This window comes from Schistocerca nitens, chromosome 1 (genome assembly GCF_023898315.1).
Source record: "Schistocerca nitens isolate TAMUIC-IGC-003100 chromosome 1, iqSchNite1.1, whole genome shotgun sequence".
NCBI classification, from domain to species: Eukaryota; Metazoa; Arthropoda; class Insecta; order Orthoptera; family Acrididae; genus Schistocerca; species Schistocerca nitens.
Window position 1 is genome coordinate 1,021,116,542 of NC_064614.1, and position 72,089 is coordinate 1,021,188,630.

Here is a 72,089-nt window from a genome sequence, read left to right on the forward strand (position 1 = left end):
CCACATACAACATGTCCACAGCTGAGAACCCGTAAAACTCAGGAAACGGTACATGATGCTTGACATGCAAATTATTCTAACTTAGAAGGGGTAGAGGTCCGAAGTACTTATGACATATTATGTGCCAATCTGGTAATGAAACCCATCTGCACTGCTTACAGATAACCCGGAAAAAGGTTTTACGATCCATAAGCAGTGCTCCATAATACACACGCATCGAGACCAACTTCAGTGAGTTCCAGTTCGAGACTGACTTGGAGATATTCAAGAAACTAACCGCGCAAATGAACAGGAACGCACGACATTCGAGTAATCCCTTCATTCGTAACCTAGGATGTAAGAGGAAATGTAACAGAGCAAAGACTGTTTAACAGGGAAAACTGCCACCTATGGATAGTTTATTTTGAAAAGCACCTCCTGCACTAGGTCGTTAATCAACTGTGTCACACAAAACAAGCTATGATAAAGAAGATGACAGCACAAGACTTACAATTAAATCCCATAAGATAATTCGCACTGAGGTACACATTTTACAATTAAATCGACCACTGAGATGACTGTTTTGCCATTTTACTGTAACGAGACCCTTGCTGTTGTTGTTGTTGTGGTCTTCAGTCGTAAGACTGGTTTGACGCAGCTCTCCATGCTACTCTATCCTGAGCAAGCTTCTTCATCTCCCAGTACCTACTGCAATCTACATCCTTCTGAATTTGTTTAGTGTATTCATCTCTTGGTCTCCCTCTACGATTTTTACCCTCCACGCTGCCCTCCAATACTAAACTGGTGAGCCCTTGATGCCTCACAATGTGCCCTACTAACCGATCCCTTCTTCTAGTCAAGTTGTGCCACAAACTTCTCTTCTCCCTAATCTTCTTCAACACCTCCTCCTTAGTTATGTGATCTACCCATCTAATCTTCAGCGTTCTTCTGTAGCACCACATTTCGAAAGCTTCTATTCTCTTCTTGTCTAAACTATTTAGCGTCCATGTTTCACTTCCATACATGGCTACACTCCATACAATTCCTTTCAGAAACGACTTCCTGATGCTTAAATCTATACTCGATCTTAACAAATTTCTCTTCTTCAGAAACGCTTTCCTTGCCATTGCCAGTCTACATTTTATATCCTCTCTACTTCGACCATCATCAGATATTTTACTCCCTAAATAGCAAAACTCCTTTACTATTTTAAGTGTCTCATTTCCTAATCTCTCAGCATCACCCGATTTAATTTGATTACATTCCATTATCCTCGTTTTGCTTTTGTTGATGTTCATCTTATATCCTTCTTTCAAGACATTGTCCATTCGGTTCAACTGCTCTTCCAAGTCCTTTGCTGTCTCTGACAGAATTACAATGTCATCGGCGTACCTAAAATTTTTTATTTCTTCTCCATGAATTTTAATACCTACTCCGAATTTTTTTTTGTTTCCTTTACTGCTTGCTCAGTATACTGATTGAATAACATCGGGGAGAGGCTACATCCCTGTCTCACTCACTTCCCAACCACTGCTTCCCTTTCATGTCCCTCGACTGTTATAACTGCCATCTGGTTTCTGTACAAATTGTAAATAGCTTTTCGCTCCCTGTATTTTACCCCTGCCACCTTCAAAATTTGAAAGAGAGTATTCCAGTTAACATTGTCAAAAGCTTTCTCTAAGTCTACAAATGCTAGAAATGTAGGTTCGCCTTTTCTTAATCTTTCTTCTAAGATAAGTCGTAAGGTTAGTATTGCCTCACGTGTTGCAACATTTCTACGGAATCCAAACTGATCTTCCCCTAGGTCAGCTTCTACTAGTTTTTCCATTCGTCTGTAAATAATTCGCGTTAGTATTTTGCAGCTGTGACCTATTAAACTGATAGTGCGGTAATTTTCACATCTGTCAACTCCTGCTATCTTTGTGATTGGAATTATTATATTCTTCTTGAAGTCTGAGGGTATTTCGCCGGTCGCATACATCTTGCTCTCCGGATGGTAGAGTTTTGTCAGGACTGGCTCTCCCAAGTCCGTCAGTGGTTCTAATGGAATGTTGTCTACTCCCGGGGCCTTGTTTCGACTCAGGTCTTTCAGTACTCTGTCAAACTCTTCACGCAGTATCATATCTCCCATTACATCTTCATCTACATCCTCTTCCATTTCCATAATATTGTCCTCAAGGACATCGCTCTTGTATAGACCCTCCATATACTCCTTCCACGTCGTGCGGTAGCGTTCTCGCTTCCCACGCCCGGGTTCCCGGGTTCGATTCCCGGCGGGGTCAGGGATTTTCTCTGCCTCGTGATGGCTGGGTGTTGTGTGCTGTCCTTAGGTTAGTTCGGTTTAAGTAGTTCTAAGTTCTAGGGGACTTATGACCACAGCAGTTGAGTCCCATAGTGCTCAGAGCCATTTGAACCATTTGAACTCCTTCCACCTTTCTGCTTTCCCTTCTTTGCTTAGAACTGGGTTTCCATCTGAGCTCTTAATATTCATACAAGTGGTTCTCTTTTCTCCAAAGGTCTCTTTAATTTTCCTGTAGGCAGTATCTATCTTACCCCTAGTGAGATAAGCCTCTACATCCTTACATTTACCCTCTAGCCATCCATGCTTAGCCATTTTTCACTTCCTGTCGATCTCATTTTTGAGACGTTTGTATTCCTTTTTGCCTGCTTCATTTACTGCATTTTTATATTTTCTCCTTTCCTCAATTACATTCAATATTTCTTCTGTTACCCAAGGGTTTCTACTAGCCATCGTCTTTTTACCTACTTGATCCTCTGCTGCCTTCACTACTTCATCCCTCAAAGCTACCCATTCTTCTTCTACTGTATTTCTTTCCCCCATTCCTGCCATTTGTTCGCTTACGCTCTCCCTGAAACTCTGTACAACCTCTCGTTTAGTCAGTTTATCCAGGTCCCATCTCCTTAAATTCCCACCTTTTTGCAGTTTCTTAAGTTTTAATCTACAGTTCATAACCAATAGATTGTGGTCAGAGTCCACATCTGCCCCTGGAAATGTCTTACAATTTAAAACCTGGTTCCTAAATCTCTGTCTTACCATTATATAATCTATCTGAAATCTGTCAGTATCTCCAGGCTTCTTCCATGTATACAACCTTCTTGTATGATTCTTGAACCAAGTGTTAGCTATGATTAAGTTGTGCTCTATGCAAAATTCTACCAGGCGGCTTCCTCTTTCATTTCTTACCCCCAATCCATATTCACCTACTACCCTTGCTGTTGTCCTAGCAGAAATTGGCGGTGCCTAGCAACACAGGTAACCTACTCCCACCTCCCTTCGCCCCCCATACTACTAAAATTACTTGCATGCTGTCACAAACTGTCGCTGTTTGCAGGTTAGAAATTCGTTTTTGTTTCTCACTGCTATCTGCACCACTTTCTTGTGTCTGCCTGACACCGCTAACCTTCACATTTTTCTGTCTGCCGTGTTCCAGATGTAACCATATTAATTGGTGACCGTACCCTGAAGCATTGACAACATCACAGACCCCCAACCAATGATTTTCTCATATAAATACTTATCCGTTCACTGATGTGATTTTATGTACTTTTTGTGAAGACTGCTTAGTAAGTTCGGATGTGGAGAGGTTTGACTTCTCACTGCTTGAAACGAACATCAAACCTGGCGAGGAACAAGTGCGTGGAGGGACGTGTAGCATGTCGACGTGTCATCGACAGCAACCACCATGAGTTACTAATGTTTTTTTGCTATAAGGATACATATTCCACATTATAACAATACTCACTTGTGCGTAGGTACTGTCAATAGAAAACCACATGCACATATATAACGTGAAAAAAGCACAAAAAGAACCACTGTGTAAGAACTGCATATATGTAGTTTGGATGCCTCCTTGTTCCTGACCTCAGAGCGACAACAAGAGCGTTCCAACTGCAGTACGACCCAGAGCAACGGTTGCCTGGCAACCACGAGCGTCAGAGCTCCCCAGGGAAGCCCGCTCGTGTCTCCCTGTGACAAAGCACTCCGCACAGTCCTCGCAAGCTGCAAGCAAGTTCGCGCAGCTGTAATCCGGCTCCAGCGAATAGGAAGTCGGATTGCAATGAGGTACACCGGGTATGTAATACAATGTACGTTGAAGAAGCGTTATATACGACAGTGATTAATATCACCGTGGACAATGCTGATGTTTCCTATAGGCGAGTATAATGAATGCCGAAGACTTCCGGCAGAACGAGATATCCTCTTGTCCAAGAGGGAAGGGCACCCTCTTGTCCTTAGAACCTGAAAATATCCCTAAAACGCGGTAGGTCCGCAATCATCAACAGCAAGATGATGGAAGAGATCGTGGAAACCAATGCATTAAAGACAAACAACGAGCATCCACAGAACATGTAGACTGTAAACGAAAAACAAATGAAAAAAAAGTCAGGACCATCTCTTCATTTGCAGAAGATTGTGGAGTAGTCCGCGACTCGAATCTCCTAGAGGCGGCTATCACAGGGGGAAGGGGGTGTTGACCATTAGCAAAAGGTTGAACAACCAGCGACAGGATAGCGCTCTACAAGTCTGGGCTTGGAATGTCAGAAGTTTGAACTTGCTAAAGAAACTAGAATATATCAACAAAGAAATGCTTTGGCACAATGTGGATACAGTGGGTTACAGTGAAGTGTAATGCAAACAAGAGAAGGATTATTCGTCAGACGAATACAAGATAATACACTGAAGGGTTAAAGGTACTTCTATAGGCATACCTATTCAATCACAGAATACGTTAGCAAGCAGAATACGGAGTCGAAAGCCCACTCGGGTACCCTTGATGACTGCATTACACAAGGCTTTACGCCTCGCTAGGGCCTGTCAACACCGACATTGGACTGTTGATGACTGGAAACCTGTTGCCTGGCCGGAAGAGTCTCATTTCAGGTTGTATCGAGCGGATGGACATGTACGTGAGTGAAGACAACCTCATGAATCCATGGACCATGCATGTCAGCAAGGGACTGTTCAAGCTCGTGGAGGCTGCAAGGGGCGCGCTGCAATTGGAATGATATAGGATCCCTGATACGACTCTGACAGGTACGTAAGCATCCTGTCTGTTCACCTGCATCCATTCATGTCCACTGTGCATTCCGACGGACTTGGGCAATTCCAGCAGGACGTTGAGACACCCTACACGTCAAGAATTGCTACAACGTGGCTCCAGGAACAGGCTTCTGAGATTAAACATTTCCGTTGGCCACCAAACTCCTCAGACATGAACATTATTGAGCATATCTGGGATGCTTTGCAAGGTGCTGTTCAGAAGAGATCTCCTTCCCCTCTTACTTTTACGGATTTATGGACAGCCCTGCAGGATTCATGGTGTAAGTTCACTCGAACACTACTTCGGACAGTAGTAGAGCCAATGCCACGTCCTCTTGCGGCACTTCTGCATGCTTGCGGGGTCTACACGATGTTAGGCAGGTGTACCAGCTTCTTTGGCTCCTAAGTGTGTGAACAGGAACGAAAAATTGTATAGCGGCAGTATGATCCGTTAAGAATGTTAAATTAGGGCAGAAAGTAAGTTACTCTGAGCAATTTATGATAGGGTTATTTATTAATTTCAAGTTTCTGCTACCATTCACTTTCTATTATATGCTTAATCTAACATAATGCAACGCGTTTCGAACATGTTCTGTTCATCTTCAGGCGTTTATACATACATACATATAGAGAAATGTTACTTAAAAATAAACAGTCTTAAACTACATTAATCTAGAACACTTGGTCCATTGTTTTTTACTGTAGCTGCTGGTGTGGCATTTGGGGGGTAGGAAGTGGGCAGTGTATGGCTAGAAATCGAAATCAGTAATGTCTTCTGCTGGTTTTCTTCCATGTGGTTGACTATGTATATCACTGCCTGTATAGGGAGCAGATATATTTGCGTCAGTTATGTGTTATGAAAATAGTGTGAAAGGCTTTTATGTGGCAGTTGAGCACTTACAATTTCATCATCTTGCTGCTTCACTTGCATCACTGGTGTCATGGCGGAGCTGTTGATTGACATTACACTATTGCACATTATATTTTTTGTCACTGAACGCAGACATAATTCACTGCACAGATTGCTTCGATGTTGTACACAAAACACAAGATCGCGGACTGTAGCATTTGAGTCTGTATCGATTATCGAGGTTTTGAATCGATATTCTAGGTACTGACAGATTTGTAGTCAATTATTTACATTGACGTATCTCGAAACTATTGAGTTAGAAAATAATTATGATAGGGTTGTTCTCATCAAAACTGACAGGAAAAAAATGCGAATAACAATAGTACTGGTAATGGTATAGAAGTTACAAGCATAAGTTGAAGAGATAAGGAAACTATGTGAGGAGACTGAACAGGATGCATAGATGTATTATTTAACAATCATGTGGAATTTGAATGCGATAGTAGTGGAAGGAGTAGGTGAAGGAAGTACCGGAGTATGTTGGCTTGGTGTATGGAATGGCAGAGGAAAATCTAATTCACTTCTGTAAAACATTTCATTAAGTACCAATTTGTTAAGGCTTTCGTGGCCAGTTGTTGACAGACTGCCTATGTGCTTCTGTCTCGGTTTCTTCGGCCGACGTTCATCTGATGATTTTACTGACGTTTCGGCAGGACGAGTGGCTGTCATTGTCAAAGCTTCACCCTCCATTGCCGGTGGTGAACTGGAGCCGAGCTCGCGGCCGCAGGCTATATGTACCTGGCGCGCCAACGTCCGAGGGCCTCTCCGCGCTCATTTCCGGTGCGTTTCTCCTCTTGCTACCTGCGACGGTCGTTCGCTGCAGTACGGGAAGCCATGATCCGTTTACCTTAAGGCTTTCCTCTTTCTTGTTGAACCTGTTCTCGTGTTTGTGTATTTCTACAGCTTCTCTAAACAAGCGGGTGTGATAGTGCTTCTCTACAGCCAGAACTTCTGTGTCGGAGAGTTTTATTACGTGGTCGGTCTCACTCAGCGCGTGCAGTGCAACGGCCGATTTCTCTACCAGTCATTCCGACGTAAACGTTTCCGCCCGTGCATGGTAAGCGGTATATTCCCGACTTTGCAAGTGGGTACCTTTTATCCTTTGCCGATCTAAGACATTCTTTGATCTTCCTTGCCGGTTTGAAAATTGTCTTTACGCCGTGTTTGTGCAATATACGGCCGATTCTGTCGGTCACTCTGGGAATGTATGGCAGAAAGGCCGTACCCGACATTTCTTTTCTTGATTTTGGACATTTTCTATCAACTAAGTAGCAGAATGCATAGAGACGACTGGGACAAGATTGACAGCATCACTCACAGGAGCATGCAGAAAGAACCCGAACGCTGCACTGAGCGACAGAAGAATAAGTTTGAAAGATCCCGGAAGCAGACTGACAAGGCGATTCCCGACATGTCACACACAGTGGTCAACCTCACCGAACGACAATTGACCGAAGAGGAGGTGTCTGTTCTTTAAAAAGGAGGGAACTTCGCTATCACCCTGAGAACTATACCTATGGAGGACATCATTGCAAACGCCGAAGCGGCCGTTCGGACCCTTCCTTGTGAAAGGACAGAAGAAATACGCACTGAAACAGCCAGGAGACTGCGCCGAGATACCGAAATACACCAGCAGCTTGCAATCTGAAGAAAGATGACAAGATTATATTTGTACTGCCTGCCGATAAGGGGAATGCGAGCGTCGTAATGAAGACCGAAGATTATGAGCAAAAGATCCGAGACCTATTAGATCCGACGACGTACCGAAAACTAAGCGCAGATCCAACGCAGCGTATCACCACGGAATACGAATCGGCTAATCAAGGCGTCTTGTCTGCCGGCGGACATACAGAGAAACCTGCGCAACACGGAAGCCCTACAACCTCGGCTGTATGGTTTACCTAAGATCCACAAGAACAACGTTCCACTAAGACCGATTGTTAGTGTTACTCGCTCACCAACGTATAAACTGACAAAACACTTGGCCTCTCTGCTCCAGCCGCATGAGGGACATTGCATTGCATTGAGAAGCTGAAGAAACTAAAACTTGCACCAAACGACATCCTGGTCAGCTTTGATATTGTTTCTTTGTTCACGAAAGTGCCACTCAGCAACGCTCTGGAGCAAATCGGTGCCATTTTCTCGCAAGACATCACAAAGCTCTTCCATGCACATCTCACCACGAGCTATTTCACGTGGAATGGCAATTTCTACGAACAGCTGGAAGGCATTGCCATGGGTAGCCCTCTTAGTCCAGTGGTGGCCAACTTCTTCATTGAACATTTCCAAGCACAGGCACTGGACTCGGCGACTTGTAAACCTATGCGGTGGTACAGGTACGTCGATGATACTTTCGTTGTGTGGAGCCATGCTGAAGAACAGCTCGGTGACTTCCTAAGACACCTGAACTGCCTCCACACCAACATAAAATTTACAATGGAAGTAGAAAAGGACAAAACTACTATTTCTAGACGTGCTGGTCACAAGGGACGGCGAAAACGTGGGACATAAAGTGTACCGAAAACCGACACACACGGACCGATACCTGCGCAAACAATGAAACCACCACCCGAGCCAGAAAAGAGGCATGATTCATACGCTCGTAACGCGAGCAGGACCAATATGTGTGCCGCAGCAAGTGAAACGCGAATTGCAACATCTGGAAAGTGTTCTGAGAAGCAATGGGTACTCCACAAATTATATTAGAAGTGTAACAGGGCCAAACAATCGGAGAACTAAGAAATCAGGAAAAGAAATGTCGGGTACGGCCTTTCTGCCATACATTCCCAGAGTGACGGACAGAGTCGGCCATATATTGCACAAGCACGGCGTAAAGACAATTTTCAAACCGACAATGAAGATCAAAGAATGTCTTAGATCGGCAAAGGATAAAAGGGACCCACTTGCAATGTCGGGAATATACCGCTTAACATGCACATGTGGAAAAGTTTACGTCGGAATGACTGGACGATCAATCAACCCCAGGATCAAAGAACATAAGCGACGTTGCAGGTTGGGGCAGGTGGAGAAATCGGCCGAGGCGGAGCACGCGCTGTGTTCGACCGACCATGTAATAAAATTCTCCGGCACAGAAGTTCTGGTTGAAGAGAAGCACTATCACACCCGCTTGTTTAGAGAAGCTGTAGAAATACACAAACACGGGAACAGCTTCGACAAGAAAGTGGAAAGCCTTAAGGTAAACGGATCCTGGCTTCCCGTACTACAGTGAACGACCGTCGCAGGTAGCAAGAGGAGAACCGCACCGGAAATGACCGCGGAGAAGCGCTCGGACGTTGGCGCGCCAGGTACATATTGCCTGCGGCCGCGAGCTCGGCTCCAGTTCACCAGCGGCAATGGAGGGTGACGCTTTGACAATGCCAGCCACTCGTGCTGCCGAAACGTCAATAAAATCATCAGACGAACGTTGGCCGAAGAACCCGAGACAAAAACAAATAGGCATTTCATTGAGTGATTACGAATACTTTATTCTAAAAGCACAATGGAGGTAAATAATCTAGGAAAAGGTCCTCACAAATAGAATGATTTTATCTGATATTCCACAATCATTTACTTGATTGTAAAGTGTACCAGGCAGCAGATGCAGACACTAATCGCAGATTTGTTCCAAGTTCTCTAACTTGTAGTGTAGCGATTCGACTTGAAAAGCATGGCGGTTCATTGCTGTAAAATATCCACTTGCCGTAATACGATGGCGCAACATCATACTGTGGCACTGCCTGGGTGCCTCAGCTTGCCTGCCAGTTACCACTATCAGGGAAGGGCTTTTTATGATGCAGCGTACATTATATTTGCGGTGTACATTTCACATTAACCCGCTTTAGTGGGTAACAATACTAGCTACTCTGGAAGGCTGGTCATCGAACCGGATGTTCATAGAATGGGCGTATCGAAGACCTGCCTAGTCGATGAACTTGGCCGATGTGGACTTCCGATGTGAAGTGGCCACCTATGAACCATCATCCTGACACGACTAGTGGCCTGGGGTTCAAGCAGTCAAACTGGGGTACCTGCACATCCTGCAATGGGGCTGGCTTCTGGCGTGAGGTCGCCATCCATGATCCATGATTCTGACGTTACCACTGGCCAGCTCTGATGGACCATATTCAAACTGAGATCTTTCTGTCCACGAAGTACGTGGGAGCCAGCCGCCGCTGTACTACAACAGCCAGACACTAGACCAAGTTCTGCACCCTGGATGTCTACACTTCTGTCACCCATCACGTACGGGGGTAGGGTGCCAGCACGTCCTGCAGGGGTTTGGCCTTACCAATCTGCTGCTTCAACTCCTGACACGCTCAGCCATGTGGCAAGGAATGCTAGAGTAGCAAGTTGGATACACCATCGCGCTGAGCTGGTTGTGGTAGCTAGTAACCCTAACGACAACTTTTCGCAACAAAAATCAGTAAGTTCCATGAACACCACCCAGCACGAGCCATCTGTAGGCATAAGTTACTAATAAGAGCTGTTGGAAACCGGATGAAAAGCTTCTGATGTCATCAAACAGCATTTTACTCCTGCTGCCCCACCAGCCTTTATCAGAGAACATCCACGCGCCTTACAGTAGAAACTGTATAGTGAATTCCGCATTATGCAGTTCAGTTCATGAGATATTGATATTTCCAGTAAGGGCCAACACGGAAGTTGTACAGACAAACGTAGGTATAAGGAAGGAAACGGCGAAGAAATCTTAGATAAGAGAAAATCTGCTTCAGATAATATACTAAAGACCGACGAAAATAAGTGTTCAGAGAAAGATGAGAACACAGAAATATGTCATTTAGGATACGCATGTAAAGCAAAGTGAAATAGCTGCAGAAAATACGTGAAGAAGCGAAGGAAAAGGGGTTGTAGAAGGAAAGATTCGGCATGCAGAAAAGGTGAAATAACTTTGCTTGAAATTAAAGTAAGGATGCCAACATCAAGAGTGCAGTGGGAAGACCACAGTAAGAAACAGAGGAAAACTCTTTTTCCCCTTTTTTGGCTCGAATTAATCCCAGTAATATTTAAGGCGGTTACCAGTTGGATCATCTTAACTGGTAAAAGTTATCGGCTTTGAGCCCTATTGATAATTTATGCACGTTATTTGAGTTGTTTCGGTAATGGGTTGTGTAATCGGAATGAATTACAGTTCTCTTTTACTGTTTGCTGTTATAGTTGAAGTCTTGTGAGCGTTCTAGTCCTAATTCAGTTCATACATTCCTTCATGGAACTATCCTCAGTTTAAAACAAAGCTATATACTGTACATTGCTAAAAATGTTTGTCACTCTATTCGGTTTGAGATTGGTTTAAAAACTAAGAGTGTTATCTGTGCTGAATTTTGAATGCTCATATTAGTGCTTGTTGTTGTTCTGAAAGTTTCATTTAAACGTTCGCTACCATTGCCTATTTGGTTCACAGTAGAGGCTCATTGCCTCTTCAGATATGAGTTAGAGGTCTGAGCCATGATCTTGGTACGCTCATAATCCATCTCGTGTTTCTAGGACAAACAGTGCTCTGCTACCGCCGACTTCTTTGGATATTTCAGTCGAGTGTCCCTTTGATGTTCTCGGCAACGATCTTCGATGATGCGTACTGTCTGTCCGATATAAGTCTTCCGACACTCACAGGGAATTTGGTATATGCCGGCCTTCCTGAAAGCGAGGTAATCTTTCACACCTCCCAGTAATGCCCGTGTTTTATTGGGCGGGCAAAAGACGTACAATGGCGCACTATCGGGGTAATTCGGCCGTATACAAAACAAACATCGAGTTAAAACCGTCTTTTGCCCGCCCAATAAAACCTGACGATGGCGACATGTCTGATCGCCGTAATATTGTGCCCGTTGGACACTATGGCCCGCAGTGTACCCGTGGACTGTTCGATCACGTTACATTATTCAACTTCTAATCCTAAATCTGCTTTATTGCTTTGGTTCCTTTCACTGGTGTTTTTGAGACCTTGCATGTTAAAGAAGTACACAATAGCTATTAGGGACATCTTCTGAAACAAAGTTGCCTTTGTGGCTGAATTGTTACGTTTTCTTGACCTGGGGCCTTACCAATTACAGCTCCTCTCATGTTAAACTATTTCATATACATCGGCTTTATGCCTAGAAATGAGACCATCAATGCAGAAGGCCTTCTCTCAGAGCCTTGACCGATTACGCTGCCCTATTCAAAAGAGACGTCGTCCATCGCTGTCCAGCGGCAGTGCAGTGCACTTCACCGAAATGACGTCCTATCGCATTCTGCAGCGCTGACAAGGGATTTGCTTCTACAGTTTACCTGTCAAGTTTTGAAACATTCTCTATATAGTTCTGTCTTCTTCCAAGCGATTACCAACCCTCCCCCAAATGGAAGAAATTTTTGTCGGGAAACCGCTGAGCGCTGTGGAGAAAACACAGAACGGGAAGTTACTGACAAGTGCGACAACTTGGCTGCAACAGATATGTAGGTAAAGTCTGTGGAATATGAAATGTGACTACATAGAATCGTAGGTTCAGTAACATAAGACATTGTACAACAAATGGTCTTACATTATCTCGAATAAATTTGTCGAGAGGTGTGGTATTAACTCCTTTTGGAATCTCGCTGATTGACTGAGAAACATACACTTTGATAGGACAACTTAACATAGCAGCATCATCTTGTGGAACTAGCGCTCACCATGGTACTTCTTCTCACTGCTCTCTCCTTGAACTAGATACACCAACTTGTGGCAAGTTCTTACGAACAAGACTGTGCAAGACACTCTCTATGTATGTGGGGTAACTTTTTGTAGTGACGGAAAATTTAAAGACGTGATCATAATTCTGGAAGAAACTGGCAATTTATTTACCCTGTGGCGCCCAAACCAATATTTACGAAGCTACCGCAAATTTCCTGTAGCTGTCTAGCGAGAAGTCATAAGACTCCAAAACTAATTCAGGCGCACACATTAATCACATGTTTCATAGGAGAAACCGAATTTTGAAAGCACAAATGTACCTTTGGTCTTGACTGTCAGAGATACTTAGCGAATACTGTAGGGGGAACGTCCCAACAATTATTGGTATGTTGCGGTACGGACAATGTACCACGACACCAAACGAATTCGGTTATGATGCTCCATTTACCTTGCATGGTTGACTCATCTGACAATCAGGAAGTGCCACACATTACATCAACGTCTGGCAACACGATCGTCACGATTCATCGATGCAGCATTCCGTCAACCGATCGTGCATTGCCGGCCGGTGTGGCCGAGCGGTTCTAGGCGCTACAGTCTGGAACCGCGCGATCGCTACGGTCGCGGGTTCAAATCCTGCCTCGGGCATGGATGTGTGTGATGTCCTTAGGTTAGTTAGGTTTAAGTAGTTCTAAGTTCTAGGGGACTGATGACCTCAGCAGTTAAGTCCCATATGGCTCAGAGCAATTTGAACCATTTGATCGTGCATTTCCTCGCCGGTAGACACCCAAACAAGTATTAGTCAGCAAGGCATTACTTACATGCGGCAATCAAGCCACCGGGTAAGTTCGAGACGGCGGCCGTAAGAAGAGATCTTCATGTTGATGGACTTCTCCCCCCCCCCCCCCCACCTTGCCAAGCCACCACCCTCCCGTACCCGCATCTGCTTGACAGTTGCCATCATCAGCATCCAGCCACTCGAACACGCAGGTACGGAGTTCCAGACGCCATGCCGCGCTGTCTCCCCCAAACGGCAGTTTCGTTTATACGTCGCCTGCTGTAAGCAGCATAGTCGTACTGCCAGCAGGATTGCTGCGCTAGCTTCAGCTACCGCTGCTCAGAGCCTCAGAGCCTGGTCAGTAGGATGGCTCCGAGCAGCATGTGGTGATCTTCTGGGCGTCTTCCATCTCTGCTGTGGCGCACGAAGACGTCCTGTTCGGCATCACACAGCTCCGCCAAACGAGGGTGCACACCTGTCCCGCTCCAGACTGATTCAGCAGTAAAAAAATCTCCTGGACTCCATCAAGTCGCTGCGGTACTCTACAAGTGGTCTCAGAAACGTGAACCATGAGAGTCCTTTGTGGCATGGGGCTTCTTGCACCCACATCTGAATTCGGTTGCTTGTTCCACCATCTGGAAATAGTTGTTTGTTTTAGAATCTTCGATGGATGGCTTGCTCCGGCTTGCGCATGTGACAGTATGTTCTGACACCTGCATGGGTCTGATAGATCCATAATGTGCATACTGTTGCTTGGTTCGACATCGGCGCATGGCAGTTGTTAAGATGCAGATGGCTGCTTGTTCCGACATCTGCACACGCTGTTTGATCCGACATTTGCACGTGGCTGATTGCTCTGACATTTGCGTGTACCTCCTTGTTCGGAATTCCGCATACAGCTTTCTTTTTAAATTTGCACGTGGCTGACTGTTGGTACATCTCCACGCAGCTGCTTTTGCGACATTTGTACATGGCTGATTTTCCTGACATCTCTGCATACACCTGCTTTATCTGCCATCTGCGGCATGTTGTTTGTTGTGACTTCTCTACCGACCTGCTGGTTCCGATGTCTGCATATGGCTGCTTGTTCGGGCCAAAAGCGTTTCCTAAATATGAATCATATGAATAAAAATATTTTAAGTTAATTATTGACTAAACAAGTAGCTACACAAAAAAGATGTAAGAGGCGTTTTTGTCTCGAAATTGTAAAGGCCACTCAATCGAAACCCCGTCGCTATCGTAAAGTAATGGTAACGATTTTATTAACTCAAAAATGGAGTTGTACACAGTACACATACTCAAAAATAGTCGCCAAAACTGTTGGTACATTTATCCCATTGCGACACTAGCCGGTCGATTCGATCCTTGAAGAAGCTAGTAGACTGCTGTCGGATCCTGGCCTGGACCGAGCCACTCACTTGGACGTCCGTTGCGAATCGATATCCGCGAATAGCTTGGTTTAGAGGTTCAAACACCGATGAATCTCATCCACGGTTATTCTGCGGTTGTCTAAAGCATTCTTTTCCGGTGTGACGTCACGATGAGCCTGTCGAGGACGAGCATCGTCTTCCAATGACTCGCGTCTCTCAAGGAATAGGTTGACGCCATTCTACAACACTTGAACGACCCACGCTGTACTCACCGTACACATCCTTCAACCGTCTATACATTTCACGGCCTCCAACTGCCTCAGCCGCTAAAAATCGAATCACTTCTCGCTGTTTCCGCTTACTCGCGTGCACGTTCGGTAGCGGACGATAACTTGTGTGACCACGTTCTCTTCAGCGTGAAACCACACTGGCGCTATGCAACATCAAACTGTGCGCACGCGTCAGTCTCTCTACCAACAGATGGCGCCGCCATACCCGCAGTTACTTGGTGCCACCTTACATGTAAGGCGAAGGCAGACTCACTGACATTGAATGAACCTCATATCTCTAACTTTTGCAAGGGACGTTCCAAAACAAGGGTTAAGTCGATCTGTCAGAGCCGTTTCAGAACTTCTCACTTATTACTTATTTGAGTGCTTGTAGTGCCAATTTATGTCACCCTAACTCTGACAAGACAATAAACAGCCTCTAGAGGAGAGGTGAGCCCGTTTATTTACTGACTTCCTCTATAACCGAGCAAAGTGGCACAGTGGTTAGAACACTGGACTCTGATTCGGGAGGAAGACGATTCAAACACGCGTCCGACCATCCTGATTTAGGTTTCCCGTGATTTCCCTAAATCGTATCAGGCAAATGCCGGGATGGTTCCTTTGAAAGGGTATGGCCGACTTCCTTTCCCATCGTTTCCAATTCCGATATGGCCGATGACCTCGCCGTTTGGTACCTTCCCCAGAATCAGCCAACCAGCCAGTCTCCTGTATATCCAATGAGGCGAAAAAAGTCATCGGATAGCGATACGGCCGGCCGAAGTGGCCGTGCGGTTAAATGCGCTGCAGTCTGGAACCGCAAGACCGCTACGGTCGCAGGTTCGAATCCTGCCTCGGGCATGGATGTTTGTGATGTCCTTAGGTTAGTTAGGTTTAACTAGTTCTAAGTTCTAGGGGACTAATGACCTCAGCAGTTGAGTCCCATAGTGCTCAGAGCCATTTGATAGCGATACGCACATATCCATATGGCGGTGGTATTCCATACCCAAGTTATAAAAAGGCAAAGATTTTTTAGTGCGGATGCACACGAGGCTAGAACTTTTGCGGGAATCGACGAAAAGCCGCGAGTAATGAGGATAATTGGCAAGCGACAGAGAGGCGAGCTGGTGTAGTCCGGCAAGTTTCACGGTCAAATGTGACTGCATGGTGCAGTGGTCGACCTGCCTAGTAAGCAAGAGACTCTCATCTGAATCTTGTCAACGTTCTTCACCTATTTACATCAATTTCCACTCACAACCAATGCCCGTAGTCCCTTTGTGAGTTGTGAAAACAGAAAATCATTTCTAGTCATTGTCTGCAACTATTTTTTGTTTATTTCTTTCTATTAATTAAACCGCTGTGGTCGAGCGGTTCTAGGCGCTTCAGTCCGGATCCACGAGGCTGCTACGGTCTCAGTTTCGAATCCTGCCTCGGGCATTGATGTGTGTGATGTTCTTAGGTTAGTTAGATTTAAGTAGTTCTAAGTCTAGAGACTGATGACCTCACATGTTAAGTCCCATAGTACTTAGAGCCATCTATTAACTAAAAGAGAAAAGAAAGACATACAGGCCCACAGAAATGAAATAAATTGCGTAGCAATACTTCTGAAACGGGATAATGGCGAGAATAACACAAGCACCGGTTAGCTCAACCGATATCTTGACAACGAAGTACAACGTTCAACATATTGGTGAATAAGTCGGGATGCAGTGACATGAGCAAACACTTCCAATAAGCAGTTGACATACATTGGTGGAAGACCAGTACATCCCTAACGCTCTCTCCATCTACAATGTTATGAACATGTTGTTGTTGTTGTGGTCTTCAGTCCTGAGACTGGTTTGATGCAGCTCTCCATGCTACTCTATCCTTTGAAATCTTCTTCATCTCCCAGTACCTACTGCAACCTACATCCTTCTGCATCTGCTTTGTGTATTCATCTCTTGGACTCCCTCTACGATTTTTACCCTCCACGCTGCCCTCCAATACTAAATTGGTGATTCCTTGATGCCTCAGAACATGTCCTACCAACCGATCCCTTCTTCTAGTCAAGTTGTGCCACAAAATTCTCTTCTCCCCAATCCTATTCAATAATTCCTCATTAGTTATGTGGTCTACCCATCTAATCTTCAGCATTCTTCTGTAGCACCACATTTCGAAAGCTTCTATTATCTTCCTGTCCAAACTATTTATCGTCCCTGTTTCGCTTCTATACATAGATACACTCCATACAAATACTTTCAGAAACGACTTCCTGACTCTTAAATCTATACTCGATGTTAACAAATTTCTCTTCTTTAGAAACGATTTCTTTGCCATTGCCAGTCTACATTTTATATCCTCTCTACTTCGACCGTCATCAGTTATTTTGCTCCCCAAATAGCAAAACTCCTTTACTACTTTAAGTGTCTCATTTACTAATCTAATACCCTCAGCATCACCCGACTTAATTCGACTACATTCCATTATCCTCGTTTTGCTTTTGTTGATGTTCATCTTATATCCTCCCTTCAAGACACTGTCCATTCCGTTCAACTGCTCTTCCAAGTCCTTTGCTGTCTCTGACAGAATTACAATGTCATCGGCGAACCTCAAAGTTTTTATTTCTTCTCCATGGATTTTAATACCTACTTCGAATTTTTCTTTTGTTTCCTTCACTGCTTGCTCAATATACAGATTGAATAACATCGGGGAGAAGCTACAACCCTGTCTCACTCCGTTTCCAACCACTGCGTCCCTTTGATGTCCCTCATCTCTTGTAACTGCCATCTGGTTTCTGTACAAATTGTAAATAGCTTTTCGCTCTCTGTATTTTACCCCTGCCACCTTTAGAATTTGAAAGAGAGTATTCCAGTCAACATTGTCAAAAGCTTTTTCTAAGTCTACAAATGCTAGAAATGTAGGTTTGCCTTTCCTTAATCTAGCTTCTAAGATAAGTCGTAGGGTCAGTATTGCCTCACGTGTTCCGATATTTCTACGGAATCCAAACTGATCTTCCCCTAGGTCGGCTTCTACTAGTTTTTTCCATTCGTCTGTAAAGAATTCGCGTTAGTATTTTGCAGCTGTGACTTATTAAACTGATAGTTCGGTAATTTTTTCATCTGTCAAGACCTGCTTTCTTTGGGATTGGAATTGTTATATTCTTCTTGAAGTCTGAGGGTATTTCGCCGGTCTCATACATCTTGCTCGCCAGATGGTAGAATTTTGTCAGGACTGGCTCTGCCAAGGCTGTCAGTAGCTCTAATGGAATGTTGTCTACTCCCGGGGCCTTTTTTCGACTCAGGTCTTTCAGTGCTGTCAAACTCTTCACGCAGTATCATATCTCCCATTTCATCTTAATCTACATCCTGTTCCATTTCCATAACATTGTCCTCAAATGCATCGTCCTTGTATAGAAAATCTATATGAACATATCGGTCTAATAACCATGCAGTGGTATCTGAGTTTTCTCTCGGAGAGCAGGAGAAGTCTAGACGCAGTAGTAAAGCAGCCGAAAAGGCAATCTCTGCGAAACAAATTAGAAACGCAAATTCTTTTTATTCCAGAGCCACTTCGCTTCGTGACCATAGCAGGTAAACCTACGGCGTGACAACGACTACACCGATCCGCAACACTAAGTCCAATATGTAATAGGCGCTCACTGGTTCATAACGGATTGTGTACCACCTGATGCCACGAGGACGCCACCGCCGTTAGTAGAACAGAAAGGCTAAGGTGAGACCAGACTGTCTTCCAAGGAGTTTGCGGTGAGGCCCGTACAACTGGCGCGGTACAGTCAATCCCTTTCCCGCGCTTAAACAAAAATGTGGAATTTGGGTGCAGCCTCTGGAGAATATCATCCCCAAATAACTGACAGCAATACACAATTCACAATAACGTTTTAAATGGAATTTCATTCGACCAACATTGACAGGCGTATCAACGCTACCCGGCCACAGACGTAAAATAACCGAGACGAGAATTTGTGGATTGCCAGAGGGATTGTCAGCACAATGCGACGAACAAGTGACACAGACGCATTCCTTTGAATATTGGAAAGCACCAAACCCCAGAGAGAACGCGCGAGCGCAACTACCTCGTATCGTAATCGAAAAAATAGTAATACTTCTCAGAAAAAGACTAGACACCTGTTTTGGTTTCGTAGTCAACATCGCGGGAAGGGGAAAGATCTGAATGACGTACTACGCTTTTCAGAAGACGTATGTATCCAGAAACCGACCTTTCTGAAGCAGGTTAAGGAAACGCTGTTCATGTTCCAGCATCGATCCTTGTATCTTCTCCATAATCGACTTCCATTTAAGCACGACTATTTGGAGTGTAGAACGGTCATTTTTGAATCCCAAAGATTTATGTCTATCGACCGCCATCGCCCACAAAACTGCAGCATTTTCAAAACTCTGAAATTTCACCAATCGAAATTTCCCTTCACAAGTCAGGAGACACGACCTTGAGCAATGGAATCTCACCGGGAGGACGGAGTAACACCATTACACCATCTGCGTTGCCCATACCGAGATCGTCTTGTCCAAGGGTATCTCTTCTTGTAACTGAGCGACGATTCTCTGGAGGGGCTCAAGTGATAGAACACGCACCGCTATTAAAAGCAGACTTCCGTGAGGAAAACTCCCACAGATGGTAATATAGGGTATCAGTTGGCCATTGATAGCCACCGAAGCTTGGATACCCGTAAACAAATTATCCAAGATACTGCGAAGGTAAATTGTGACCCTGGCGGCTTCCGCCACCTGCAAGTAACGAAAGCTGATTCGGTCAAATACCTTGTCAGAATCAAAAAATGCCAGAGCACCAGGAACAAAGGAGGCGTAACACCGGCCTCCAATATTCTGCTACCCGGGTCATAATAGTACGACCAAGAATAAAACTTCAGAAGACGTATGTATCCAGAAACCGACCTTTCTGAAGCAGGTTAAGGAAACGCTGTTCATGTTCCAGCATCGATCCTTGTATCTTCTCCATAATCGACTTCCATTTAAGCACGACTATTTGGAGTGTAGAACGGTCATTTTTGAATCCCGAAGATTTATGTCTATCGACCGCCATCGCCCACAAAACTGCAGCATTTTCAAAACTCTGAAATTTCACCAATCGAAATTTCCCTTCACAAGTCAGCAACGCAGGGATCTAACTATTTACCGCCCTCGCCACAGTGTTATAATAAAAAATTAATAAGGTAGTCGGACGAAATTTATCAGTTGCTGCCTGACCGAAACTTTTAAGGAATTAACTTTTTTGTCACCTTCACACGAGTCGGCCACAAACCCTTTTCGCAACACTTTTTTCAAAAGCAGTGTAAAAGTAGGACCCAACAAAGGCCAAAAACGCATAGAAAACTTCTTAAGAAGATCATCCAACACTGGCCACTTGCGAGAATACTATAATACAATAAAGTCGTAGATCTTGTCACAATGCAAAGCTTCTAAAAACTCAGCATTAAAAGGAGGTGTAATTCTCGACCCAGAGCCTTAATAAATAAATCAGATGATGTGTCAGCAAGTACGGGGTACCTCATTAGCCCCAATACAGAATAGATGTAGAGTACACAATCTGCCCTTCTGTGCCGTCACAACATTACCGTCTTCAATCTTTAGAGACGTGATACACGCACAACACAACTAGGCTGATGCTTCAACCGTAACAATTCCGCCTTAACACACCTGACGTCTGCAATCCGCAGCGGATCCTGATACGCACATTCATAAAAGTCACGTAAGGAAGAGTAGTAAAATTCTTGTGTCCTTCAAAATTCCAGCGCCCTATCGGCACAGAATCGCATCGACTTTGTCGGTTGACCCTACCATTCCAAAACAGAGGCATATCGAGAAGCAGAAGTGGCTAGAGGACAAATGTACGGATCTAGAAGCATATATCATTAGGGAAAGATAGATACCACCAACAAAAAAAAATAAAGACATATTTGGAGGAAAAATAATATGAAGAGCTCAGTTTGAGAACCACTCCTAAGCAAAGAAGGGAAATCAAAAAGGTGGAAGGGGTATATACTGGATCCATACCAAGGAGATGTGCTTGAGGGCACTGTTATTGGAATGGAAGAGGACATAGATGAAGATAAGAAGGGAGACGTTATACTGCGTTAGAGCTACTGATAGCCTTGGGAGAGCCAGCCATGAGAAAACTCTTCCACCTGGTGCTCAAGATGTATGAGACAGGCGAAATACCAGCAGACTTCAAAACGAAGGTAATAATCCCAATTCTAAAGAAACCAGATCAGTTTGGATTCCGGAAAAGTGTAGGAACACGCGAGGCAATACTGACCCTACCTCTTGACATACAAGACAAGTTAATGAAAGGCCAACCTACGTTTATAGCATCTGTAGACTTAGAGAAAGCTTTTCACAATGTTGACTGAAATACCGTAAATTAAATTCTAAAGGTAGCAGGGGAAACATGCAGGAAACGAAAGGCTATTGACGATTTGTACGGAAACCAGAGTTTCGGGGGATGAAAGAGAAACAGTGGTTGTAAGGGAGTGAGACGGGATTGTAGCCGATCCCCGATGTTACTTTATCAGTATATTGAGCAAGCAGTAAATGAAACAAAAGAAAAATCTCGAGTAGGAATTAAAGTCCAGGGAGAAGAAATAAATATTTTGAAATTTCCTTATGATACTGTAATTCTGTCACAGACCGAAGAGGATTTGGAAGAGCGGCTGAACGGTATGGGCAGTGTCTTCAAAGGAGAATATAGCATGAACACCAACAAAAGAAGAACGAGGATAATGGAATGTAGTCGAATTAAATAAGATAATGTTGAGGGAGCTTGATTTGTAAATGAGACATTTAAAGCAGCTGATGACTCTTGCCATTTGGGCAGTAAAATAACTGATGATGATCGAAGCAGAGAGGATAAAAAACACAAACTGACAATGACAAGAAAAACCTTTCTGAAGAAGAGAAATTTGTTAACGTAAAGTATAGGTTCAAATGTCAGGATGTCTTTTCTGAAAGGAATTATATAGAGTGTAGAGATGTATGGAAGTGAAATATGGACAATAAGCAGTTTACAAAATAAGGGGATAGAAACGAATGAAATGTGGTGCTACAGAATAATGCTGAAGATTAGTTGGGTGAGGAGGTACTGAACAGAACTGGAGAGAAAAGAAATTTGTGGCACAACCTACTTAGAAGAAGGGATTTTTTGGTAGGACATAATCTGAGACAATACATAGTTCCCGCAATAAAAATAGGCATTATGAACCTGATCAGACGTTACACGAACTGTATCAACGAGCCAATCGTGAATCTCCAAAGATCCGGATTGCACGGAAAATATGGATTTATCGAAACTGTAGCTGACTGTACCTTTTCTTGGAACACACTTGCAACCCATGGTGGGCGTTATGAACAGCCAACACAGCAGCTAACGGACACACACAAAAACTGACGCATACGACGGTACGATACACTCGAAGACACAAACAAGGCTGTCCAGATGCCAGCGAACCTGCAGTGAGGCGATAAACTAACAGCATACCCGTTTAGCGCTCGAGCTGGAATTACCACGATACCACAAGTTGCGGACATATTACGAGTGTAAGTAAATTATTATTCGCGATTCAGTTACATTTTTTGTTTATTTTGGTAGTACCGTCGTTTTACGTTGGTCACGCATGCTTTGTTTATTCGTTGTTATATCTTTGCAATTTTCAAGCTGCTAGGTTAGTTTCGTTACCGCTTCTGCGCTGTTAATCATGGCTGCTCCACTGTCTATTTGCACCAAAGAAGGGCAACGTTCAGTGATCTGTTTTTTGTAGTCGGAAGGCGTATCAGGGGCCGAAATTCATCGAAGACTTTCGGTAAAGCAGTGTTTTGCCATAACGGAGTGTCTACGAATGGACTGAAAAATTCCGAAATGGTTACACAAGTGTTACGCACCATGAACGAGCTGGAAGACCGTTTACCGCCACAAATTAAGAACACATTGAGCGTTCACGTGAAGTGATTCTCTTAGATAGACGATTAACTATTGAGGAAGTGGCACATCGTCTGCAAATTCGTCACGGTTCTGCCTACTAAATCGTCCACAACAGACTTTGGTATAGAAAAGTTTGTGCAAGAGGGGTCCCAAAACAACTCACACAGATGCATAAACAAATGCGCAAGGACATCTGGAAAAAGCATTTGGATCGTTATGGTAACGAAGGGGACCATTTCTTAGACAAGATCATTATTGGTAACGAAACGTGCATCCATCATTACGAGCCGGAGAGTAAAAGGCAGAGTAAGGAATGGAAATATCCAAATTTGCCGTGCAAGAAAAAGTTCAAGACCTAACCGTCCGCAGGAAAACTGATGCTTACGGTTGTTTTGGACCCACAAGGTCCAGTACTGGAACATTGTGGGGAAAGGGGCACAACAATAAGCAGTGTAGGTTACTGCTAGATGCTTACTGCTAGGCTAAAGGGTGCAATCCGAAACAAGCGCCGAGGATTGCTGTCAAAAAGGTGTTGTGTTGTTGCACTACAATGACAGTCCGCATACTGCTGCCCACTCTGCCGAAACAATCCAGAAACTCAAATTTGAAGTACTGGACCATTCTCCATATAGTCCCGATCTTGCCCCCTTTGACCCCTTTTGACTATCACTTGTGTGGTCCACTCAAACAGGACTTAAGGGGCCGTCGATTTGCCTCGAACGAAGCAGTTAAAGAAGCGGTGCATTCCTGGCTCGCAGCTCAACCGAGAACCTTCTTTTACGAGGGCATCATTAAGCTTGTGCGAGGATGGACCAAGTGCTTTGGAACCCAAGGAGACTATGTCGCAAAATGATGTTCTTGTGAGTTTCCTATTTGATTACATTAAAATTTTATATCTACTATGCGGATAATAATTGACTTACCCTCGTAGATATAAACCCCCTATTAAAATCTGCTTGAGAATACTCTTTCCAACATTTGTTACGACCACATTTTCATTATGATTACCATCTCACAACGCTAATTAGAATCAACGGCCAGGCTATGTTGTGAAAGACAAAGACGTCACCACATGAACCGCTAAAAATTTGATTCCTTTCATACGCAAAATATTCCACGTGTGTGCACTAAACGTTAGTTCCGTTTGCTCAAGGTGAGTCCGCTGTTAGGAAAGGGAACGTACTGATTAATCTTGAGGAAACAACAGGGCTAGTGTAGCCCCGAAGGTTGATAAAAAAATGTAAATGTCCCTGAGCGGAGAAAATCTCCGACCCAGCCGGTAATCGAACCCGGGCCCTTAGGATTGACATTCTGTAACGCTTACCACATTTTTTGTTTTTTGTTTTTGATAAATCTCATTTTGCTCACGTTTGTTCGTTGCAGCTACTCGTGGCGGACGTCGTAAGACAACCGTTTAAGTCCGTTGTTGATCGATTAACTGAGTTCTTTTTATTACAGAGGGCAGCTAACCCTCTGACCGAACACGCTCAGCTACCGTGCCAGCGACCACTCAGCTACCAGGGGCGGACTCGAATGTTGATACTGACGCCCTTCAGGTATTCTCAGTTGCATTGCTTCTTTTTACTGCTTCAGTTTTTCTGTCTACAATCATTTAGTATCTCACTAAACATTTTATACAGAACGCCCAACAGTTTCTCAACAATTAGCATTTTGTTGTTATTGTTGTTGGGTCTAGGAGCGCACAACGACACAGTCACTGGTGCAAATGATAAATTGATGTATGTTTACAAGAAAAAAAAACGTAACGTTCATAAGAAACCACTGAAAACTTAGAAAGGGCAGGAAGAAACAGATATAAACAACTGGGTACAGAACAAACCGGAAATCCTACGTCCTTTCAGATATATATGGTAAGCGTTTTCCTCCCAAAGCTGTGTAACGAAATTGAAAAGATTAATAAGGGCTAAACAATTGCGTAAAACATTGCAAGATGACATATACAGTTAAGGCCTAGTTCAGAGAAAATTGCTAATAATCCTCTCGTTGGCAAAGTGGATGCAATCCTGTATGAAATCTTCCGAATGTGGCTGCTAATAGGTCTCCTAGCTATAGATGAAATCCATATTTTAGAATCCATTTTTCCTGTCTGGACGCATTTTAAAAGACAATAGTACACCTCAGTGGGTAGAAACAGCAACGTTACTGCTGAGTTGTAGAATCTCACATCGCTGCACTCTTACCAACGATACAGACCACTTGTCTCGGTTATATGTCAGTGCGCGCTGCCAGATTTCGTCTTGTGCTAAGGTAGATACACTGACGCTTCATTGACATGTATCCCAGCGAATTCTATCTTTTGAGTTTCAGAGCTCTTGTTAATCAGAAAACTTCCATCTCTAGAAATTGTAGGCGATAAATTTCTTGGAGTGGCCGTGCGGTTCTAGGCGCTACAGTCTGGAACCGAGCGACCGCTACGATCGCAGGTTCGAATCCTGCCTCGGGCATGGATCTGTGTGATGTCCTTAGGTTAGTTAGGTTTAATTAATTCTAAGTTATAGGCGACTGATGACTTGAGAAGTTAAGTCGCATAGTGCTCAGAGAGATTTGAACCATTTTTTTGATAAATTTCTTTCCCTACTAGCAACATGCACTGGATGGGTGAAAGTGTAATTAGGGAGCAAATCAGTGGTGACAGGCAGCTTTGAAAGACCTAAATTATGGCTCTCAACTACAGGGTGTTCCATTTATGTGATGACCTCCTGCCCGGGGTATTGCAGACCAGCCACGGAAGCCGCGACTGCCGGTCGAATGGGTCCCACGGAACTGTACTATGCCCCCCCCCCCACTTCACCCTGACCCTCTCTTACTGTGGCTTTTAACCTGAAGGCCATACTGACATACGCGCCTTGTCGGCCAGTGTCATTCGAGCAGTGAAACAGGTATCAAGAATGTAGCCCGCATCTCGTGGTCGTGCGGTAGCGTTCTCGCTTCCCACGCCCGGGTTCCCGGGTTCGATTCCCGGCGGGGCGAGGGATTTTCTCTGCCTCGTGATGGCTGGGTGTTGTGTGCTGTCCTTAGGTTATTTAGGTTTAAGTAGTTCTAAGTTCTAGGGGACTTATGACCACAGCAGTTGAGTCCCATAGTGCTCAGAGCCATTTTTGAACCAATTATTTGTTTATATTTTAAATGTAGTCGTGTCGTACCACAGCAGTAGACGGGCGGTACGGCATCTGATCGCCAGGATACGAAGCGCTCGCATCCTGGCATCTACTGCGCCGCAAAAGGCGGTCATCAGAGAAGTGGAACACCCTGTATTTTCCTCGATTTAGTTGGTTGAAAGAGTTATTGGCATGTGCTCCTTCGTGAAGAGTATGTGTAAAAGGAGAATTTCATGTGGAGACTAATACCAGGTACTTTCTATCCACAAGATACTTTATATCCACAAATAGTGTTCATGTAGGAATAGAGAACTGAATATGTTTCATGAAAGCTGTGAACAAAGTTGTTAATTTCATTCTTCAAGTGACCAGTAGGTAAGAAATCCACGGCATCGGTGACGTTTCTCCTATTTGGGAGGTGGTGGAATAATAGTATTTTTAAATCAGCTGTGTGTCTACTCCCACACTCCCAATTCTTATAGCTGAAAGAGTAATCGAACTGCCACTATGGTGAAAGTACCCACAATAGAAACCTAATATTCAAGTCTCCAAATAAGGGCATCGGATTATTGAAACTTTCAACAATTGGACCTCGCATCTGTATCAGAGGGAATGATAAAGTAACTTCTGTCTGCTACGAAATCTAAAGGTCGACTTTTTCAGAATATTTATGATGTACAAAGACAGAACATATGTTTTCTCCTCTCTGGAATATTTTTCAAATGAAACAGAATGTAACATACACTGTATATGAACAGTTAGTTATCGCTACTAACATACAGATACCTTCCAACAACGAACCGGAACTGTGCCGGTCGTCTTTCTCTGTGCAGTGTGTCTAGGAAACTCCTACGTTGGCGTCTCGCTAGGCCGCAGCGGACTCGAGCTGTGCCACACGCTGCCCGACCCATGGTCTAGCGACCTCCTGCGAATGAAAATGTTTGTGAGCAATGTGGCAGAACCGGGGAGCCATTCGCATTTGAAGTTAATGCTGCATGGTGAGTACAGTGTTACCTGGAACAAAATCTCAGTGACAACATGTCTAGTATATGTTCGCAGTGTCACCTGAAAGTAAAGGAGACTTTCAAGTTACGTCTTGAATCTAATCCAAGCATTATTGTGAATTATTGCGCCTGGTTGGCCAGCTAGTTCTCCATCGAGACTACAAGCTTTCTACATTGCTCAATACGCTCTCTGAACTACCTAAAGGTCAGCAGGTGCAACAAGTACAGCATATGCCATTTGCTAATTTGGATGCATTCCGCCATATAGTTTGTGGATTTTGGTAGTATGCAAAGCATGATCACAAACCAATAAAAGTTGAGTTTTACAGTTTTTTAGTACATAAACACTTGCCAGATTCTGGCATTACAGTGAGCCATTAATTAACTTTCATACATTGATGGTGTTTTAGAACGTTTGTATTCAAGTTGTATTCTGACACTATTCACTAACTGCTTCAATATTGATTTTGAGTGAGTGCCACTAAGCATTTCGTTTACTCATTTTCAGCATACAGTCTCTGAATTCACCTTGTTAAATGCTATTGAATACCATAATCACCTAAAATTTCCTATAACTTAGTTCTCAACACCCAGTCGAAGACTCTTTCATAATCCAGTTAAACTATATATACTGGAGTCTTCTCGGCGCCGGCCGGGTGGCAGAGTGGTTCTAGGGGCTACAGTTTGGAACCGCGCGACCGCTACGGTCACAGGTTCGAATCCTGCCTCGGGCATGGATGTGTGTGATGTCCTCAGGTTAGTTAGGTTTAAGTAGTTCTAAGTTCTAGGGGACTAATGACCTCAGAAGTTAAGTCCCATAGTGCTCAGAGCCATTTTTGTTTCCTCTCGGCCTAAAACAATTTTATTCTGTCACAAAAGTCCCTGTTAGACCATTTAGTCTTTTGGAAAGTACCTCGCGATACATCTTATACCCACAGTTCAACACTGTACTTATTTCAGTCATTATAGTCCCCTCTTCTTAAATATAGTTAAGATCACTGAGTTCTACCATCATTCTGCGATAAAGCCATTCTTCCAGTGTAGACTTATAAAACTTATGGGTCTAATCTTAAGATTTTTATGTGCATATATGATAAGACTCGAAATTATTTTGTCTTCTCGTAGACACTTTCCGTCTCTCATGGACCCCTTTGCACCTTCTAGTTCTTCCAGGTAGAGTTAATTTACATTTATATCTCTTTGGGTTATTACTACAGTTTCTTCCTACGCTGTCAATAGATTCTGGAATCTGAAGAGCCAGATATTATTCCATTGTTGGGTATCTTTATCATATTTTTTTAGAGGTTTTATTATTGTATAAGCTCTTATTTGTTACCCATGGATATCGTATTGTAAATTCTCAAGGAAATTCTCCAAACTCTGCCTTTTCACTCTTCTAGTTTCTTTTTTAACTAATTCTACTTATTTATTACAGTCAATGTGATAAACTTCTTTCTGCTAACCATCTTTCCTAAGTGTTCATTCCAGACAAGGAAGCTTCTTTTGTTCGTAAATTTCTACCTCTTTCCCATGATGTCTTCAGTTGATTTTACTAGTATATCAATAATTTTCCTCCATTCTTCATTTGTGTTTTGCTTTATGTTGAATGTTTTAAATTTTTTAAATTTTGATCCATTATTCGTTGATATGAATGCATTTCGCTGGAATATTGCAGAAGACGTATCTTGAGGACTTTCTTTCCCAGTGTATAAGTTTTAAGGGGAACGCTGTACTGCAGTACTTATAGGTTATATGCCACTAGAAAGTGATCAGCAGGTATATCGTATCTTCATTGTATAGTGTCTTGTACTAAAGATGTGGTTTTGTGCTTTATGAAGACATAATCAACAAATCACTGGCTGCTCGTGCACACCAGGTGAATTTCAGGATACGTTTATGTCGATAAAATCCATCTGTTGTCCTCAGGTTATTATATACTGCGAGATCTCTTACCTGCAATTTTTTTACGTTCAAGATCAGGGTCACTGGGACCATAACCCAGGGGGCATACCTGTGGCAAATCCAAGACTACAAACAATGATCAAGCGATATTGAAGCGTACGACAAAATTAAATTCTGACCCATTTTGATTATAGGAGAAATGGCGTAACCAGCTTCCTCACGAACGAAAGAACGACAGGAGCCGGCCTCAAGCACGTAACATAAAACAACCTTTCAGAGCAGCTGATTTTCCGAAACAGAGGAGACAACTTACAACACCACAGAGCAATAAGTTTCTTTCAAAGCCCTTAGATAAAACCCATACCAATGACCTAGCCAGTCTGTTTGGTTAAAATAAAATTCTCTTGCAAATAATCATGGATGAAACCCTTAAAGAGATCTCAAATAATTTGAAAGAATTTAACTAAAATGGTAAAAGAAAAATTACAGCAACGTTCTTTAAATCTTTACAGCAACAGCTCTGCAACAGAAACCGACTTACGCATGGCCACAAAATTTTTTAACTTGATCTAAGAAGTAAGGATCTCTGTTACCAATTAGATATTAAAAGGAAAACAAACGTCTAACAAAATAGTTATTAAACTAGAAAAATCTTTAAACAAAATTAATCACACTAAACTTAACACAGTTTGTCAATATTAAAAAAAAAAACCACCTGCCACAAGAAGATTCGCTGAAATGCCCTTGTAACTGGCGAACATCAAACTTGCAGTTATTTGTGATGGCAGACGCTCATCACGAATAATAGAGCCACGAAGTATATGTTAAATGAGTCCATCAAATTTTTCCTCCACTCCTCATGAAGTCATGCTGAAATCAAAAAAAGAGGAACAGCCGCCCGTGTGCGCATCTATTTTCAAGCTGGCACTGGTCTAGCACGATGACAAAACGGAGCTAACTCCGTGGAATAGAAAGATTACTTTCGCACAGCGCTCAGAGCTCAGACACAAACTCTAAGCCAGCAGGCGAACACGCTTGTCGCTATGAAGACCACACTCCAATAAGTTCACTAGCAGAGAACAAGAAATATTTCATCACACGATTTGCCAACAGAATCTCTTGGCCCTCGCTGAGCTATCGACCGGCTTAGTTCCTTCAGCCCCCCCTTGATCGTCCGAACACAGACTGCCATAAAACAGTCCGTGTCTTCTCTCTTCAAGCCTGCGCGCGCTATCCCTGCCACCTAACGGCGAGACAGACCATTCGCGCAAGCAGTACTCTCCCTGCAACCGGCACCGACGGTCACAATTCCAATTCTTGTAATCTTCCCCTTAATTCAAAACTATTACTTTTGGAGGTATACTTTCTACCATTCCGTTGAAATCCCTAGCGATAATGGTATGCTCTTGAATACGTTGCTTACCCATAACAGACCGCTGGGAACGGTAAAACTCGTGTTTGTCTTCTTCTATGGATTCCATATGTATGCCTATGATCTTAATGTCCTGTTCATCTCCGGCGGTACTCCGCAAGGATACCGCCCTTCGATTGTGCCATTCCAGCGCTAATCGAAGTGCTAGGTGTTTCAGGAGCCAGCCAGCCAGCCAGACGAGCAACAGCGGTCCAGCCGAGCAGCAGCAGCAGCAGCGGTCCCGGCCGGCAGCAGCGGTCCCGGCCAGCAGCAGCGGTCCAGCCGGCAACGGCCAGCCAGCCCTCCAGCAGCAGCAGCAGCGGTCCAGCCAGCCAGCCCTCCAGCAGAAGCAGCGGCAGGGGCAGCAGCGGCAGCAGCAGCGGCGGTCCCGGCCCCGTCCGCGGCAGCAGCAGCAGCAGCAGCAGCGGCATTCCTGCCACCCGTCGTCGAGTCAGCGCCAGCGCCAGCAGCGTGGGACTCTGGTCTTCGTCCGTCTTCCTCTTCATCCGTCTTCGTCTTCATCCGTCTTCGTCTTTGTCTTCGTCTGTCCCCAGTTTTTGTCCTTTCCTTTTCGTTCTCTGCGTTTTTGTTGCTCCCTGCCGTCATGTCAGCCCCCACCACCACCACAGCCATAGTTTATACTTCCCCCTCCGCCGCCACCACCACCATAACATGGTGTGCCCAGTCACACCCCCCTCTTTCCATCCCACCTCTTCTCACTCTCCCTTCGCCCTCGCTCTTTGTCGCCCCCTCTCCAGCTTCTTCCTCCCGCTCCTCTCCCTCTGACCCTTTCCCCCCACTCCCCCAGCCTGTCACTGCAGCTCCAGCTCCAGCTAGGGTGGTGGCCTGTCGGGCCACTGCCCATGCCCAACTCTCCCCATCGCCTTCGCCATCACCGCCGCCACCGTCGCCGTCGCCGTCGCCTTCATCGTCACCATCTCCGGCGCAGGCTGCTGATTCCACGCCGGGACCTGTCCCTTCCCACCACCTCCCTATAGCTCCTGTCCCTCATATCACCACCCGCCCTTCTGCCGCCGTTAAACGCCCTAGTGGCACCTCCACCTCCTCCACTCCCAAGAAGGCACCGCCCCGTCCTCCTTCCTCCCCCCCCCCCAGGGTGCCATGGATGTCTCCCCGCCTGGCCCTGCTCCCTCTGCCTCCTCCTCCTCCTCCTCCTCCTCCTCCTCCTCCCCCTCTCTATACAAATACCTCCTCTCCCATCCCAATCCTTCCCTTCTCGAGGCCCGGAATCTCTCCCTCCTCCTCCGCCAACATTTCCCTGGTGCCCCCATCTCTCTCCCCACTCCCAGATGGGATTCCATTCTCCTCTCCTCCCCCAGCCCGACCCTCCATACTGACCTCCTCTCCCGCCTCCCCATCACCCGTTTTGGCCCCAACGCCTCCCTCACCCCTGCTCCTTCCACCTCTCCTACCCGCCACCCCCAACCCTCACATCGCCCACCGACCCTCACCGCCGTGTTCACTCGGCTCAGTCCGTCGATCACGGAGGAGGAGGTGTTGGCGGAGCTCAAGGCGCATCCCACGCTGGAGGTGCGGGCGGTCCGCCGCATTTTCAACTCGGCCGGCCCCACCCGCCTTATGCGGGTTTTCTCTGAGGACGCCCCCTCCATTGACCGTCTCGAGGGTGCCATCCTCTTCAACCAGCGCTACAAGGTCGACCCCTCCCGTTCCTCTCCTCAATCCCTGCGCTGCCAGAGGTGTCTGCACTATAATGCACACCCAACAGCCGAGTGCCGCGAGGCCCCCACCTGCTCGCATTGTAGGCAAGTGCACTTCCTCCGGCAGTGCCCCAACCTTCAATCCCCTCCCTCCTGCAATACCTGCAATCTCCCCCATCCCACCTACTCCCGAAAGTGTAAAGCCCGACCCCCTCCCCGACCGCTCCTGAGCTCACCGTCCCTGTCCATCCTCTGGACGCCCCCACCCCTCCCAGCAATTCCCTTCGCCCACACCCTACCCCTGAGGACATCATCAGATTCCTCACAATCGTCCAGAATGTTTATACTTTTTTCAGCGCCCCCACACCCTCCAACACATTTCCCTCGCCGCCTGTTCCATTTTCCAACTCAAAATGTGCACCACCTACTCCAACAACCAGGCCCATTTCACCTTCTCCCGTCTTGACACCCTCGTCTAAATCCCTATCATGGCACGACAGCATCCTATCCTTTTCAACAATATACGCTCCCTTCCCGCGAACAGGAACCTCTTCCTGCACACCCTTACCACTCACTGCGTGGATGCCTTCCTCCTCAATGAAACCTTCCTCCAACCCCACCACACCGTCCACACTTCGCCCTATCTCCTCCACCGCTCCGATAATCCTCTCCTGACTGCGCATAGCAGAGTTGCCATTGATCACCACCGCCAGATCCCCGTTCGGCTCCAACCTCTCCTTTCCGACCCCACCGAACACCTGATCCTTAGTCTCTTCTTCCCTGGCCTTACTGTTACCTGTGCCACCATCCATGTCCGCCCTACCGCCCCTCTTCCCTTCGACTTCCTCTCCCACACTGACCGTACCTTCTCCTCCTATGTGATCGCCGCCAACCTCAACATCCATAGTCGTTCTGCCGCCCAGTTACGGCGGTGGCATCGGTTCCTCTCCTCCCTTCAAGGCGACCTCTTCCCCATCCCCCAGCACACCCGTCCTGAATCCAACTCCACTCCAGATGTTATCCTTTCCTCCCCCAACCTCCTTGGCCGCATAATGGTGGATGTCCTGGAGCCTATTGGTAGCGACCATCTCCCTGTCCTCCTCACTGTTTCAGACGGTCGTTACCCCCGCTCCGACCCTCGCAATGACCCTCCCCCTAAGTACGTCCATGACTATTCCCATGCCAACTGGAATGCCTACCGGGATACCTTTTCCACCCAGGTCGATAGCCACCCCTTCACCTACCACCACCCTGTCGATGTAACCCATGCCGCCTCCTTTCTCCAGCAGACCTTGTCTGGGGCCGTGGAGGTCCACGTCCCTACTGTCGCTTCCCCTTCCCCTTCCTCCTTTCCCCCTATCTCCTCTGCCCATGGCATCTCTGCTCTCCCCTCTCCCTCTCCCACCCCCTCCTTCCTTCTTGGCAGGTCCCCGGACTCGCACACGCTTCGTGGACTTTCGCGCGCCAGAGATCATCGCCATTAGTGTCTCGTGCGTGCCATCGTGTTTAGTGTTCAGTGTTCACCCTCGCACTTCCCACCCCCACCGTCCTACCTTACACCCACAGGCCGTCCTCCTCCTCCGGGAATCCCGCCGTCTCTACCGTGCCTTCCTCCGCACGCGTGGCCCACACACACTATGACGCCACCGGCAACTCCAGCGACACATTCGTAATTTGCTCGCGGCTAAGAAACGCCGGGACTGGCGACAGACATGCACCTGTTTAAATGCTACCCTACCTATCAACTCGTCCAAGTTCTGGTCATCCTTCCATCGCCTTACCGGAACCAAACCCTCCCCCTACTATCCTCTTCTCCATGATGATCACCCCTTCCCTGACTCCCTTAGTAAGGCCAATCACTTTGCCTCTTACCTCTCTGATGTCTTTTCCATCCCCGATGATCCCCAGTTCGATTACTCCCTCTTCCCGCATGTCTGCGATCGAACTGACACCTCTGTCCCTCCCCTCGCTCCTGGTTTCCAGTACTTGCACAACATTGCACACACGGAACTCAATGCCCCTATCACTACACAGGATCTCATTGCTACACTCTGCACGAAACACAACACCGCTCCTGGTCACGATCGTGTCACTTACCGTCACCTTCGTGAAGCTCCTGTCTCTTTCCTCTCCGTCCTGGCCAGGCTCTACAATGTGGTCCTGTCCTCCAGTTACTACCCCGACCTGTGGAAAACCTCCCGTATCCTGATGTTCCTTAAACCTGGCAAACCGCCGTCCGCCGTCTCCTCCTACCGTCCCATCAGCCTTACCTCGGTCTTCAGTAAGGTCCTGGAATCTATCCTCACCTGCCGCAGCCACCAGCATCTCCGCCAGCACCGCCTCCTTCCCGTTACCCAGTGTGGCTTTCGGCCGTCCTTCTCTTCCGACAATCTTCTCCTTCACCTCACTCATCTCCTTTCCGACCAGCTTAATTCCCATCGCTCTGCAATCTTCCTATCCCTGGACCTCGAACGAGCCTATGACCGCATATGGCATTCCGGTCTCCTCTTCAAGTTCCAAACCTTTGCCCTTCCCATTAACTACGTCCGTCTGATCTGCTCCTTTCTCTCCCACCGTCCTTCCTACGTCACCATCCATAACACCGACTCCTACACCTTTTTCCCCTCCGCCGGTGTGCCCCAAGGCTCCGTCCTCTCCCCCCTTCTGTACCTTTTGTATACGGCGGACATGCCGCCGCCGTCACCCCCCGTCCACCTCCTCCAGTTTGCCGATGACACCGCCTTCCTTGCCCTTGCCCCCACCCTGCAGCGCTCCCAACACCTTCTCCAATCCCATCTTGACCGGTTCACTGCTTGGTGCAACCAGTGGTTGCTCAAGATCAATCCCTCCAAAACCCAGGCGATCATTGTAGGCAAAACCACCCCTTCCTTCCGCCTCCTTGATTTCCATCTCACCGGCTATGGCCGTCCTATCGCCGTCACTCCCACCCTTAAGTACCTTGGCGTCACCCTCGACCGTCGTCTCTCCTGGACTCCCCATCTCTGGACAATCCAAGCCAAGGCACACTCCTGACTCCGTCTCCTCAAGCTCCTTTCCGGCCGTACGTGGGGTCTGGACCCCTTCACCATCCTCCACACCTATAAATCCCTCATCCGCCCTATCCTTTATTATGCACATCCGGCCTGGATCTCCGCCCCCCCCCCCCTACCTTTTATAAATCCCTCCAAATCCTTGAACGCCATGCTCTCCACCTCGCCTATCGCATCCGTCTCCCCTCCCCCCAAGCGGATCCTGTATGATCTCATCCCCTTCCCCCACCTCCTCCTTTTCCTTGAAACAATACGGATCCTGTACACCTCCCACAAACTCGATCCTCCTCATCCGCTTGTCTCACCCATCCTCTCCCACCTCCACCTGCTGCCGTGTCTGTATTCCCACATCCCACCCGGTCTCCATCTCTCCACCCACCTTACACTCTCCCAAGGTGGCTTCCGCCAGCTCCCCCTCCCTGATGATGTCCTCCTCCCCTCCATCTACCCCTCCTATCAACTTTGATCCTCCCCCCCCCCCACTTCCTGTGTCCTTTCCTTTAGGCACCCTCCCTCCCTTCTCTCTCCTTTTTCCCCCCATCCCTCTTCCTCCGTCCCTCTTCCCCCGGGCTTCCCCTTCCCCTTCCTCCTTTCCTCCTATCTCCTCTGCCCATGGCATCTCTGCTCTCCCCTCTCCCACCCCCCTCCTTCCTTCTTGGCAGGCCCCCGGACTCGCACACGCTTCGTGGACTTTAGCGCGCCAGAGATCATCGCCATTAGTGTCTCGTGCGTGCCGTCGTGTTTAGTGTTCAGTGTTCACCCTCGCACTTCATCGTTCACCTGTGCCATCGCCATCTTCAGTGTTTGTGCGTCGTATCAACCGTTTGCCGTCTGGTTTATCGTCGAGTGTGAACGGCTCCGTGTTTGTCCTTATGTGTCTACTGTTTCATTGCCCACCGTTCTGTAACTTATGTGTATTCTTCCTGTTTTTTCTCATTGTGTATTCTATGGCTGAAGAGCAGCGTAGAATGCTGCTGACAGTCTGCCTGTTGTACAGGTTTTAAAATAACAATAAAGTAAAACAAAACAAAAAATAATAATGTCCTGTTTTAATTTCAGTTTTAGATGTACAATTCTTTCATTCCTACGAGTGTATGAATGTATTCTCTTTTTAAAACTCGTCTTTTCCATTATGCCACTTGCTTATTTACTCACATATACTGAAGAGCCAAAGAAACTGGTACACCTGCCTAATATCGTGTAGGGCCCCCACCAGCATGCAGAAGTGTGACAACACGACGTAGCATGGACTCGACTAATGTCTGAAGTACAGGTGAAGGGAATTGACACCATGAATCCTGCAAGGCTGCCCATAAATCCGTAAAAGTAAGGGGGTGGAGGAGATCTCTTCTGAACAGGACGTTGTAAGGCATCGCTCATATGCTCAATAATTTTTATATCTGGGGAGTTTGGTGGCCGACGAAAGTGTTTGATCTCAGAAGAGTGTTCCTGCAGCCGCTCTATAGAAATTCTGCATGTGTGGGGAGTCGAATTGTCCTGCTGGAATTGCCAAGTCCGTTGGAATGCACAACAGACATGAATAGATGCAGGTGACCAGGCAGGATGTTTATGTACGTGTCAGCTGTCAGAGTCGTATCTAGATGTATCAGGTGTCCATATCACTCCAACTGCACATGCACCACAGCATTATAGAGCCTCCACCAGCTTGAAGAGTCCCCTGCTGACATGCAGGGTCCATGGATTCAAGAGGTGGTCTCCATACCCATACACGTCCATCCGCTAGATACAATTTTAAACAAGACTCGTCCGACCGGGTGACATGTTTCCAGTAATCAACAGTCCAAGGTCGGTGTTGACGGGCCCAGGCGAGGAGTAAACCTTTGTGTCGTTCAGTCAACAAGGGTACACGAGTGGCCCCTCGGCTATGAAAGCCCATATTGACGATGTTTCGTGGAATGGTCGTACGCTGACACTCGTTGACGGCCCAGAATTAAACTCTGCAGCGATCTGCGGAAGAGTTGCACCTCTGTTGCTTTGAAAGATTCCCTTCAGTCACCGTTGGTCCTGTTTCTGCCTCAGCTATGGAGGAGATTTTATATTGTACTGGATTCTTGATATTCTCATCACACTCGTAAAAATGGTGGTACGAGAAAATGCCCACTTCATTGCAAGCTTGGAGATGCTGTGTCCCATAGATCGTGCGCCGACTAAACCACCACATTCAAACTTACTTAATTTTAGATAACCTGCTATTGTACAAGGAGTAACCAGTCTAACAACTGCGGCAGATACTGGTCCTACAGCGACGTTGCTGGCCGCAGCGCCATATTCGACCTCTTTACATATGTCTGTATTTGGGTACGCCTGTCTATACCAGTGTCTGTAGCGCTTTAGTATACATTCAGTGGAACATCTTTGCTTTTTTTTTAGTTATTACTACTATATCAGTCATTGCCTTCAGGAGTTCTTCATTAAATTCTTGTTCCTTGCTGTATAATTTCCCTTACACACATGTGAATTTCTTCGAAAACTCATTAATCCGATTACTGTTTGTCCTTTTTTAACACCATCATCATGTTATAATCAATACCGTCCGCCTCCGTAGCGCAGCGGCAGCGTAACCGCCTACCACCCAAAGGGGCCCGTGCTCGATTCCTGGCAGGGGACTGGGTGTCGTGTGTCCATCATAATTTTCATCCCAAAGGGGATGTTGTTATTGTTATTGTGGTCTTCAATCCTGAGACTGGTCTGATGCAGCTCTCCATCCTACTCTATCCTGTGCAATATTCTTCTTCTCCCAGTACCTACTGCAACCTACATCCTTCTGAATCTGCTTGGTGTATTCATCTCTTGGTCTCCTTCTACGATTTTTACACTCTACGCTGCCCTCCAATACAAAATTGGTGATCCCTTGATGCCTCAGAACATGTCCTACCAACCGATCCCATCTGCTAGTCAAGTTGTGTCACAAACTCCTCTTCTCTCCAATTCTATTCAATATCTCCTCATCAGTTATGTGGTCCACCCATCTAATCTTCAGCATTCTTCCGTAGCACCACATTTCGAAAGCTTCTATTCTCTTCTTGTCCAAACTATTTATCGTCCCTGTTTCACTCCCATATATGGCTACATTTCATACAAATAGTTTCAGAAACGACTTCCTGACACTTAAACCTATACTCGATGTTAACAAATTTCTCTTCTTCAGAAACGCTTTCCTTGTCATTGCCAGTCTGCATTTTATATCCTCTGTACTTCGACCATCATCAGTTATTTTGCTCCCCAAATAGCAAAACTCATCTACTACTTTAAGTGTCTCGTTTCCTAATCTAATCCCTTCACCATCACCCGACTTAACCCTTTCGTGGTTGATGGGTCATATATGTCCCACTAACTTTGAGCGCCAGTTCGAGTGTCGGGATTTATGTTACCCAGCTCTGCACGGTGCTGCCATCTATGGACGACTGTGCTGAACCTAAGAAAAAAATCGGGACTGCACTGCAAAGGTAATAGAGAAGCGGTGACTACTTTTGTTGACTGGCGTGTATATATGGCCGCTGCAACGACACTTATTTGTGTCATTCTTCAGTTTTCATCGTTTCTCACTTTCCAGCGGTGTCTGACGTAAGTAATTCGTCTTATTATTAACCTAATAATCTTCTTTTAGTACAAATACAGTATGGAATGTACTTCTCAGCGACTGTACTATCTTATAATCGAAATAAAATTAGCGGGACCCATGTGTCCCAGCAGACATTATTTGTAAAGTTATTTAACGGTTTGAAATAGGAAGAGGGGATCAATGCCCACTTTCTTCCCAGCAAAGATAGGAGTCTCTAGTGTGCCAGATGACGTCCGGCTCGTGAACGTAGGCAAACATGTACCGAAATACAGTGACACTAGGAAGCGATGCAGATTCTGCAGCACAAACTCTAAAGAGAAGAGAACAAAAGTTGTTTGCACTGCTTGTGGTGTACCACTCTGTGCCACACCATGTTTTTCCAAGTTTCATGGGATGTAAAGTTTTGTAAGTATTGATCATGTATCATGAAAACTGAAATGTAATGAATATTTTTTACACTGGCTCTACACAAATAAAAAGATTACATGCATGTATAATTTGTAGTTATTTTATTCTCTGCAAAATCCTGTTTATGGCTAAAAATATAAAATTACAAAATCAGTCACTCAGCAGAAAAGGTATCTTGCGCTGGTTCATGGGACATGTGTGTCCCACTTCCTTTTGTGAAAAAATGGAGAACTTAAAAAATATTTGGTGGTGAAAATATAATAATGGGACTGAAAAGAAACTGTTATCACCTTAATATTTTAAACATCTGTAAAAAAATCAATTTTATCCATGAAAGGGTTAATTCGACTACATTCCATTATCCTCGTTTTGCTTTTGTTGATGTTCATCTTATATCCTCCCTTCAACACACAGTCCATTCCGTTCAACTGGTCTTCCACGTCCTTTGCTTTCTCCGACAGAATTACAATGTCATCGGCAAAACCTCAAAGTTTTTATTTCTTATCCATGGATTTTAATATCTACTCCGAATTTTTCTTTTCTTTCCTTTACTGCTTGCTCAATATACAGATTAAATAACATCGGGGAAAGACTACAAACTTGTATCACTCCCTTCCCAAGCGCTGCTTCCCTTTTATATCCCACGACTCTTATAACTGCCATCTGGTTTCTGTACAAATTGTAAATAGCCTTTCGCTCCCTGTATTTTGCCCCTGCCACCTTCAGAATTTGAAAGAGAGTATTCCAGTCAACATTGTCAAAAGCTTTCTCTAAGTCTACAAATGCTAGAAATGTAGGTTTGCTTTTCCTTAATCTTTCTTCTAAGATAAGTTGTAGGGTCAGTATTGCCTCTCATGTTCCATTATTTCTACGGAATCCAAACTGATCTTCCCCAAGGTCGGCTTCTACCAGTTCTCCATTCGTCTGTAAAGAATTCGTGTTAGTATTTTGCAGCTGTGACTTATTAAACTGATAGGTCGGTAACTTTCATATCTGTCAACACCTGCTTTCCTTGGGATTGGAGTTATGATATTCTTCTTGAAGTCTGAGAGTATTTCGCCTGTCTCATTCATATTGCTCACCAGATGGTAGAGTTTTGTTAGGACTGGTTCTCCAAAGGCTGTCAGTAATTCTAATGGAATGTTGTCTACTCCCGGGGCCTTGTTTTGACTTAGGTCTTTCAGCGCTCTGTCAAACTCTACACGCAGTATCATATCTCCCATTTCATTTTGATCTACATCCTCTTCCAATCCATACTATTGTCCACAAGTACATCGCCCTTGTAAAGACCCTCTATATAGTCCTTCCACCTTTCTGCTTTCCCTTCTTTACTTAGAACTGGGTTGCCATCTGAGCTCTTGATATTCATACAAGTGGTTCTCCTTTCTTCAAAAGTCTCTTTAATTTTCCTGTAGGCAGTATCTATCTTACCCCTAGTGAGATAAGCCTCTACATCCTTACATTTGTCCTCTAGCCATCCCTGCTTAGCCATTTTGCTCTTCCTGCCGATCTCAATTTTGAGACGTTTGTATTCCTTTTTGCCTGCTTCATTCACTGCATTTTTATATTTTCTCCTTTCATTAATTAAATTCAGTATTTCTTCAGTTACCCAAGGATTTCTACTAGCCCTCGTCTTTTTGCCTGCTTCATCCTCTGCTGCCTTGACTACATCATCCCTCAAAGCTACCCATGCTTCTTCTACTGTATTTCTTTCCCCCATTTCGTCAATTGTTTCCTTATTTTCTCCCAGAAACGCTGTAAAACCTCTGTTTTAATCAGTTTATCCAGGTCCCATCTCCTTAAATTCCCACCTTTTCGCGGTTCCTACAGTTTTAATCTACATTTCATAACTAATAGCTTGTGCTCAGAGTCCACAGCTGCCCCCGGAAATGTCTTACAATTTAAAACCTTGTGGCTAAATCTCAGTCTTACCATTATACAATCTACCTGATACCTTCTAGTATCTCCAGGCTTCTTCCACGAAAGGGATATCTCGGTCAATAAATGCCATACCGTGATTTCATTTCATTTTTAGAATCTATGCTTGATTGTGAAGAGTTGATGATTTATTTTACTTGTTACAGTTACCGACTTGTAGGCTGGGTAGCTAGGGAGACTGCCACGTCTAGCGTCTTAGCAGATCTTATGAATAGAAAAAAGGAAATGAAAGACACGCTCTTACCAAGAAACGTAATACCGTCAGGGTTGAAAAAATTATGTTACCAAAACAACCCTGCTAGGAAAGAATATAGTCACAAGTAAGTCGCAGTAATGTGAGACTTAGCAAAGGTCCCATATTACAGCCGCTCACTTGCTCTGAAGACGGGATCCTCCCGCGGGGTGTTGGGGGGGAGGGGGGGGGGAGGTGGAGGCTTGGCTCTGAGCACTATGGGACTCAACTGCTGAGGTCATTAGTCCCCTAGAACTTAGAACTAGTTAAACCTAACTAACCTAAGGACATCACAAACACCCATGCCCGAGGCAGGATTCGAACCTGCGACCGTAGCGGTCCTGCGGTTCCAGACTGCAGCGCCCTTAACCGCACGGCCACTTCGGCCGGCAGGAGGTGGAGGACGCATTGTCTAGAAGCTCACCAATTGACCAGTCTGGCATGTGTGGTACCACCAGGAGCATTGCTCCAGCCAGTATAGCTCAAGCACACAAACCTCTCGACAAACGAACAAACGATAAGGTGGTGGTTGGAAGTCCCCGTGGAGTATAATATTCATGAAACAATTTTCGGTATTAGGCCACGTCATTATAAAACACTAATCAACTAAACTGCGGATGTTTCGACCGACTCTACAGCGGTTCTATTCAGGGCGGTGAACTTCCGTAATGTTGACCGATGAAACTCTCTCCTAAAGTCGCAATTTAGTTGCTTTAGTCTTTTACAGTGACGCACCTTAATATTTTATTCAAAAATCGTGTCGTCTCTTAGAAATGGCACATTCGTTTGTACGTCTTGCATTTTCTCAAATCGATTTGTCTCAAAAATAGCTCAAAACTCCTCATCTGTGCATAGGAAAGAGATAGAACTCTAATACCTTTTGTCTCTTTTGGTGTCTTAGAATGGATCAACTCTCTAAACGCAATTACTCACTCACATCGAGTAATGTTTCTAAATTAAAAAAACGCACAAGTACTCTCCGCACAGGGGAGTGCGAGAGAAACTGCACGATGAGCCTCGAGACCGATCGCGTCGCCTCTCTTCCCTCTCTTCTGCTCTCCCAACTCTTGCGGCCACACGATCCTGTTGCCGTAACTCAGTTACGCCCGCGTCCTCTTTGTGGGAAATGATTTGTCGTTCTGAAGATTGTAACAGATTTCGCGGTAGGGTCGACTGTTGATTCCATCTAAGAAACAGCCTGGATGCGCCATACGCACACACGTACACTAACCGTATTTCTCACTGCCTCTGTGACCTTATAGGTGCGCAGTGCGTGTCTAAAAGAGATTGCTAGGCGACAAATCTGGTTTGTGGAGCGCATACAATGTCGTGCGTAAATGCGTGGTGCAGGCCGGTGTGTCCGAGTGGTTCTAGGCGCTTCAGTCGGGAACCACGCGACCGCTACGGTCGCAGGTTCGAATCCTGCTTCGGGCATGGATGTGTGTGCTGTCCTTAGGTTAGTTAGGTTTAAGTAGTTCTAAGTTCTAGGGTACTGATGACCTCAGCTCTTAAGTCCCATAGTGCTTAGAGCCATTAATAGTAAATGCGTGCTACGCTCCCCAAATCTGCTTCTTCATTTGTAATCTGCATCCAGCCGTACAGTTTGTGGAGTATGGCAGCTATGGTGCTGCCAGGATCATCTATCATTTACTCCCCCCCCCCCCCCTAGTCACATAGGATCAAGTGTTTTTAGTAACTTTTGTTGTAATCGTATGTATTTACATAGTTATTTCAACATTTTCAATTTGTTCAACTGAAATGTTTTTGACACAGTAAAGACATAAAGAGAACAGTAAAGGAGAGGTGGTAGTCGTAGCTGGAGGTTAGGTGATGTCGTGTAGGCACCGAAGCCGACTCCTCTTTAACGGATGCCTTCATTCCTCAAGCTGTTGCAGATTTGTTCTCGAATCTTGACGTGCTGTGTTGCTTCTTCAAGTTAGTAGGAGGCAGTCGGTTTTATTAAACAGTTTGTCTTAAATATTTGTCCAGTCCATAATGGTTATGAAGCAGCTTTTATTACAGCTCGTTACAGTTATTTGGGGAGGTTTAGATTTTGGGTCATATAGTGAGATATTAAGGTAAAAATATGTTTACTGATGTTATCTTTTCTGCCAACGTCAGTCTTCTTGCGTTTACTTTAGTTAGCAGTCCGGTAGAATATAGTATAGTTCGCCAGACTGAAGCTGCAATTTGTTTTATGTTGATTTTCACTTTTCATGTTTCTCTTTCGTTATATAACAAGGCCACAGATTTTTTCTTAAATTCCTATGCGTGTAAGTAGAGTTTCTGTAGGATTTATCTGTTATATGCTGTGATCTAGGGTATAGATTTAAATACTAATTTAGCTTGTGCAAGTCTTTTATACTTATAACAAATATCCCTTGTTCGATATAGAAACAGCAATAGTTGCAAGATCTACTTTTTTTTCTTTTTAACTGATGATTAGTATAAGGTTACCTGCACACATTTTAGAAGTATCCAGACGAACGAAACAGCACATAAACCATTTCAAGGTTATAGATATACGTATAACAAAGTTCCGTTTGTATGTTTGATTTACCACTGTTCATGTTTAAACCTGAAATAGTTAATTGTATATGTATAATCTTGACATAATTTACTCGTATATGCTGTTTCGGAAAATGCAATTACGTTTGTCTGCATGATTTCAAGACTGGTTCAGATAATCCTAAACCAGTCATCAACAAAATTTAAAAAAATGAGCCTTACAACTTAGGCTGTTTCTACACGGAACAGGTTAACGCAAGTTCCTATCCTACCATTAACCCAGCATGCTGGAAATTCATAAATATCCCTGGATGATCGTCATAAGTTTTAAAATCAGTGCACCAGTTTTACATGCATCAGAATTGTGTAAGATAAGTTTTGCTTAGCAATCTTCTTCTTTTCCGCCGCTGCTAGCAGTGAGGGGCCCGGGATTTGTCAATTAACCCTCTTCCCCTATCCAGTCTCGACATCGCCACCCTTCTCCAGTGCTAAATTTCTCAGATTGGTCTCTACAACATCTACCCATCGCCATCCCGGTCTCCACCCAAAGACTGTAACCTTCGTGCCTTTATATCTACGGCTGTTGGTAGATTTTTGTAGGGGTCATAATGTTCCGCATTTTCCCCTATTGCCCCATTTATGCTGCACAGTACTTTGAGTTCTCATGCATCCAAGGCGTTCCTGACCCACTGCCTTATTGTCCATGTTTCGATCCCATACGTAACCATTGGTTTTTGATAATCGTTTTTTTTTTTCAAACTGTCATCTTCAGCGGTCTTGAATTGTTGTAGTATCGCAACATGTTAAGGAAGCTCTAATACCACTTGTTAGCTGCAGCTGTTCTTGGTCTTATCTCTAAAGGCACCGCATGATCTTCCGTGAACATTCCTCCCAAATACTTATTCATTTTCTCTTTCAAACCCTTCAAACTGCTCAGCGACTTTCCACTTCATGTCTCTAGTGTTGATCAAATTTTTGTATTTTCCTTAGTTATGAACAAGCCAAGAGTAGCTGCTTCGCGTTGCAAAACTACATAATTTCCCAGCAAATATTCTACATTTGTGCAAAGCATGCCTATGTCGTCCACAAATGCCATATTCTTAGTCGTCCTGTTGAAAATAGTATTATCTGTTTTGCTTGGCAGTTTTCGCGTGATAGGTTCCAGAGCAATACAGAATCTCCTTGCTTACATCCTTGAAAGATTTATAATTTATTGGAAAATTTGCCATTAGCTTTTCTTTTGCAGTTGGTGATGCCTGGGCTTAGTTTCACGAGTGTTGTTAACTGTGCCGCCAGACCCCGTAACACCTTCAAAAGACAGTTTCTGTTGACACTGTCATAAACTACTGTACACGTAACAATGTACTCATTCTGCTTACCCATTATTAATCTAAAGATGAATATAAGATCTGTTGTTGCTCTTACCTTCCTGGAACCGCACTGGTATTTCCAAATCGTGGCATCTGCATAAGATGGTAATTTCTTGTTCAGTAGCGTAGATAGTATTTTGAAGGCAGCATCCACCAGCGCTATTCCCCTATGGTTACTGCATTTTGTTCTATCGCCCTTCTTATGTATTGGTATAATGATGCTCGTTTCGTGCTTGTTGGCATTTTTCACCTCTCCATATTTTCCGAACCAGTTCATACATTTCCTCTAATACCTCTACACCACTATACTTGAACATTTCACTTGGTGTCTTATCTTCCCCCACAGCTCAATAATTCTTCATTTCCTTAACAGCTACAATCACTGCTTCCAACGTTGGTTTCCCTTGATATTATTGCTACTAGCTTGCTCCACCTGTTCCTCTTCTTCAAATTCTCGATTTTCCTCACATTTCAATAGTTCTTTAATATACTCTTTTCATCTATCTATGATTTTAGTTTCATCTCCAGTCAACTTTCCTTCTTCATCCCCGCATATCTTTAGCCCAGGCTGCTGCTCTTGTTTGATCTTATTTATTCCCTTAAACATTCTACTCTTACCCTTTTCACTTTTACATTCTTTGATACCATTCAGTCCGTTTTTCTCAAATTCTCTTTTTCCTTCTGCAAATAATTCTGTTTCCTATCTCATCCCTTCATAACTTTGCCTGGCGGCCCATGCATCTCACTGGAGTATCATGGTCTTTGCACTATTTCGTTCTTCAATAGCCTTCTCACAGTTACCATCGTTCCATTCAGTTCGTCGTACTCTGTTCCCAGTTCCTGCTCGATTTTCATCATCTGTTACATTGTTCTTTCCATTCGTTGACACAGCTTTTCAGGGCTAGGTTCCTCCTCAATGAGAACCGCTCTCATCCCTTATCCATTTCTGTTTATAATCTTACCCTCCCATGACTGGGTCCACACTATACTTCCTACGCTTCTCTATGTGGTTATAGATTTTTGTTGGTAGCCTATGCCTGTACTTAACTATCACCGTATAGTGACCCGAATGCACATGGGGCCTCCACGTTATCTTAATACCAAATAATCTATCTGGTTGACCTTGTCTCCATCTGTAGATTTCCACATCCGTTTTGGATGTTCTTTTGTGGGATTATGGTGTCATTTATGGTGAAGTTTTCGGTTACACCAAAATCAACCAGTCTCCGTCCGTTGCCAATACAATCATCATGTAGACCGTACTTTCCAACATTTGTTCTAAACACTGTTTCAATTCTCATCTTCGCATTCATAACTCGTAGAATCACTTTCATATTATTTTCCGGTTTCACATCTCATGTGTTTTCAAACTGTTTATAAAAGGATTATTAGGCCTCGTATTTCGCTTCATTGGGGCATGGGCGCAAATCATACTGAAGAATTTTCAAGATGTTCGTGAAAGGGTTATATGGCCTTATCATTCGCTTCCTCTCTTGGAGCATGGACGCAAAACGGTTGTCTTACTGAAAAATATCTTTTTTGTCAGTGTGCATATCCTACCGCTTAAGGCCTCAGAATTTGATTTCGTCGGCTTGTATGTCCTGGGTATCAGGAAACCGGTTCCAAGATTAGCTGTGCCACTGCTCCTGCAAAATGTTGTGTAGTTACCAGAATCCAACGTGTAGGTCTCCTTCTTCCGAGTCTCCTTTAACACTGTTACTCCTTTTGGTTATTTCTTCAGTTGATCCTTCATGTTTCTGAACGCCCCTGCCCTGTTGGTACATGCTAAGTAGCCACTTTTAGATTAGTATGTGTCAGTTGCTTGGTCGTCATCCTGTAAGTTCTCTGGTTTCCAAACGTACTCGACATTCTCGTCACTATATACTTCTTATGTGACAGGGAAGTCACCCCACTACCACCAGCGGAGCTGACCCTTCACAGCCTGTTCAGTGGCGGTCTTCTTTAATAGGGATAGTCTCTTATCCTTTGAGGATCCCTCTTCTTCCTGTAAGGCAGTAGATTCCTACTGTCACCGTCCACAGACTGGTGCTCCGCTGAGGCATAAAAGGGAGATATGAAAGACGCTCCCACGCCACGAAACCTAATACCGTTTGCCAACGGAAGCCAACAGGAAAGAAGTTAGGAGAAGCCAGACAGAAACGAGTGGAAGCATGTCAGACTTAGCTAATGACCCATGTGGTTGCCACCTCCGTACTCCCGAGAATGGAGCCGCCTAGGAGGATTGCACTGTTTCTGGAGTCACCAACTAACCCGTATGGATGGGTGGCCCTACCACGAATGTTATTCCCTCCAGCATAGCTCAGTGGATCACTAAAACATACAAACCTCCCCACCATCATTAATGTAGTAGTGCAGCGAGTCGTTGCGTAGTAATGGTTGGAGCGAACTGATGAATTCGCCATAGATATTGGGCATCCTCATGATACTGAGCAAATGATCCGAAATTAATTTCTTACCTGTCAATTACCCAGGGCTTGAAATTTGTCAGTTGATTACAGATTACACTCCTAAATATATTCTCATATACAAGAGCGTTCGTAATAATCTTGAGGTATTCATCGCTGACTGTCGAATGCCTTTTTGAAGACAATTAATATTAATGCAGCGCTAGTGTGGACGTCTGTTGCATATTCCAATAGAGTCATGGTAATTCGAAACTATGTCGAATCTACCTGGTAGAGCACAAGTTTGCTTCGTTCTCGTAATTCATGACTGTCTTTTGGAACCCGGCAAAGCATGGTGCTACGCTTTTATAGACGCACTGTAGAAGTGTGATGGCCCAATGTTTTCGATTTGTTGTTTAACCATTTGGGATCAGGGCAAAGTTGCTTCCGAGAAATTCAAGTGCAAGATGTGTTCCATTTTCCATTCCATTAGTAATGTAGAATGCGATTGATACGTGATGCTTACTGGAATTAAGGAGAACATGGAAGGGGGAAACCACAAATGTAACTTTCTTTTCACACAACCTGTTTATTTAACAATATATAACCATAAAAGTTTCTTTAACGAAATGCACAAAATTGCTAAATTCTTTTGACCTTAAACCTTAAGCTGAATAAGCTGTTACAAAATAAATCTGAAGTGCTGTATTTAGAAACAGCAAACAATATGACAATGATTACAAGACGACCAGATCTGCAGCCCGCCCGTTATGGGGTGAAACAGCGGTGTTTACTAACGCGTTGGACACAGTGTGGCTTATTAAATGCCCTTCTTCAACACATGAAAACTATATAAGCACGACTGGTGACAGGACTGATTCAATTACTCCAAATAAATGACTTAACTTTTAATTTGAAAGCTGTATGCCGAAAGGTTCGGTGTTAAGATGCGTACCTGTGCTTAAAGATCAAACAGATTAGCAAACAAATATGAGAATGATAAGGATTACTTCAAAGCAACCAACCTCTTAATTTCAATCGGCAGCCATGGTGCGCCTGGATCCCTATTCATCCCTTCTCAGAAATTTATTTTGACTAAAGCCCTGGTGAATGTTGGCTGTCAATATCTTCAAAGTAATGTTCCATCAGAACGGTCATAATAACTGACAATCTACTTGTGAACACTTATTAGAAACGAACTCACTCGACGGAACCACAAGATCCAGCTAAAATACACCAATAATGACCCGGTGTTTCAAACACAGCAACGAACAGCTGTGTTAGTACAACAGGTTGTTCAGATTATAAGTAATGACTCACAAATGCAAATATAATCAAAGATGTGAACCGGTCAACATCTAAATCTAGCCACAAGGTACCTCTTCTGTTTAACGGCATCCTGTGCCGTAGTGCAATTGTTTCGGCTGCATTGACGACCAGAAGCTGATTCATTAGAACATTAATGATCGGGTACAAGCCATGTAATAATATGAGAGGGTTATATAATAGCGGGACAAATTTTCAAACGACAACTAGTGTCTAGTACAACACTACGTCCTATAATTACGACCAAAGAGCCAATTGAGTAAAACTCTGAGGATCGGATACAAAACAGAAAATAGTAAAAAGGGCAAGTAGACAATGACACAAATCACCACGAGTATTACAGAACGTTACTCCCTTTATCAGCAAGCTGTTCCATGGATCCACGGAGCGTCGCAGCGGTTACTGAGTGGTGCCGATGAAAGCCATGTAGAAGAGTGCAGCCAGGCCAAGACCGGTCGTCCGACACGAATGTTGCCAATCAGCCGACGGTATGTCAGCTTGCTGCTTGTAGTCGACTCTGACCCTAGTGAAGTACTCCGGTATCTTCGCTCTGCGGAGGCCCTCCTTGCGTAGTTCGTGGCTTCGGCCGCTTGGACCTCGTGACCACCTCTTGTCGCGACGCTACCGCCAATCCCCAGTCTTCGTACCTGCCTCTCTGGCCAGCGAGGAAAAACCTTCCAAGGACACAACCCATAGATACCAGCTCTTCATCATAGATACTAGCAATCGGGCCGCAAGAGAGATAGTCGATACTACACCTGAGCCAGTGGCCTCAGACAGGACAGTCCACTAACTCAATGGCGCCCTTTGTCAGCGATCTTTTATGAATTCCAGCGGTAGACAGTCTATTACGGATAACCTGCATACTGACCGCATTGAATGCTCGCAGAGGTCATCTACAGTGAAGCGGCCGGTTAGAAAATGACTCATCGGCCCTAGCGAGGCTCGCAACACGCCAAGATGCGTGGACCTACATGTGCGTTCGTGACAGATCACTGAGGAAGAAGAAAACCCATCCTAATATCTCGTCGGACATCCTTTTGCCAGGCGTGGTGCAGAAGCTTGACGTGGCATGGACTCAAAAAGTCATTGCAAGTCCCCTGCATATACACTCCTGGAAATTGAAATAAGAACACCGTGAATTCATTGTCCCAGGGGTCAGATACATCACATGATCACACTGACAGAACCACAGGCACATAGACACAGGCAACAGAGCATGCACAATGTCGGCACTAGTACAGTGTATATCCACCTTTCGCAGCAATGTAGGCTGCTATTCTCCCATGGAGACGATCGTAGAGATGCTGGATGTAGTTCTGTGGAACGGCTTGCCATGCCATTTCCACCTGGCGCCTCAGTTGGACCAGCGTTCGTGCTGGACGTGCAGACCGCGTGAGACGACGCTTCATCCAGTCCCAAACATGCTCAATGGGGGACAGATCCGGAGATCTTGCTGGTCAGGGTAGTTGACGTACACCTTCTAGAGCACGTTGGATGGCACGGGATACATGCGGACGTGCATTGTCCTGTTGGAACAGCAAGTTCCCTTGCCGGTCTAGGAATGGTAGAACGATGGATTCGATGACGGTTTGGATGTACCGTGCACTATTCAGTGTCCCCTCGACGATCACCCGTGGTGTACGGCCAGTGTAGGAGATCGCTCCCCACACCATGATGCCGGGTGTTGGCCCTGTGTGCCTCGGTCGTATGCAGTCCTGATTGTGGCGCTCACCTGCACGGCGCCAAACACGCATACGACCATCATTGGCACCAAGGCAGAAGCTACTCTCATCGCTGAAGACGACACGTCTCCATTCGTCCCTCCATTCACGCCTGTCGCGACACCACTGGAGGCGGGCTGCACAATGTTGAGGCGTGAGCGGAAGACGGCCTAACGGTGTGCGGGACCGTAGCCCAGCTTCATGGAGACGGTTGCGAATGGTCCTCGCCGATACCCCAGGAGCAACAGTGTCCCTAATTTGCTGGGAAGTGGCGGTGCGGTCCCCTACGGCACTGCGTAGGATCCTACGGTCTTGGCGTGCATCCGTGCGTCGCTGCGGTCCGGTCCCCGGTCGACGGGCACGTGCACCTTCCGCCGACCACTGGCGACAACATCGATGTACTGTGGAGACCTCACGCCCCACGTGTTGAGCAATTCGGCGGTACGTCCACCCGGCCTCCCGCATGCCTACTATACGCCCTCGCTCAAAGTCCGTCAACTGCACATACGATTCACGTCCACGCTGTCGCGGCATGCTACCAGTGTTAAAGACTGCGATGGAGCTCCGTATGCCACGGCAAACTGGCTGACACTGGCGGCGGCGGTGCACAAATGCTGCGCAGCTAGCGCCATTCGACGGCCAACACCGCGGTTCCTGGTGTGTCCGCTGTGCCGTGCGTGTGATCATTGCTTATACAGTCCTCTCGCAGTGTCCGGAGCAAGTATGGTGGGTCTGACACACCGGTGTCAAAGGTTTTCTTTTTTTCATTTCCAGGAGTGTATATTGCTCCCTCTATAGCCGCCCATAGAAGCGAAAGTGTTGCTGCTGAAAGCTTTTGAGCGCGAACTGACTTCTCGGTTATGTCCATCAAATGTCCAAAGCGATTAATTTCGGGTGATCTGGGTGGCCAGATTATTTGCTCGAATTGTCCAGAATGTTCTTCGAACCAATCGCAAACAGCTTTGGACCGATGACATGGTGCTTCGCCATCGATATAAGTTCCATTCAATGTACACACCGCCCAAACCACTACAGAATAACCACCAGCTAGCACAGTTCCTTGTAGACAACTTAGCGTCCGTAGCTTCGTGAGGACTGCACCACAATCGATCCCTACCAGCAGCTCTTACCTAGTGAAACCGGTGCTCATCTGACCAGCCCAGAGCTTTCCAGTCGTGGTCCAACCGATATGGTCGCGAGCCCAGTTGAGGCGATCCAGGCGATGCCACACTGTTAGCAAAGGTACTCGTGTCGGTCGTCTGCTGCCATGACCCAATAACGCCAAAATTCGCCACACTGTCCTTACGGATACGTTCGTGGTAAGTCCCACAGAGATTTCTGCAGCTATTTACGTGGTATGTGTGCCTGTTAACACTGACAACCCTACGCAAACGTCGCTGCTGTTGGTAGTTAAATGAAGGGCGTCGGTCACTGCGTTCTCCGTGGTGAGACACAATGCCTGAAATGTGGTATTTTTAGCACACGCCTGACACTGTGGATCTCGGAGTACTGGGTTCTGTAATATTTCTGAAATGGAATATATCATGTGTGTAGCTCCAACTACCACTCCGCGTTCAACGTCTGTTAATTCCCGTCGTGCGGCCATAATCACGTCGGAAACCTTTCCACGTGAATCATTTGAGTACAAATGACAATTCAGCTAGTTCACTGCCCTTTTATACCTTGCTTACGTGACACTACCGCCACCTGTATATGTGAATGTCGCTATCCCATGACTTGTATCAGCCGGCCATTGGGGCCGAGTGGTTCTAGGCGCTTTAGCCTGGAACCGCGCGACCGCTACGGTCGCACGTTCGAATCCTGACTGTGGCATGGATGTGTGTGATGTCCTTAGGTTAGTTAGGTTTAAGTAGTACTACGTTCTAGAGGACTGATGACCTCAGATGTTAAATCCCATAGTGCTCAGAGCCATTTTAACTTTTATCACCTCAGCGTAATCATTTCTTATTGACTGGGCCTTGGTGAAGTTGTTATCGAGTTATACATTTTATTTTAAGGATACCCACACATTAGATACTGTTTATTTTTTCAGGCAACGTAGAGCCCATAATTGATTTATTCCTGACATTTGGAGGGTCAGTATTCCTGAATCTGAATTCGTTTACTTATTTACTCAAGATTGCAGAAACTATAAAATTTAGATAAAAGTTAAATCGGCTCCTCGTCTTACTCGAGGAGGCGCAGTGATTTAGGAGGACCGTGCTCCGACAGACAGTGCCAAGGCGTGAAACCTCTGTGAATAGGGAAGGTTGTGTGGGTGGTTTTCCAAACGATTACTGCCTCCCCCGACCCCGCCAGCACCCCCCCCCCCAATCTCACTCATACCCTCCCTCCGTAACCACGACCGCTATCTCATGGATACAACACTCTGTATAGCATGTTAGTATTCTCTCAATTTCTCTCAAACATGATAACAATCCAGGTGTCTGTATGTATGATTACGCCTGCATTTATTGCTAGCTGTCTGTGTATGTAGGTGTCTCTAACCAGTTAGTGAAAGCATCTCCTTTCTTTTTTTCTTGATTCAACAGTTTTCTAACTGACTTGACGCAGCCTCGTTTCTAGGCGCTGCAGTCTGGAACCGCCGGACCGCTACGGTCGCCGGTTCGAATCCTGCCTCGGGCATGGATGTGTGTGTTGTCCTTAGGTTAGTTAGGTTTAAGTAGTTCTAAGTTCTAGGGGACTAATGACCTCAGCAGTTGAGTCCCATAGTGCTCAGAGCCATTTGAACCATTTTTGACGCAGCCTTCCACGGAAACATCTGCCAATCTAATCATGCCAGAATACCACTCGTGCCGCTCATCCGTATTTGTTTATTGACCGTATTCCATTCTGAGCACTCCCCATGGTTTTCCTCCTCTGGAGCCCAATCTAGTGCGATAAAAGTTATTCCCTAATGTCTTAATACATGTCATAACAAAGTGGAAAGTGTCCATTCTTACTCTTACTGTTTTCCGTACTTTGCTTACTTTTTCGACTCTGCGGAAGACCTCCTCATTCCTTATCTTATTAGTCAACTTAATTTTCAATCTACCTCAGTGGCACCACGTCTCAAACGTATCGTTCTTCAGTATTTCGGTCCCCCACTGCCCATGATTCTTCTGTATTCCAAACTTACATCCTCAGAAAGTTCGTCCTCAAATTAAGGGCGATGTTCGATACTAGCAGACTTCTTCCGGTCAGGAATGCTCTTTTTTCCTATGCTACTTAGTTTCTTATGTCGTCCTTGCTTTTTGTTCCACGTGTTAGATTGTTTATAGCGTAATATACTTCCTAAACTTAGTTTTCTTCTTGGTCACATATTTTGATGTTAAGTTTATCATTTCTCTCACTCCACATCGTTATCATTGATCTCTTCTCGCAATCAATGATAGCGGCAATCTTGAATCGTCTCTTATTTTTATTTCTGTAATTAATGTTCCACCGTAAAGATTGAAAACTACAGACAAAAGACTGCATCCATGTGTTTCACCCATTTTTATCTGAGCAGTTCGTTCTTGATCTTCAGTTCTTTTTGTGCCACCTTCATTTTTTTACACATTGTATACGACTTTCTTTCCCTACACATTACGTCTATTTCTCTCAAGAATTCCGAACCTTTTTCACGGTCTTGCATTACCGATCACTTTCTCAAGATCAATAAATTTTATGGACGTTTCTTGACTTTAAGTGTGGGTTCCATCATTAAGCGAATTAGCAGAAAACCTGCTTTTTCGAAAGCCACACTGATCGTCATCTAACACGTCCTCCATTTTCCATTTTTCTGTATATTATTCTCAACAGCAACTTAGGTGCATGAACTGTTGAGCCGATTGTAAGATGTATCTCACACTTACCTTCCATCGCAGTTCCCGAAATTGTGGGGATGATACTTTTCCAAAATTTCACACTAACTAGTATAGTCCTTGCTTCGTTGCCTTCTTTGATTTGTTGCTTCCCCTAGCGGTTTTCGAAATACCTTAGGAATGGTGTTCATCACATCCACCTTGTTTGGTCGCAAAGCAGGAATCGGCCTCTGAGAACAAACACTTTCGCGAGCGCTGAGATAGGCAGCCAAGAGCAGTATTCACTTCACAAGTTTGTAATTCAGACTATTGGCAGTCTAACGAATGACTAATGATAACTTTCTGAAGCTACCAGATGTCGGACAAACTAAATGCAATGATGGAACAATACGCCAAAGCTGGAACCGGCGGTCTACATCCCCAGAATACAGTGTTTAGAGCGCCCGGAACGAGGAAGAAATCACTACCACCAGAGTACAAAAAAATCACCAACCGGCCTACAATTAAGGAAGCTGTCAAAACTACACGCCTTACCGGGTAGCAGCGGCAAGCCGAGGAAACGTACACTGTCGTTACATCCACCAACCCCAAGGGGCAGATAACTGGGGCGTTAGCGGCCAACAGCCGGGAATAATACCGCTGGCTGACCTAAACAAGTTGTAACAAGTTGAACGCAGTAAATAGTAATAAGAAGTCGAAGAAAGCTAATCATATCCGCCTTCCCCAAGCACTCCACTCGCTGCTTTTCGCCTCGGCGACAATACGAGCAGCAACGCGACCCAAGTCACTGGAAAATCTCGAGATATCACAGTAGTGGACCTTCCTCTACTTGAATTCAAGTGTACGCATCTAAAAGTTTCCAGGATCCGGTTTACGACGAGCTCGTACACCCTCGTGACCACAGCCCTTTGATCCGGCAGTCCAAGCGCGCCGCCAACTGTCCCGGTGTGTTTCCGCACTGCGTGGACCTGGCTCCTCCTCAGTCCCCAACCGAACTGACACACTCGCACGACACGGAAGAACAACGACGTCACCCCAAAGATAGAGCAACACTTACTGCATATCGATAACCGCCAGCCGGGCGTGGTGGCCGAGCGGTTCTAGGCGCTACAGTCTGGAACCGCGCGACTACTTCGGTCGCAGGTTCGAAACCTGTTTCGGGCATGGATGTGTGTGACGTCTTAGGTTAGTTAGGTATAAGTAGTTCTAAGTTCTAGGGGACTGATGAGCTCAGCAATTAAATCCCATAGTGCTCACAGCCACCACTTGATAACCGCCACTGCTGGCCCTAGCGGACAGGCAATGCTTGCGAAGCGAGTGGCGACAGTCAAGACGAGAAGAAGACAACCGCAACCATGCCAACTAAAGGATACGGTCTGGCCTACAACAGAGGGCGGAAGTATACAAACAGCACCAACGCGAGCCGCAGCACGGCTCACTGCAACTTCCGCCTTTAAATTCAGAGTAATTACAGAAGCTTCTGTAAGAATTATGCTCTGTTTGTCACTGATAAATTGACTCAAGAAGAAAGTTTGTGTGTTATCCTGGCACAGGAACTTTCGTATTAATAGCAAGGCAGTCAGTGGAAAACTGGAGCTCCGGTCGTATTAACGTGCAATCATTTATTTCTTAGGGCTGTTTGTATTAAGTTCTTCTGAAACATAGCTCCAACATGAAGCCACAAAGGAGGTATGCAGTCACGTTGAAAAATACGTGCATTCTGCAGAATACTGAATAGGTCGCTGAGGAAAAAGTCATGGTTGGATGCAAGCTGACTTTATTATTGCAGTATTATGCATTCTGGACGCAGACGTCGTCAGATATCCTGGAACATCATGTTGCACAGAGATATAAATATTACGTATTGTAGTAGTGGTGTGCCTTCTTATGACCTTTACTGCTACAACAAGTAACTTCTCTATCTGTGTGCAACACTACATCTAAGGATACCTCATGATTACAATGTCTAAAACGAGTAATATTTAAATAATAAAGTCAGCTTCCATCCAGTCAATGATTTGTTCCTCAGCGACCTACTCAGTATTTTGGAGAGTGCATCTATTTCTTCTGAAATACCCGGTGGGTTAGATGGTATGCCTTAGTCACGAATTCAGTCAAAACGGCAATGTTCTACGTGAAATTGCCCATCCATAGGGCTTATATGAATACGAAACCATTCACATTTCATAGTTACAACATTCATCTACTATAAGCATACGAGAATGATATATTATAGCTAAATGCTTTTACATTATACATAATAACAGATTACAACATTCACTATGCACCTTACAATCTATAAAAAAACAAAAGCAGAAATAGAACACTCAGAAGAAATAGCCGTCGGTCAGTGTAAAGTAACCTTGTTAAAATAAACAATATCGGCCGTCCTGTAGATGATGACAGTTGTAATTGTCTGTCACACTTAGAATGGTCGACACAGTGCTTTGATGTCGTTCTTGTTTAGGATATCCGGGGGAACCGGCGAACATTTTCAAAATAGCGTATGTGAAATCCTGTGGTGCACTTAGAGTAAAAAAAAAATTCTGTACCACTAAACACACCAGTTGTCTATGACAATACAATTTTTTTTGATTTTTCCGGTATAACATTTAAACGTAATATATATATATATATATATATATATATATATATATATATATATATATATATATATGGTGGTTATAATTAAAGTTAAACTTTCAAACCGCTGTAGAAATAACACCAGAATGACGTCAAATTGCAACGGAATACTATCGGAGAAGGGGGAAAACGTATACCAGAAGAAAAATAGTTACAAAATGTAGCAATAGATGCCGCTGTAAGAATCATAATTTAATACTGGTCGACTACACAAGACAAATTAATCATGCAACAACGCTTAATAAGGTGTACGTTTGACTCTAAACAAACAGTAGTAGTCAGTGTGCATGGGTGTACAGGTGTGATACTGTTAGTTACGTAAGCCAATCCACAACAGCAAGGTCATATCCCATAGGATGGGAAAAATCTGTTTTTAATTGCCCTGAGGCCGAAAACTGCATTAAAAGCATCACTCAAATTGGTTTTTAATTGTCCTGTGGCCAAAAACCGAATAAAAAGCATCAATCAAAATGAAATCGGATTTTTTATTTCCGTTTGACTGGCACGAAACGTGTTCAATATGCTGTCCACCGTTTTCTGCAACAAACTGAAATCCAGAAACAGCCTGTTCCACAACTGATCGAAAGTTTCCAGGGTCACGTTCAGAATGTGTTGCGCAATGCGTGCATTCATATCAGCTAAGCTTGCAGTCGGAACACTGAACACAACATCTTTCAGATACCCCCACAGCCGGAAGTCGCACGGATTAAGGTCAGGTGATCGGGACACCCAGGCTACAGGGAAATGGCGTCTGATAATTCTAGCATTTCCGAAATTGCGCTTCAGTAGCTGCTTAACTGGATTTGCAATTAACTTCGAAAAAATATGGCCAAATGATAAATGATGTCGTAAACTCGCACTAACAGTGACCTTGTCAGGATGAAGTAGTACTGGTTGCTTTTCGTCTGGACTTTCCGTTGCCCATCATCGACAATTCTGTGGGTTGACATATCCTGTCATATGGAAGTGGGCTTCGTCTATCCACCGCCGCGCGTAGTGGCCGCGTTGTTTGAGGTGCCATGTCACGGATTGAAGGGCCCCTCCCGCCGGAGGTTCGAGTCCTCCCTCGAGCTTGGATATGTGTATTGGTCTTAGCATAAGTTAATTTAAGCAGTGTGTAAGCCTAGGGACCGATGGCCTCAGCATTCAAACACATTTGAACATTTTTTTCTGTCCACAAAACCTTTTACAACCAATCATTGTTCACTTCCATGCGAGCAAGTACTTCTAAAGCAAAGGTCTCTATTGCTGGCAGATCAACAGGAAGCTACCGTGCACATGGGTAATTTTGAATGAATAGCAAAGAAGGATGTTTAGTAGGGTTTTACGCACCGTGCTCACGGGTCTGCCTAGTGCTCTATGCACTACACGTTTGCACACAACCATTAGTCTGCTCCTGAATTGCTGTGGCCACTGCTTCCACTGACGTCGAATCAATTCGGTCCCTCCCTCTACAAGGTTGCGCACCGAAAGGACCCGTCTTTTGGAATTTCCGAATCATTTTCTCCAGACCCTCGGCAGTCATCGGAACATCATCTTTTTTCAAATCCTCCAGTGACTGGAACATCTGCAGAGCGACGTGTGCATAGTCACAATTTTTGTAATACAGTTCTAGAAGCAGAGCCCTATCCTGCATTGAGACAGTCATGGTGAACGACGCAGACGCGAAAGGAGGAAAAGTCGTATTCCCGGCGTGTTTATACCATCCTCAATGCATCGGGAGCATGACATATGTTTCATTTACTTATTCTGACACATACAGCGCCATATATTGATCAATTTTCACACTATTTTTTTCTTCTGCCATTCGTTTTCCTCCCCCTCCGAAAATATTCCGTTGCAATTTGACGTCATTCTGAGCATTGGTGTTATTTCTACAGCGTTTTGAATGTTTAACTTTAATTACAATCACTCTGTATATCTAATGTAATATTAAAAAATCTTGTGCACTGTGCTTGAAGAGATTTGCGTGATCACCCTAGAAACGCTGATTCGTTGCAACGAAAATACTAACAAAATAGAAATAGCCGTGCGGTCTGAGGCGTCTTGTCACATGGTTTGCACGGCTTCACCCCCCCCCCCCCTTTTTCCCCCGTTACAGGTTCGAGTCCTCCCTCGGACAAGACTGTTCTGTCCTTTGGCCGAAGAAAAAGTGTGTGGCGTATGCACTGGATTTTATTGATGAATTTATCCTGATGTGTAGGGGAGAGACGTCGCGCTTTATAAATTCGTGACTTGCACAGCCAAGATGGCTGTACGAGAAGAATGGATATTTATAGATTCCCCTCCCCCTCCCCCCAGACCTTATGGAAGACTTACTCGATCGAAAATCGAACGATTTTCCGGGGCCTGGCGTCCACTGAGCAACTGCAGTGTCAATACTCGCACGTTGTCGATATTTGCCTACACTATCTGAGGCGTGCATTTATACTTCATGCGCCACCTTTCCCGGATTAGTAGTAATGTTGTTACAGGACTGGTAGGCTATATAAGGTGTCTGAAGAGCTCCCGGTGTTGAGTGGTCTCTGATAAGAGCTTAGAGATAAAATATACCCATGTGAGACACAATTGTAAGCACCCGACAGGGTTTGTAAAGGGCTGATTGCAAGCCTCCAATTATTAGGAATTGTTGAGCATTCTGACGTGACAATGGCCAGATACTGAATTGTAGGGGAACGTGGGAGCAAGTGAACTTTTCACTCGAACACGTCTGAGCACCGCAAGGGAAGATCGCCATATTGAGCTGCAAGAACATAGTTCTTTCCCATCTGCACCTCCCGTCCGAGAACATGTAACGTCTCTGCAGCGTATTGTGTAAATGCGCATCGTCGTTCGGTGGCTAGCAGCAGCTAGGCTACGAAATTACTGTCCCATGCGCAGTCTTACCTTAACAACAGACCACAAGCAGCTGTGTTTGCAGTGCTGACATGTCAGTTAAGCTTGTACTGGTGGTGTAATGCAGCCCGTTGTGTACAGCGACTAGTTCTAGTGTAGTACGGCGGCAACGTGGGATGTGGCATCATTCGTCCAATGGTTTGGCCCGCAGTATCTGCAGAGCTGTATCCGATAGATGTGGGATTAGCTCAGTTACAATAGCTGCGACCCGCTTGCCTCAGCAGGAGATACAACTTCTGCGTGACACCAACTGTGCTGTGATGAATATTTTTGCGGACTTATTGCTGAAAATGTCATCCGTTTATGCGTCGTTATGGTTTTCTAAAATGCTCTAAACAACCAGGTGTATCACGAATAACGTATGCAGCTACAGCAAAGTGGTCAGTCAGCTCTTCTGGAGTATCTATCAGTCTCTCGCATATCAGACGGTGTCCATCCTGACAGTAAGATACCTGTGTCACTATGCTGCATACGATGCAGTCAAAAGTGGATGTTGACCTAAGGCAACTCCAACGTCAAGCCCTTCAAGGACCCTTAGCGGGGAAACGGCACACCTCTGACGTTAGGTCACACAGCAGAAGCGTTTCTTTATCTCTCTTCTAATAACTCTACAAATCTATATAATACTCAGTTTCTCTGTATATACGGGGTGTTTGGAAATTCCTCTTACAAAATTTTGGGGCTTGTAGAGGGTCTCAGTAGATAATATTCATGTTCATGTTCATAAAAATACCGTTTCCGTGCTACTGCCGTTTGAATACATGTTTGCTAGATAGGAAGTGTAACGTTCCCTGGCAGCACACACACTATTAATAAAATGAAATGACATTTAATTGTACTATGTACGCCACTATGAAGCAATTCGTATGTACTGTAATTGTTTAAAAAATATTACTTAATTTTGTATAAAGGACGTTCGTTATTACTGTAATATTTTCTGTAATAATATTCTCGATGTATTTATGATTGTAATATTTCTATACTCATAATGTAATTACGAAATATGTTAATATCTGCGAAAAAAAATGTAAAATACAGCCACAGAGGAAAATAATGTTGTAAGATTACAAAGAGACATTAACAATCAGCAGTAGTATAAATAGGAATACATAATGTGCATTCTTTGTCGTCTTCCTGGAGAGCTGAGAGAGAGAGGAACCTGTGACGTTGCATTTTATGAATGAGTAGACTTCTTTTGTCTGTATCTATCTTTAGCCGCCATTAGAGGAGAAATTACAAAGTAATGTAAGTTTAATTATTTTTGTGGTCTAAATACATTATAATTTATCAAAACTGTGTATTACCAATGCAAATTAGCTTGCCCATGTCATCTACAATATTTCTTTAAAGAATTTTCAGCATTTTTAGCGATTATCTTTGGTGTTGCTGGGCTGTGCCGCGGCCGAACGATTTGCAGCGGCGGCACATTTAAAAAAATTGTTCCGCTAAAAAAATTAACCAAACCCGTAAAGCGGGAGCAGATAAAATTAGCAGTGAATTACGAAATATTTTTCTTTTACAGCGGTCCTGAGGCTGACAGAATTTATTACTGGTTTTACATTTGTGCATTCATAGGCGGATAATTAACGTTGAAGTTGTTAATCTGTTGGTTCTTTCAATTTCTAAAGAAAATAACTTAAACGTATAGTGAAGTGTGTTTTGTCAATGATAATTAAACGTTCAGGTCGGCTTGGCAATATTTAACCATTTTATGCTAACAGAGACAGTCTTGTGTTCCATAGCTAACGCCGGGAAAGAATTCAGTAATTTTAAAAACCACTGCATTTAGAAAATGTGTGCCAAAGCCGAAATACGTAAAAAATTTAATGTATATAATTTTCAACTAAATGTTCTTAATTAGTTAGTATGAATTTATCAGCATGAGAAGGTTGCTAAGTCTCACGTAATTTTAAATGTGCTTAATTCTGTCTAAATGAATTTTTATTACCACACGTAAATAAGGGGTTCTACAACAAAGTTCGTACTGAAAAAGCGAATAACAAAAATATTTAAAGCCATTTATTCTCCATTTTCATTTATTTTCATTTTTACATAATAAATAAATAATTTTTTTTTTATTTCATTAAATTGGCGCACAGCGTGGGGCACGAATAAGCAGTGGCCACAAAATACCCATGAGATAACTAGGGAATTATTGTAGTCGAACTTTGTTGGAGAACAATTAATAATTTTTTCATGTATTGTATGTATTGCCTAACCAATATTGTTTGGTAATACCTGATATGATTTTTTGCATGAGAACACTATATACCCAGAGGCAAGCTGAAGAAGAGAGCCCATTATATCAAAAAATTAATTACCTACCACAATACCAGGGGGCAGCTGCACCCAAGATAGATCACCAAAAGGTGTTCTCGGATCATTAGTGGTGTGCTTGTTGTTAGTGTTTTTTTTTTTAAATAACAGGACGTTTGAGTAGTTAGTCATCGTAGTATATAATAAGTGTGTTTCAACAAATGACCATTTCTTGTGTGACTATGTCAGTGAAACCTGAGTGTTAGGATATTTAGTTCAGATTTTGTTTCTTTTGTTGACTATGGTTAGATTGCGTAATCAGAAAAATATAAACATGGATAAAAAACAACAGTTAGCAAGCAGTGATACCGAGTTAGAAGGTGGGGCACAAAGTAATGTTAGTGGCGTAGTTCAGGAAGTACAATGTGAGAATTTGGGGGCAGAAGGGCAAGAAATGTTGCCATTGCCAGCGAGTGATTCAGTTGAAAGTAGAAATACTGTGCCACCCACAAGCACTAGACACGGACCAGAGAGTGGTGAGGTGTCAGAAGTGCAATCATTAAGAGTTATGTTCGAGCGCATGCTCAATTTCCAAGCTACGTTTGTGCATGAACAAGCAGAGCGTGACCAGAGATTGGTAGCTGAAGTGAAATGTCGTGTGACGAGGGCCTCCCGTCGGGTAGGCCGCTCGCCTGATGCAAGTCTTTCGATTTGACGCCACTTCGGCGACTTGAGCGTCGATGGGGATGAAATGATGATGATAAGGACAACACAACACCCAGTCCCTGAGTGGAGAAAATCTCCGACCCAGCCGGGAATCGAACCCGGGCCCTATGGATTGACAGCCTGTCGCGCTGACCACTCAGCTACCGGGGGCGGACCATTGGTAGCTGAATTTGCACGTATGCAAGCAGAACGCGATAGTGAACGTGATGCTAAACAAGCAGAGCGTGATCGATGCCAGCATGAGAGAGACTTGCAGTTAATGCAATCCCTGGAAGCTATGCAAAGTGAGATTGTTAGTTTGAGACAAAACTATGAAACCATACCCAAAGCGGTGCAAGAACTGAGCGAAAGAGTAGATAATATCCAGGTGGCTAACGCGAGTATCGTAGATGAAATTAGTGTACTGGCTAACAGGATGGAAAAATTAGAAATTGACACAAGTCAATCAATAGAGCAGAAAATGTCCGAACAGGCGAACAAAATTGAAAAACGAATTAATAAAAAAAAATAGACGAGAAGGTGTACGCCGCGATTGAGGCCAAAGACTTGGGCTCCAGTGCGGAAGTGCAGGACCTAAAAAAGGCGGTGCACACTGACATTCCGCTGTGGCAGCGGAATGTCAACCGTCGTCTTGCGGAGCTGGAAAACAGCTTGTTGCACGGCGACGCACAGGCGTGTGTCACGCCAGCCAGGTCCAACAATGATGTTGTTGTTGTGGTCTTCAGTCCTGAGACTGGTTTGATGCAGCTCTCCATGCTACTCTATCCTGTGCAAGCTTCTTCATCTCCCGGTACCTACTGCAACATACATCCTTCTGAATCTGCTTAGTGTATTCATCTCTTGGTCTCCCTCTACGATTTTTACCCTCCACGCTGCCCTCCAATGCTAAATTTGTGATCCCTTGCTGCCTCAGGACATGTCCTACCAACCAATCCCTTCTTCTAGTCAAGTTGTGCCACAAACTTCTCTTCTCCCCTTCTCCCCAATCCTATTCAGTACCTCCTCATTAGTTACGTGATCTACCCACCTTATCTTCAGCATTCTTCTGTAGCACCACATTTCGAAAGCTTCTATTCTCTTCTTGTCCAAACTAGTTATCTCCATGTTTCACTTCCATACATGGCTACACTCCATACAAATACTTTCAGAAACGACTTCCTGACACTTAAATCTATACTCGATGTTAACAAATTTCTCTTCTTCAGAAACGATTTTCTTACCATTGCCAGTCTACATTTTATATCCTCTCTACTTCGACCATCAATAGTTATTTTACTCCCTAAATAGCAAAACTCCTTTACTACTTTAAGTGTCTCATTTCCTAATCTAATACCCTCAGCATCACCAGATTTAATTTGACTACATTCCATTATCCTCGTTTTGCTTTTGTTGATGTTCATCTTATATCCTCGTTTCAAGACACTGTCCATTCCGTTCAACTGCTCTTCCAAGTCCATTGCTGTCTCTGATAGAACTACAATGTCATCTGCAAACCTCAAAGTTTTTACTTCTTCTCCATCAATTTTAATACCTAATCCGAATTTTTCTTTTGTTTCCTTTACTGCTTGCTCAATATACAGATTGAATAACATCGGGGAGAGGCTAGAACCCTGTCTCACTCCTTTCCCAACCACTGCTTCCCTTTCATGCCCCTCGACTCTTATAACTGCCATCTGGTTTCTGTACAAATTGTAAATAGCCTTCCGCTCCCTGTATTTTACCCCTGCCACCTTCAGAATTTGAAAGAGAGTATTCCAGTTAACATTGTCAAAAGCTTTCTCTAAGTCTACAAATGCTAGAAACGTAGGTTTGCCTTTTCTTAATCTAGCTTCTAAGATAAGTCGTAAGGTTAGTATTGCCTCACGTGTTCCAACATTTCTACGGAATCCAAACTGATCTTCCCCGAGGTCCGCTTCTACCAGTTTTTCCATTCGTCTGTAAAGAATTCGCGTTAGTATTTTGCAACTGTGACTTACTAAACTGATAGTTCGGTAATTTTCACATCTGTCAACACCTGCTTTCTTTGGGATTGGAATTATTATATTCTTCTTGAAGTCTGAGGGTATTTCGCCTGTCTCATACATCTTGCTCACCAGATGGTAGAGTTTTGTCATGACTGGCTCTCCCAAGGCCATCAGTAGTTCTAATGGAATTTTGTCTACTCCCGGGGCCTTGTTTCGACTCAGGTCTTTCAGTGCTCTGTCAAACTCTTCACGCAGTATCTTATCTCCCATTTCGTCTTCATCTACATCCTCTTCCATTTCCATAATATTGTCCTCAAGTACATCACCCTTGTATAAACCCTCTATATACTCCTTCCACCTTTCTGCCTTCCCTTCTTTGCTTAGAACTGGGTTGCCATCTGAGCTCTTGATATTCATACAAGTGGTTCTCTTCTATCCAAAGGTCTCTTTAATTTTCCTGTAGGCAGTATCTATCTTGCCCCTAGTGAGACAGGCCTCTACATCCTTACGTTTGTCCTCTAGCCATCCCTGCTTAGCCATTTTGCACTTCCTGTCGATCTCATTTTTGAGACGTTTGTATTCCTTTTTGCCTGCTTCATTTACTGCATTTTTATATTTTCTCCTTTCATCAATTAAATTCAATATTTCTTCTGTTACCCAAGGATTTCTATTAGCCCTCGTCTTTTTACCTACTTGATCCTCTGCTGCCTTCACTACTTCATCCCTCAGAGCTACCCATTCTTCTTCTACTGTATTTCTTTCCCCCCATTCCTGTCAATTGTTCCCTTATGCTCTCCCTGAAACTCTCTACAACTTCTGGTTCTTTCAGTTTATCCAGGTCCCATCTCCTTAAATTCTCACCTTTTTGCAGTTTCTTCACTTTCAATCTGCAGTTCATAACCAATAGATTGTGGTCAGAATCCACATCTGCCCCTGGAAATGTCTTACAATTTAAAACCTGGTTCCTAAATCTGTGTCTTACCATTATATAATCTATCTGATACCTTTTAGTATCTCCAGGATTCTTCCAGGTATACAACCTTCTTTTATGATTCTTGAACCAAGTGTTAGCTATGATTAAGTTATGCTCTGTGCAAAATTCTAGAAGGCGGCTTCCTCTTTCATCTCTTCCCCCCAATCCATATTCAACTAATATGTTTCCTTCTCTCCCTTTTCCTACTGACGAATTCCAGTCACCCATGACTATTAAATTTTCGTCTCCCTTCACTATCTGAATAATTTCTTTCATCTCGTCATACATTTCATCAATTTCTTCATCATCTGCAGAGCTAGTTGGCATATAAACTTGTACTACTGTAGTAGGCATGGGCTTTGTGTCTATCTTGGCCACAATAATGCGTTCACTATGCTGTTTGTAGTAGCTAAACCGCACTCCTATTTTTTTATTCATTATTAAACCTACTCCTGCATTACCCCTATTTGATTTTGTATTTATAACCCTGTAATCACCTGACCAAAAGTCTTGTTCCTCCTGCCACCGAACTTCACTAATTCGCACTATATCTAACTTTAACCTATCCATTGCCCTTTTTAGATTTTCTAATCTACCTGCCCGATTAAGGGATCTGACATTCCACGCTCCGATCCGTAGAACGCCACTTTTCTTTCTCCTGATAACGACGTCCTCTTGAGTAGTCCCCGCCCGGAGATCCGTATGGGAGACTATTTTTCTAATCTACCTGCCCGATTAAGGGATCTGACCTTCCACGCTCCGACCCGTAGAACGCCAGTTTCCTTTCTCCTGATAACGACGTCCTCTTGAGTAGTTCCCGTCCGGAGATCCGTATGGGAGACTATTTTACTTCCGTAATATTTAACCCAAGAGGACGCCATCATCATGTAATCATACAGTATGATAGGCATATAAATACAGCAGTGAAAAATTGCGACTGCGAGACAGAACAGGCAACCAATGTTAGCGAAACAAACAAATGTCACTCCAAAATAGTGACTGAAGAAAGCCTGATTAAAAACCGACAGTTTCAGATCTTTACAACGGAGAAGAAATCTGTTCACCCTGTAGTATTTATCAAGGGATTTAGAAACATTTTGCCTAGCGTTTGGAGTCATACACAGAAAATACAGTTCGTTATGTCTTACATACAAGGAGATGCTGTATTATGGGCAACCGAAGCAGCTGACAGTTGCGACACATATGAGCAATTTGAAAAGGCATTCTTGGCGAAACATTGGTCAACATGTATTCAGGAGAGATTACGGAAAGAGGTATATAATCCAGAGCCGTATTCTCCACGATTAGGCAATTTGCGAAAATATTTTGAAAAATACATTAATAAGACCCGTTACTGGGACGAGCAGATTTCATCCCGGGATTTGATCAGACTTTTGAAATCACACTTGCCGATACACGTAAAGGAAAAACTTATGCACGTACCGGAGAACGACATGGAACATTTATTGTCTGTTCTGGACTCAATTGACCTGATTGAGGAGGATGTTAAGGCAGCCTCTGAACAGGCTAGAAGTAACGGAAACGGTTACAGAAATGATCGAAATAACACGCCTCCATCAAATAATGGAAACGGCGGAGGTAACAATAGGAGACAAGATTATGTACAAAACGGGAATAGAGGTAGAGACCGGAACGGCAATAGTCCGCCGGTGAACAATGACCGGAAAAGGAGGTTCGATGACCGATATTGAAACAGGCCCACCAAGCAATAGTAGATGGAAAAATGCCAGGAGGCCGTGGAATACCAATACCTATGACGATGCAAACCGAACTTGGCCACAGAACCAGAGGCCCAGTCCGGACCGGAAAAACAGTGAATGATATGACAATAACCGACCGCCACCACAAAATGCGCCAATTGCGCAACCGTGGCGGCCGACGCAACACAACTTACACATAGTGGAGGTCAGTGTCACAGAGCAGCCACACCCATCCACCTGTAATAATCCAACAAACTAGATTCAGGCGAGATACGCTCTCCATCGTCGGCTGAGGTTTGGAGTGAGAGCCGCCCGACACAGAATAAAACATCGGAAATCTGTATCCTCGGGTATGATGACGGGGTACAGATGGGACATGAATTAATAACTGAACCACCCTAGTGCATAAAGGAGCACAAAGACAAAGTACAAGCGATAATAGACATCAAAATTAACAATATTGATGTGCAAGCAATCGTAGATACAGGTGCTACTGTCAGTGTCATGAGTATGGACCTATTCAGAGTACTGGGGAAAGAAAAGCGTATGCTTACTTTTCCTGTGAACAATTGCAAAGTCACTGGAGCCATCAGTGCACAGGGACAAATAAGTAAACTCCAAGTGCGGGTAGAGATGTATATAGGGGGAGAAGCCATAGCGTGCTCGTTCCTGGTAGTAAAGGGTTTAAAGGTAGAGAAAGGGACGCAGTAATCGACCTTTCTCGAGGAAAATTAAGTTTGCTGAACACGGGTAGGAGGATAGTATTGTCCATGCTCAGATCTGAAGAGGTACCTGTGCCTAATTTTAATGCTATTAACATAAAATGTAGGAATCAGTGGATACTACATTTAGACAATCATTCTCTAGGACAAAATCTCTATTATCCAGACGTACAAAGTGATCAATTAAAAGCAAATGTGGACGCACTTGTGAACACAGTATCACAGTCCGAAAATTTGAACTCAATGCAACAGTAGGATTTGGTACAGTTATTATCTAACTATGCAGATGTATTTTCAGAACGACCAGGAATTGTTAAGGGATATCAATACAATATCGAGGTGAAGCCTCACAAAACCTACTGTCGAGCCTCATACTCCATTCCTTGGTCCAATAAGGAAATAGTAGCTATCTCTTAGCAGATCATCACTCAGGGAGAGTACGGGGACTGTATCCGCGTAAGGATGTGAAAATATTCCTACAGTAAATGACTAATAGTCATATGTGTTATGTGTAAAAAGGTACACCATTCTTTTGGAAATGAATGAACATGTGTGATCTGTAGAGATAAAGTACTAGTGTAGAAGTATTTAGTTATAAGAATATGATTGACTTTCTCTTTTGTTTATGATTATTTATGTTATGATTTCTTTTTAATTAGTGTTAGCTTAAACATGCTCTAAATGTCTGCACAGATAACCTGATTAGTGCAATTATTTGTAGTGTTTAATTGTGACAGAGATCAGTCAGGAGGAACATTTTAGTAGTGATTAGTTTGTGTACTGCATAATAATCTATATGTGTGTCCAACTTGAAATATTTCTTGGTACAGTCTTTTCTATTATATATATATATATATATATATATATATATATATATATATATATATATATATATATATATATATATGTGTGTGTGTGTGTGTATGTGTGTGTGTGTAGCTGTCAGATTGACAGATTCGAACCCAGAATAATATCAATAATATGAGACCCTGAGAACTTTATTTTCACACCAGTATTATCAAAGAGAGTAATGCACCTAGTAGTGACCCGAGGGCACCATGGGAGGCAAACTTATTGCAAATTTAAGTAACGCAATGTTACGCACAAAGAAGCTTCAATTGAAGCATGTGCAGATCGAATCGGTAAAAAGAGCTAGCCTGATACAGTCCAAGTCAATTTTAGCCTACAGAGACTACACTGTAGTTACGTAGGACCTTGCAAGTAAAGTGAGACATAATTTCAAAGGAGTTATTGAACAATATGCCTGAATCCGGCTGGAATGCACATATAAAATCTACTCGAACATAAATATAGATGATTTTTGGGCAAACTAATACGAAATTTTAATATTTGTTACCATGTACGCAATTATCACACACCTTGGTAAAGAGCGAACAAAGAAGTTACGAATGTGCTGTTACAAAACATTGCACAACGGACATTGTAACTGAAAAAAAACTTAAACAAGAGTGCAGTATTGTGTGGCAGAGACAGACAGTGACTGTTAAAACTGCAACAATACCTCACGAGGTTGTTTTGAACAAGCAATAAGAAACTGTATCATCGCCGTGTGTGCAAGTGGACAAGGAACTAACACGACATGAAGAGTGAGCCGATAACAGACGGTGGACCAAGCTAGTGTCAAACTATAACTTTTTGTGTGTCAAGGGACGCCAGGAAAGCGCATTGACTACAGAGATATATTTTGTCCTAAGGTGAAAACTTGCGTGTGACTAATGACAAGTCATGACATGGCGGAAAAATATTGTGTGCCCGTAAAACGCGTTACTGTGACAACGAAACATTGTGCAAACCAGACTAGTGAAGGCCTACTAAATAATAACTGCCAATAACTGTGTGCGTTCTTTCCCACAGCAGGATAAATGCCCATAAGGATAGTACACTCTTTGTGAACTTGTTGCATGTTTGCTGGAGCACTGCAAGAAGATGTCACACGGGCGAGCTGATATACAACGCGCAACCGGCTACTTCAGCCGTGCAGCGGCCGCAGCAGCCCGTAGCAGACCAGACAGCCACACGCATCTCCGCGCCGTAGCTGTCAACACCGGGGGCGGTGACCTGCACGGAGCCGACGCGCCGCGCCGAGCGCCGCTCAACCATCACTCCGCACCGCTCACCAACTACAGCATTATTGACATGTTGTTGTTGTTGTGGTCTTCAGTCCTGAGACTGGTTTGATGCAGCTCTCCATATTCCAAAATATTTACACAAACTGCATAACATGTCAATGAACTCGATTTTTGACAAACATTGAACACTTATTATGTATACCCGTAAATTGAGGAGAGAAAATGAACATTAACAAGTGTAGGAGATGGATTTGTAACACGTAGGTAGTGAGAACATTATGAAAAGTGACATACCAAATGATTTCGAAAAACTAAGTGATATATCCTAGGACAAGTGACCTTGCAGTATATCGCAAAAATGATAATTACGAGTTGTTAAATACACACAACAAACACTGTGATATTATGTAACCGTTGATGACAAACTGCTAAATCATTTCAAAACAATGACTGTTAAAGAGACAAGATTAATGATGAACCAACTGAGATGGCTGGGCTCCGGGGGAGCCATGAACATATATAACCCTGGGACTAATTAAAAGAGCCATTCTATAGAAGAAAAACAGAATTGTAAAGAACGTTACTGGCACCATTGGGTCAAAGTATAGAAACTCTTTGCCAAATGCTGCCAGGGGGCAATGTAACGTTCCCTGGCAGCACACACACTATTAATAAAATGAAATGAAATTTAATTGTACTACGTACGCCACTATGAAGCAATTCGTATGTACTGTAATTGTTTAAAAAAAATATTATTTAATTTTGTATAAAGGACATTCGTTATTATTGTAATATTTTCTGTAATAATATTCTCGATGTATTTATGATTGTAATATATCTATACTCATAATGTAATTACGAAATATGTTAATATCTGCGAAAAAAATGTAAAATACAGCCACAGAGAAAAATAATGTTGTAAGATTACAAAGAGACATTAACAATCAGCAATAGTATAAATAGGAATACATAATGTGCATTCTTTGTCGTCTTCCTGGAGAGCTGAGAGAGAGAGGAACCTGTGACGTAGCATTTTATGAATGAGTAGACTTCTTTTGTCTGTATCTATCTTTAGCCGCCATTAGAGGAGAAATTACAAAGTAATGTAAGTTTAATTATTGTTGTGGTCTAAATACATTATAATTTATCAAAATTGTGTATTACCAATGCAAATTAGCTTGCCCATGTCATCTACAATATTTCTTTAAAGAATTTTTAGCATTTTTAGCGATTATCTTTGGTGTTGCTGGGCTGTGCCGCGGCCGAACGATTTGCAGCGGCGGCACATTTAAAAAAATTGTTCCGCTAAAAAAATTAACCAAACCCGTAAAGCGGGAGCAGATAAAATTAGCAGTGAATTACGAAATATTTTTCTTTTACAGCGATCCTGAGGCTGACAGAATTTATTACTGGTTTTACATTTGTGCATTCATAGGCGGATAATTAACGTTGAAGTTGTTAATCTGTTGGTTCTTTCAATTTCTAAAGAAAATAACTTAAACGTATAGTGAAGTGTGTTTTGTCAATGATAATTAAACGTTCAGGTCGGCTTGGCAATATTTAACCATTTTATGCTAACAGAGACAGTCTTGTGTTCCATAGCTAACGCCGGGAAAGAATTCAGTAATTTTAAAAACCACTGCATTTAG